At 43.8% G+C, this 71,926-nt stretch overlaps 4 protein-coding genes across 6 annotated transcripts in view; 1 reads left to right on the forward strand and 3 right to left on the reverse strand.

The window, feature by feature from the left end:
• zbtb40 (zinc finger and BTB domain containing 40) overlaps positions 1-108 on the reverse strand; it is a 14,894-nt gene extending 14,786 nt beyond the window's left edge. The window contains 1 exon segment of the mRNA XM_085405457.1: positions 1-108. This exon segment is cut by the window's left edge and continues 346 nt beyond it. The gene's annotated coding sequence lies outside the window, so the exon portion shown is untranslated.
• A 1,736-nt stretch (positions 109-1,844) lies between these two features.
• usp48 (ubiquitin specific peptidase 48) lies at positions 1,845-32,110 on the reverse strand. 2 transcript variants are annotated; one of them, XM_085405455.1, is made up of 27 exons: positions 30,554-32,110; positions 29,868-29,988; positions 29,587-29,728; positions 28,367-28,494; positions 27,024-27,148; positions 25,038-25,146; positions 24,742-24,875; positions 22,550-22,635; positions 21,913-22,092; positions 18,131-18,268; positions 17,872-18,021; positions 13,508-13,708; positions 12,535-12,646; positions 12,309-12,445; positions 11,527-11,601; positions 11,275-11,399; positions 8,225-8,347; positions 8,051-8,112; positions 7,799-7,909; positions 7,301-7,431; positions 5,282-5,388; positions 5,078-5,185; positions 4,452-4,634; positions 4,243-4,368; positions 4,075-4,123; positions 3,963-3,989; positions 1,845-2,573 (listed from the first exon to the last, which is right to left on the reverse strand). In XM_085405455.1, exons 1-27 carry the CDS (start codon positions 30,685-30,687, stop codon positions 2,551-2,553), a joined length of 3,147 nt encoding a protein of 1,048 aa, XP_085261581.1. In that variant the 5' UTR covers positions 30,688-32,110; the 3' UTR covers positions 1,845-2,550. The 2 variants fall into 2 exon arrangements, with proteins under 2 accessions (XP_085261581.1, XP_085261580.1); XM_085405454.1 differs by having other exon boundaries at positions 12,303-12,445; positions 30,554-32,107.
• Positions 32,111-36,381: 4,271 nt separating this feature from the next.
• Positions 36,382-55,586, forward strand: LOC146669027 (calcium/calmodulin-dependent protein kinase type 1D-like). Its single transcript, XM_085407836.1, has 13 exons — positions 36,382-36,513; positions 39,753-39,853; positions 43,377-43,502; positions 43,631-43,705; positions 47,285-47,423; positions 47,596-47,719; positions 49,024-49,099; positions 50,701-50,813; positions 52,093-52,171; positions 52,726-52,813; positions 54,423-54,775; positions 55,051-55,132; positions 55,219-55,586. Exons 1-12 carry the CDS (start codon positions 36,382-36,384, stop codon positions 55,112-55,114), a joined length of 1,470 nt encoding a protein of 489 aa, XP_085263962.1. The 3' UTR covers positions 55,115-55,132; positions 55,219-55,586.
• Positions 55,587-70,799: 15,213 nt separating this feature from the next.
• The window catches only part of lamb3 (laminin subunit beta 3), an 18,532-nt gene continuing 17,405 nt past the window's right edge, over positions 70,800-71,926 (reverse strand). For both annotated transcript variants that reach the window (XM_085405447.1, XM_085405446.1), the window contains exon 22: positions 70,800-71,879. In XM_085405447.1, coding sequence (XP_085261573.1) covers positions 71,740-71,879 — 140 coding nt within the window. In that variant the 3' untranslated portion in view covers positions 70,800-71,739. The remainder of the gene's footprint in view (positions 71,880-71,926) is intronic.

The following is a 71,926-nucleotide window of genomic DNA, read 5'->3' on the forward strand; positions in this document are numbered from 1 at the left end:
ATTCAATCCGAGTCTTTATTTAAACTTCTCTGCTGAACAATTCTGCAGTGCGCAATAAAGCTCAACTGTTTTGAAAATGGCGACACGCAGTACGTGAACAAATTGGGACACTTCCGGTTGAAGAAGTCTCATCACAGCGAGCGGTTCGCTTTAAATCTGTTTGTATGACCGTTGGGCCTTCACCGGAGCAGTCATTCAGGGACGTGCGGTGTGGGCTCGTGTCAAACAACAGCTCCACAGTTCATTACAAATATATTCTCTCAAAATTATTAAATTAACGACAAATACATAAAAGCTTTTGCCTGGAACAAGAATCTGTTATATATTCGTAATACAGCGGATGTTCCCCGGGCACTGGACCGGTACCGGTCCGTGAGTCGTTTGGCACCGGGCCGCGAGAGTTGAAGCTCGGGTGTGAAATGTCTGGTTTCCAGGGGGTTTGTCGTGTTGTAGGTGCGTCTTATTTTGAAAGAAATACGTACCCGTTACTATAGCGACCAGAGAGCATTAAGGGGCAGAGAGGAGGACGTTACCGTCAGTGTTGGCGCGTTTCAGGAGCACGCTGCTAACAGACAGTGAATTCACGTTTACTGTTATATTTACAGAATACCGCCGCGGTTCTCTCGGTCGTATCGTTTTGTTGTTGCATTTGTCCGCCACACCTTAAAGGCCGCTCCGTGACGGTCTGACGCTAAACCGTCCGGGGAGCACAAGAGGCTGCGCACCGCTGGTTTAGATGTCAGGAAGCGGCTCGTTCACCACAGCGACTGTTGCTTTGAACATTTCTGACTTCCTCTCAGTTCACTGCATTTGTGGGATGTTTCAGAGAGCACTCGATGCAAACCAAAGCATGACTAGGACAACAACAGTTTAACAAAGAGTCCTTCAGTTATCTTCGGCCCAAGTTCAAGAACTCATTAGTTCAGTGGTTCACTAGAATTGAGATAACAAGAACATTTTGACAGGAAAATAACGGTGCAGGTTTCAACTACTGAGACCATGTCTGATCCAATGAGCAGCCGTAGCAGATGACTTATTGGACATCTGTAGTAAATGTGATATTTGCTTTCTATTCATGCAGAAGTATCAAGAAAACAAAAAGCTGCTGCACCGTCTCATCTACAGAAAATATACAATAGAGCTGAGGCAAGACCCGTGATGCTGTGTGAGGAAGTTAGGAAGCACAGAAAAGTGAGGGTGGGAGTAACAGATGAAGTCTGTATGGCCTGTGATACCCACAGACACTGAGCTACAGTGTCTGTGCAGAAAGACCAATGAAAATGGGTAAAAGAACATGAGGCGGGTGGAAAGGTGAAACTGGAAGTAGTGAATGTGGGCAGGCTTAAATTCCTGGTGTCAAAAGCCCAACGCAGCACAGTGCACAAGAGAGGAGGTGAAGGTGCAGGTAGGGTGGAGAGGTGTTGGTGTAATATCTGAGAGGGAAGGTTTACAAGATGGCAGCGAGAGCCGCTCTGATGTTTGGGCCCGAGACGCAGCACTGACGAGAGGCGGAGCTGGAGGGCGTGAGATGCTTGTAGTGAGTAATGAAGATATGAAAGGGACAGCACAGGCGGGAGTTTGGAGACAGAGGCGCGGCTGGCATGGTTTATACATGACCTGCTGCCAGGCAGGAGGAGAGGAAGACCACAGAGGAAGACCACAGGGATGCAGTCCAGCCAGGTAACAACAGACCATGCTCGGAACAGGACGATATGATCGCAGACGACCTGCTGCTGCAACCTGGAGCAAGTTCATTCATTTGCTGTTAGTGAACACTGATCAGCAAGTATCCCATGAACTGACGGGGCTCACAGACGTGTCAGGCCCTGAATGAACTCAACATTATGAAGGCAGGGTGCTTTGAAAATAACTTTATTGTTTATAAGAAATAACAGTGAAAAGAAGACAACGTGTCACTGCTTACATTTGTTTCTCACCATTTCATTCTCTCCAGCGTATGATTTCCATACTTTGTAGCTATGTAACTGCAAATGCCACATCGAGTGTGTGTGTACAAACACACACATATGCTTATATATACACATACATATACATTTATATATGTATATATAAAATGACTGTGTGGAGGTAATACATGTTCTAAGATTTATGAGCCAGTATATTTGCAATAATTAACAGTAACTAGTGCATTCTTCTGACAAACCTGAAAACGCTGCAGTTACAAGATAAGCTTACACACAACAGAAAGAAAGAGCATCATCTTCAATTTGTCTTCTGTCATAATTTAAAAGATTGAAAAATAAAACATTTTCTTGACCCACAGCAGATCTGAGCTGAAGCCAGGTCTCAGAGTGCAGCGTCTCCAACCTGCTTTCTTTACAAACGTTCGTATCACAGGCCAGACAACCTCATGTAGAGGAACTTTGCAAGATAGTCACAGTTTTATCAAAGAAAGCCTACTCAAAAGGTAGAAAAACAAAGTACAGAACAAATTTAAGAGCTTATTTATATGGACACAACATATTCAAGCTTTTTTAAACTTTCCATCCGTCATCGTTCCAGTTCAAGCACAGCTACAAACAGCTGTCCTCAGTGGCCGAGCAGCCCGGTGCCTAGAGGAGGTCACAGTGATTAGAAAGAAATACAAACACTGTCCGGTCACACGCTGTGTCACAGGTCTGTATGACGAGTGATATGATGAACTACACCGGATGAAAACATCGATCGTGGCAAAATACAGTTTATGGCAATATTTCTTTCTCTTCTACCGCCCCCACAAGAATCACGTGACAGTACGAGAAAGAGCCGTCAGCTGCTCCAAATAAAGCTCAGACTCAAACGTTAGAACAGGCTTTCCCCCGCAGCACGCCGTGTAATAAACACTCACATCTAAACATGTTAGCTTCATGCGTGGGCCAACACACTCGACCCCAGGTACACGACGCCCAGCTGGAAACACTTCACACAGGTCGAGATCACAGAGTTTACAGTGAAAGCACTACTTTGTGACGTGTGGTTATCAGGATGAGAAATGTCTTATATGAGAGTTTGGTCACATTGCACAGCCCTAACACCAGCTGTTTGTGAGTCCTTGGGTTTATGTCTGTGAAGGATCTCAGTCGTCCACGTCCTCATAGTCCAAGGAGCTTGGAGAGAAAAGCGTCTGGACTTCTTTAAGTTTCTCAAAGACGTTTTTAAGATCTCATCCGAGAAGCTTCTTCAGTTCTGAGGAAGCTTCTCGTCTTCAACGAGCTTTCCAAGCTCATTAGACTTGACTTTATGCTTTCTGCTGCTGCCAACTTGTGGATGGGACTGGGAAAACAAGGACACTGGCTGCCTGCTGAGGCGGGTAGGCCTGTCTTTAATAACACGCTGGGTTAGGCTGGGATTGTAACAGCGCTCATCATTAGAAAACAAACACGTCGTCTCTCGTTATACAGCAGCAGCGCTTATGCATTCACACACATTCATACTCCGATCAGCTGGTTCAGTATCCAAGGATACTTTGGCATGCAGACTGGAGCAGCCAGGGATCCAGTCAGTGCAGGGGTGTCCAACTCCAGGCCTGGAGGGTCCTGCAGGTTTTAGACGTGTCCCTGACCTCCTCAACATGTCCTGAAGTTCTCCAGAGGCCTGGTGATGAACTAATCATGTGCTTCAGGTGTGCTGACCCAGGGTGAGATCTCAAACCTGCAGGACACCGGCGCTCCAGGCCTGGAGTTGCCCACCCCTGACCTACAGCCAGCACTACCTGTGGCTCTCCTGCAGCTATTAGACAGAGGGCGTATATACAGCCTGTTTCAGACACAAAGAACTTGGGACAGCCCACATGTGGTTCCTATTCCCAACATTTGGGCTTGTTAGTAAGAAAGAGTTTACTGGTGTCATTCCAACTAACGTATTTCACTTTTTTCCTTCACCTGCTCCATATCCCAGCTGCAGTGGCTCTGTGCCCTACACTGTGACCCACCACTATTATGTTTGAAGTAAAACATGCTCACCTTTAAATCCCTCCTCAGGCATTCTCACTGTGAACAAAGAGGAACAGCCAATTTAAGAAAGCAGTCCTTCTTTTAATCCAGCTGTAGTGGAAGCAAACACAGGCCTACTTACCTTGATAGACATCATCCATTGCAGCGTAATCTGCTATTGGCTCATCAGCCTGCAGCCAAACAACAGAACATATTTGGAGGAAAAGGAAAACGTACGGGATCCCACTGTAGACGTCAGATTATCGTTCTAGCGATTGTTGTGTCAGGATGAGGAAACTGTGATGTGTACCTTCAGACAGATGATGCTCTCCGGGATGATTCCCAGGCTACCCAGTGTGGCTGAGTCATCTGTCAGACTTTTTCCATCAATGAAGAGATTTTGGTCAAATGGAGCCACAGAGAAGGCGTGCATGATCTGGACAATGACAGGCACAGTGGATTTAGTCTGGTCAAACTGGCCCACTCACTACTTTGTGTTCAATAATCTGAATTCCTCACTTGTATTTTCAGCTCTTTCAGAGTCTGATTAGCTGAAACGATGAGCGCTTTCTCTCCTCGGAGTTTCCTGTGTCGGGTGCTCCTCCTGATTCCACCTGGTTTGGCCACGTTGGTCACAACACCAGCAGCAGCTGTGGACACACTGCTGTCACTCAACTTTAGCCGTTTTGCACCGTCCTGTGACTGAAAGAAACAAAGTCTTCATTTGTAACAGATGATGAATTTGAGTCAAAGATACAAGTCTTAGGGGAAACCCCCCCAAAAGACTCAGGGACATCTGTGCGTGCTGCTAGCAAAGGACTAGCAAACTAAATGGGTTTCTTCAAGGTCACGTGAGGTTTTAGAGCCGTCACAGCAGAAGTGACTGTAAAAACAAACTCCTAGATTTAGCAGCAGCATCATTACTCAGACATTTCTTGTAGCTGCTTAGCAGACTTGCACTATAATGAGATATTTTTGTCTGGGTTCATTCATATTTCTCAGTCGTGTTAGTGCAGAGAACCTGCTGTAGCCTTTCTCTGCTGACAGCTTTGACGACATCGCTCGTTGTTGAGCCGAGACGTCCTGCCACTGAATGTAATTACTGAGACCTTTCTCTTGCAGACGCGTGGTGCTTGTGTGGTTACCTGGCTGAAGTCGGGGTCTTTCTCACCATCCAGTTTGGGATGTTCTTCCTTCTCCTCCTCTGCTTCAGAGCTGCTGACGCTCAGCTCTGGAGCAGCCTCCTTTATCATCTACGCACAGGTAAATAAATGTGACAGGAGAGGCTGTTAGACACAGTCAGCGCAGCAGCTGTGAAAAGTGTCACGTTTGAGGTAAAAGGTCTTTACTCTTTTGTCTTCAATAACTTTGCGTATATAGATGGTGGCTTGGGTATACTCTCTGAGGTCCCTCTGCTGCTGGAAAAGGAAGCTCTCTCTGCATTCCCAACACAGATCTGCACACAAACACATCCATTTGAAATAAATCGAGGACAAAAGCCAGAGCATCACTGATGAAGTATCTGATCGGGCTCACGGGTGAACTGTGCCTACGAACCAACCAATGTGACCTTCAGCACAGTTTGGGTCGTGATTTTTGGACGGGCAGACAACCACGAGTGCTCACTGGTCCTTTAGCTGAATGAGCTGGTTAAACTGTTCCTGTATTATAGCCTGCCCTGCCTTATTTAAGGTGCTGTGGAATGAACCAGATGTGAGGTGCACTCTGTACATGAAACTGCCTCAATGATCTCATTTTCATGCACGTTTTTGTGACCTAATATGTGATAACTTGGATAAAGATCGGGCATCTGGAGTAACGCATCCACAGTTTGTGAAAACCTCAGGCTAGAGCTGGGCGATATGAGATTTTTTCATATCACGATATGTTTTTTTCATTTCAGGCGATAACGATATCTATCACGATATCAGCCAAATAACTATATTTGTAAGATTTAAATGTGCCGTTGCTCACAAGTAAAATGTGAACTAATCAGCAGCTTGTTTTTATTCAAATATTTATTTCCCATAATAAGTTCAACAGGGTAGATGTACTTAAGGAACATGAGACTTTTTCAGATAAATAAAGGCAAATATTGCAAACTACACAAAAGGCAGCCGCTAAAGCGTTTAAGTTTCAAAATAGAACAAACGAAACAGACTAAATTGTCAATTCCACTTAGAAACAAAGTATTAATTCTAAAAATAAATCTTAGTTTGTTTTACAGAAGAACAGACAAAACTGACTAACTTTTGTCAATATCAAATAAACTGAGAACTAAAAGGAAATTCTCAATCTCTCCTTGTTGTATAGCTGAGCTTTTCAAACAGTTTTAACAGTTACTTTAGTCTGACAAAAGCCGAATGACGAATTAGCGCTTCCAGTCAGAGACTGAGGCTACGTCCACACGTACACGGGTATTTTTGAAAACGGAGATTTTCCGTTTTCGTTTTAAAAAATAATCCCGTCCACACATAAAGGCAGAAATGAAGGAAAACGCTGCTATGAACATGCCAAAGCAGCAGGTGGCGCTAGATTCCTAACCGTGCAGAAATGTTGGCCAATCAGAAGTCTAGAAGCCTCGGTGGGAAAAAGTAAACAAAGCTGGGGCATAGAAGCAGAACCGAGTCGTATGTGTGGAGGGACAGTAACTGTGTGTATATGTGAGCATTTAAACACTGCAGAGAGTAGAATTAACAGTATTGTAGAAATTCATTTCACCGAAACAATAACGTGGCGCACAGTGTGACGCATGCACCAGTTTATTGTATTTCCAGACTTGCTTTCGGCACATTTACAGTGCACGCTACTCTGTTTTTTGTCAGACTTGAAATAGCCGAAATACCTTCACACTACGGAACTTCTATGGCTCTTCCGTTCGACAATCTCTCCGGCGTTGGAACCATCATCTGTTTTCTCTTCGGTCACGCTCGGTTGATTTTTCTAGTCGGTGCACTCATTTCCTCCATTACGCGCTGGCTCCATTACCCGCTGGCTGCTTCCCAAACAAACACACGTGCGGCTTGGCACTTGTGCTGTACGTAACAAGTCACGCGACGTGACGCTGCGGCTGTGATTGGTTCGGCTCTGCGCTACTTAGTTTGGATTGGCTGACCTTTTTTTTTTTTTTTTTTTGAGGACAAGAGCGGCGAGGTCTATCGCGATAGCTTAATTTCTCTATCGAGTAAAAGTTATATCGCGATACATATCGTTATCGTTCTGTCGCCCAGCTCTACCTCAGATGTTTGTCCACATGCAGTATCCACAGCTCTATATGATAATTAGAAAAATTACAGTGGAATTTAATTCTTCTCTTCAATTTGCTCGACCCTCTTCTCCACATACTTCACCCCACTTTGGACTTTTACCAGGTTGAGTGGTGTACTGGGTGGTGGAGCCACTTGGTGTAGTCCGTTTCAAGCAGTGGATGGAGATTGGCTGGTCCACGATGAAGAGTCTGCTGATCACATCCCATTCGCTTGGCCACAGCAGAGCTACACTGTGCGAAACAACCAACAAAATCATTTTTGTCAACACACCATGAAAAACAAACAGCCCAACAGCTGAAGAATGGCAGCAGGGTAAGGCCTGAGCCATTAACCAAGCATTATGATTCGTTAGCTGCATGCTGACTTCTAATTGGCCATCCTGCAGAGACAATCTAAAACTTCTTTGATCTCAACTGCCAATCAAAGTGCTGATCGTGTGGAGCTCACGGACGTTTCCAAACAGAAAAACCACAACACACTTTGGCCATGAATATACTGCTGGGAAGGTAATGCAATGAACACCTCGGTAAGAACGACACACACCCAAATTTAAAAGCAAGACACAGGACAACTTTGGGACATGTAGGCAGAACTCACTGTTGTGCCTCTCCGTTAATGAGCGAGTCGTAGGTGAACATGAAGCCTCCGTGTGGACAGAGCAGCAACGTGTTGCTAACATTGGACACGGGGGAGGATTTCGTAGGTCTCCTGTGTAAAACACACAGAAGAGAGAAAAACAGAAAGTAAAAGTGAAACTGCAGAATGGCAAGGATTCAAAATCAGCTGTGAATGGTGCATACAGTCAAACTGTTTCATCATATAATCACTTTACTGTCAAAACAAACATACCTGATAAATTTTCTCCACTCATCCACAAAAAACAGAGGAACTACATAAAGCACATCTGTGCCCTGGGTACACAAACCAGAAAACAGCGTCTGTATTTACCTTCTGTCATCATCATTCAAACAGTATTACTCATATGAAGAGGGATTGGTGTTGAGTACGCGCTGCTCGGCTTACCTGAGGCCATTTGGTGAGCGCTGGTCGATTTTTCTCATGGAAGAGGTTGAGCAGCTGGTTCTTCTGGTCTAGGGCCATCATCTTACTGACGGCCTCATTGTCCTTTTCCTCCTGCTCCATCGTCTGGAAAGAGAAAACAAATCTTTCAGTTCCTCAGCTGACCAAATGGCACATCTACCACCGCCTGGTAATGGTGCAGAGGTCCATGTTCATTTGTAGGGGTGGGTTTAAAAATGTATTTCAGTTTGAACTAGAAAGTGCATTTTCTGAAGAAACTGTGGATGCCTTGGAAGCATCCACACAACTAGAAAAATGTTCATTTCCTGCGAAAATGCTGTGTGGATGCCTCAACGCTGAAGCTGTCTGCTGAAAAAAGCTGAAAAAGATTTTTAAAAAGTTGCAAAAAGTTGTATGGTGGTGAAGAAACCGAAAATTCTGCTATAAAAAAGGTGCAGAAGCAGAAATTTTTGCTGAAAAGTGGTGAAAAGCAAAAAAATTCTACTGAAAATGGGTAAAGAAGCTGAAATTTGTACTAAAAAGAGGTGAAAACACATGTTGCCAGGAGCAGGATTCGAACCTGGCCCTTCTGATCTCAAGACCGTTACTCATCTCACTGAGAGACTGACAATGCTTCTGAAATTAGCAGAAGTTGTTGGAAGTTGTGCTGATAAGAGGCAAAAGGGCTAAAAATTCTGCAGAAAAGAGGTGAATCAGCAGAATTTCTGCTGAAAACACCTGAAAAAGATGGGATTTGTGCTGAAAAGGGGTGAAGGCAAAGGTGCTGGGGTGGATAAGAGTTAAATAAGTTGAACTGATAACTGAAAAAATTGTTGCCTTAAGCGGGATTTGAACCCGGGCCTCCCAGTCTGAGAACGGCTGCTCATCTCACTGAGCTAAAACACAGCTCATCCCGGCAAGCAAAATCAGTCACCCCATGGATAATGTGGAAGAAACGGGCAAAAAATATTGCATAAAAAATTCAATATCTCAAAAAGCATAGAAGTGCGGAGCACCAAAAGTCATAGCAGAAAGAGCAGAATTTGAACAGTGTAAATAGCACCAAAGCTGAGGGAGTAAAACGTGCGCAAGCAACCAGAATAATAAAGAGAAACAGGAACTCAATAGTGTGGATGCCTTTGTGGCAATAATACAGATGTAGAAGAACAACACTGTGCTTTTCAAGCATTCACACTAATAAAGTGATATCAATTCATTAAATCCTCAAATGATTAGTGAATAAAAATGTATTTTGCCAGATTCTCAGCTTAAAGCTCACAAAACTATTTCAACAACCTCCAAACAGCTGAAACAGTAAATGAGAGCAGGTACACGAGTTCCACACAAAGACGTAAACTCAGAGTGTGGATGGCACACAGGCACGGCGTCGGGCTGAAAGCCGACAGCTGACGCTGCAGGTTTCATCACTCTGAGCGAGACTGACTAAACCAGCAGCAACAGAAACTGCGCGTCCCGTTACACAACATCATCATGACTCTGACTTTGCCTGTTTTGTTTCCACCATGATAAAATCACACTTCCTGCACAGCTCTGTGCTCAGAGACCAGTTTCAACTCTGTTTTCTGCATTGTTCGCTTGCTTATTACACACCAGTCTGCCGTTGTCTTTTTCTTTTCAAAACTGACCTCTCACACTAAAGCCTCATTTCTGTTGTTCAATAACGAAGAGATCTAAACTTTTTAAAATGATCACAAATTGCAAGACACTTACCCGTGTCTGCAATCAAACCTCTGTAACTTTGCTCTGCTTCAGCAGCATCAGCTAATGTTCAGGTGCTGATTCCTGGTTTTCTTCAGTTTTTGATCGAATGCAGAATATTTTTAAGGTTATGTGCTATAAAAGGCCAGGCAAATCTGCTTCCTGCTTCTGTGTTTTACCCTCGATACTTTGACACAGAGGCGCCTGCTGTGACGCTCTCACAGTGTCAGCTTTGGTTTATACGTAGATGTAAAAATATGAAGCTGTACTGATAAGTGATCAGAAATATTTCTGACTGACTGAGTCTAAATGGAATCAAATCTAGAAATTGAATGTGATACCAAGCTCTATTCATTTGTAGCTCAATATTAACAGACGGAAGTTTGTCAGCTGTGGTTATCATCAGAGGGACAACATATTCATTTTTCAATATGATTATATCATACGTATTGAATATATCCATCCATTCTTTTCCAGGGGCTGTTGGGGAGCCTATCCCAGCTGTCCTGGGGTGAGAGGCAGGGTACACCTTGGACAGGTCACCAGTCTGTCGCAGGGCCAACACCCAGAGACAGGCAACCACTCACACTCACAGTTAGAGTTACCACTCAACCTATCCCACTAACTCCACGTCTTTGGACTGTGGGAGGAAGCCGGAGTACCCGGAGAGAACCCACAGAGACACGGGGAGAACCGGCAAACTCCACACACAAAGACTCGAACCACTGTGCCACCATGCTGCCGTATTGAATATAGAATACCAATACACTGGTGGAAACCATCAGTATTTCTGTGCATTAATCATGAAGGCTGTCCAGCTGATTTTAATTTAAGGGTCACATCAATGCCAGTTTCATCTGGAGCTGTGTGGATTAGTAACACCAAACCATTTCATTTACTGTAAACAAATGTTCATGTGTAACCTCCTAGGACCTGCGTATATGTGGACGTCACATTTTGGGTTATTTAGACCAACATGCTCAAGTTTGCTCTGCAAGGGCCTGATATCCACTTACGAGGACGTTAAACTGCTACTGTTCTGTTGAAATTTTACATGAATAGCCTCATATGTGGCTCTCATTTTTTAGAAACAAAAATCAGGTAATTCTTTGTTTTTACATTCATCAGGTCCCAATCAGCCCAGATATCAAAGAGAAATTTAAAATGCTGCCGTGGAAGAGTTCGGGTCTGAGGAGGTTAATGAACCATCCATCTACACAACATGAACTGTGTCTGACAAATTGTGATGCAGGCTTAAAGAAAATATACTTCAAACATAATGTAGCTGCAGTGACGGCACAGGGGATCAGTGTGACGCACTGCTGTGCACTAACCAGGCACTGCTGACAGGCCTCTTGGTCCTGGGTGAATTCTGGGGCTTTGGGGAAGTATTCCCGAAACTTGGTCCAAACTTCAGGCGACACCAACTTCCGTTCAGTTTCCAGAATACTCAGACCCCCTACACAGTAGGCACATAAGAATTATATTATGGATGTTAGCACAGCCATAACAGCGAACGTTGTTTTGTTTTTAAAGTGTTTAAAACATCTGCATATCTAATAATTACTGCTGATGGTGGCAAATACCGTGACTGCAGGCGATATCTTCATTAAAAGTCTTCATCTCATCCTCAGTGCACTCCGACAGCTCTGAGCTGAACTCTGCAAACAAACAGGTAATGTTCATATCCAAAACCATGGTCGCAGATGCCAAACGTGGCTGCACATGCAAAGCATGACTGGTGCACACACATAGTCACTGGACACTTTGCTGGTTACAATAAAAGCTTCTCTTTTTCTGAAATACTCAGAACAGCGTGGCTAGCCCCTGTGCACATGCCACGCTCAAAGTAAATTCATCTTTCTCCCTCATTCTGATGTTTGGTTTGCACGTCAGCAGGTTGTCTCGGCCACGTCCACATGGCTAAATCCACGAGTGTCTGCCAAGGAACTGGCTGATTACACATTTGTGTCAACAAGCAGCTGAACAGATGTACCTAATAAAATGGCCTTTGAGTATATTCAAGAGTCTGTCTACAGTTGTGAACAAAAATCTATGAATGTTATTGGCTTTTCTGGCCACTTGAAAAAGATTTTATGAACAAGTAAACAAAAGAATGCCTCAACAACCCTGGGGAGGTCTCTTTAGGGAAAACAAAAACAGGACAAGCATCAGAATCAGGTCAAAATCAATACTTATTATGTAATTAATATGAGGAATATTATGTGCAGCAAATCTGCAAATGATGACTGAATGAAACACAGTAAATGTCTGTTATTTTCAGCTTGGCTGACAGGTACAAAAACACAATAATGGAAGTGGAGGGCAGAAGAAAAAATACAATTGTAAGGGTTATTGGAACCTTTACTGTTGTTGGTGTGTGGTCCCTGTCCATTGGTCTGGCTGTTGTTGTGTGCGGTTTCATGTTCATCCTCCTCCAGCTGTTCCAAAGCCAGTTGCCTCCAGCTCCGCAGAGATGCTTTGCCTACCCAGAAACCTGCACCACTGATACACAGTGCAATAAAATGTACTTTTATATGGACTTAAGTCAGGACATTGATTCGCCAACCTACGCTTAGCCAGAGTGTGCTTACCTGAATGTGCGCTTCACCAGGTTTGAGATTTCCTTGTAATCTTCACTGAGCTGGTTCTTCAGCCGAAGCACTCTGCATCGTTGGCTAACACACTCTCTGCACAAAGACGACTCTAAACAAACACACAAAGTGACCTATACTGTTGTACGGAACATACACTATAGACAGAGCTAATCTGCAGTATTTTCATATTCTAGCATACTCGTGAGGTTACTGACCTCTGCAATAACTGCACTACTGTATAGCTCTGTGTAAATAATCATTCTGTACATTCGATAATCTTTAATCCTACAACTGTTTACAACTTGCATAGTTCCCATTTCTGTATAGCTGTATATCCCAGATTCTGTAAAGTTATTTATTTCATATTCTGTATAGTTTTTCATATTTATATCCTGTTCATAGCCTGTACATAGCTTGTACTCACTACAGCCTGTACATACTTATAGTTATAGAATATTCACAACATACTTCATACCGTGTACATTATAACATACCATAATAGACCCATTTCTGTAATATACTCACATATCTATATTATTGCTAATATATATTGTAATATATCTATATCACTAAAGCACTTCTGGATGGATGCAAACTGCATTTCGTTGCCCTGTACCTGTGCAATGACAATAAAGTTGAATTCTATTCTAACAAACTTTTTTAAACAAATGTTATCGGTTTGCTGCATTCTCAGGCACACCCTATCAAAAACTGTTAAAACACATTTAATAAACCTTTTTCAAAGTGAACAGGTGAATCTGACAGCTGTCTGCACTTGTCATCCTTACCAGTGGTAAATGTGTTGCAATGACACAGTTTGTGCTGAAACAAGATCATTTTGAGTGTAATTTGAAACTCTTAGTTCACTTTGTCATTAGTCTGACATGGTTAAATATGACAACGATGGATGTGTAACTTGAAGAAATGAAACTATGACGGGTGCAGAAGCTCATGATTTGAAAAGTCTAACCATTCAGTCTAGGCCCTCCACCATAGCGTTCATACAGGAGTTGTGCAGCTTGCATGGAAACCTTCCTGGAGTCTCCCACTTTGTCTGGGTGAAGTTTGTCATGAGAACACAAGAAGCGGGAGCTGTCAATTTCTTTAGTGGCAGTGGAGTCATCAAGCCACTTCTTAAGCCAGTCAAGGGGGATAAACTCATACGGCTCACCTGTACACAGAGAAAGCAGAGGGACACAACCATAAGGAGAAAAATCCAGGCTTCTATTGTGGTAACAGCAGGTTCCCTGTACCTTATCCCAGACATACATGTGTTAACATTATCATGTTACACATGCAAAATTACTCTTTCAGTTTCGTAAACAAACAAAACCAAAAACCGACAGGCTCAGAGGCACAGTGCCAGGGAAGGCAGGCTGGCACCGTTGCAGCTGGAAAGTTGCAAGAGATCACCAGAGATCACCTTTGCAAATAAATGATCACTGGCCTGTAAACCTGACTGTATGTGTGTGATGCTGGGGTCCCAGAACACATGTGTCTCAGTGGTGCCAAAACCCAGGCAGGCATGTGGGAACACAGCCTGCACACCCAGTCCTATTACTGGTGCAGACGGTGGTGGACCTAGCAACGTTGCAGCAAGAGCAAGTGGTGATGTGGCAGATGCAAACGGAGAAGCTGCAAGACCAGGCTGAATCGTGGTTCAAGAGTTGGGAGTTCGCCTTGTAATCGGAAGGTTGCCTAGTCCTCCCTAGGGGGGACTAGAGAAAGCGCTATACAAATGCAGGCCATTTACCATTTACCAATCCTGGACGCAGTTTCTGCAGAGGCTAGCTGCTTGGCCTGCCTCCTTTGGCACCGCTGCTGCTCCCCCTGGCTCCGGTGGGACTCTACTGGATCAGGGAGGGGGGTGACCCCCAGGCGTTCTGGTTTGTTGAGTCACAGTGGAGGTGTGTTAGTAGCCCGAGGTGGAGTGGGTCCTGCGGCTGCTGTCACTCCTTTTGGGAAAGCCCAAGCCTTGGCTCTCAGCCTATCCGCAGCGGCGAAAGTCAGCTTCTAAGACGTCCAATGAGCAATAGTGGATTGGCTGTGGCTCTTCCCAGAGGACCACCATTGATGCTTCCGGAAGGCGCTAATGTGGCCGGAGGAACCGGCCTATTCCAGGTGGCTGCACGACTTAGCAAGCTAGGCAGTTGGACTGTGCTTGAGCAGTTCATGGAGGGGCTCCTGGCTAGGGCTGCTCGATTATGGCAAAAATGATAATCACGATTATTTTCACTGAAATTGAGATCACGATTATTTGACGATATTTATTTAACCCTTTAAGACCTACTATAGAACCAAGTCCACCAGAGCTTATATTATTTTTTTACATGCTGTAGTGCCATTTGTGGGAGCATTTCAAGTTGCTATACAGCAATACAACTGTTATAGCCCATATTTTAATAATATGTATGCATTAAGTGCATAGTAATTACATAAATTGCAAAAAAGTGCAATAAACTACAAAAAAAATTGAAAATCGCTTTTGTTTTGTTTACATATATTTCTACTTGGAGAAATTTAAGAGGTTTATCCCTCAAAACTTTAAATACAATAAAGTTGCAAAAAATAGTTTCCCACCACAGGAAATTTATTTTGAGTGTCTTCATAGTTTTATTTTGGAGATACAGCAATTTTTATATACTGCAGGAAAAACAAAAAACAATCCTATGATGCAAATTTGCAAAGAAAACAGCAGGTGCATCATTTTACTGTGGGAAGTGTTACGAACAGCTGATCGGATCGGCAAAGCGTGTTTCTGGAATATTATGTTTTTGTTCCTGCAAGCGCTTTTTATGCAATTTTTGCAAAGCTTTATGTGGAACGAAACCGTGACCGAGGACAAGCTGATGGCATCAGATGTAAGTACAACTCCTCCGGTTTCATATGCAAAACAAATTATTGCGCTAGCTTACACGGTTCAGGTTCTACAGGGATTTAAAAATAGTTACGCAAAACGGAGCATGCAGCTCTGACCGGCTTTAAAGGGTTAACAATGACTTTAAAAAATAATATAAAATAGTGTGCAACACCACTGAAGTTTTTTGTTTTTAAACTCTTTTCAACCAACAGCAGTCACTCTCCTCTCCAAATAACTCCTGCTTAGCTTTCCGAGCTTCCCTCGGGTCCTCTTAATCAGCGGTCTCCAACCTTTTTTGCGCCACGGACCGGATTATGCCCGACAATATTTTCACGGACCGGCCTTTAAGGTGTCGCGGATAAATGAGGGAGGGGCTAATAATCGGCTCAGTCATTTTTAATGATCGTTGAAAGCCCAGATCGTAATCGTGATTAAAATTCGATTAATTGAGCAGCCCTACTCCTGGCAGACACATTGGAGTGCGTCCACTGATGTCGACCAGCCAACTGGAACATCGTGGTAACGGGCGAGACAATCGGTTAGGGAGCCACAACAGGTGGCAGGACATCGTCAGGATCCAGTGCCAAGGAGGTGGCTCCGGGAGATAACACCACTGTGGTCACCACTGCCTGCACAGAATACCCCGTCTCTCTCTGCTGTTTCTTTATTGGTCTCAGCGGCTACAGACACTGGACCCCACTCACCGGGAGCTACACGTACATCGGGGCAGGAATGTCGCAGGTGCGGGCGACCAGGAGACGTTCGTCAACAGTGCCCAGGGACGAAGGTGGGGGAGATGTTCTGTTTTGCCAGCCCTGGAGCCGGAGATGCCAATTTCCACCATTACCTCCTCCCTCCATTGTGATGATCAGATAGCGGATGTGTTTTTCATTGCAACAGTGTTTTGCAGATATATTCTCCCCCATGCCCAGATATGCCAGTTTCATAGAGCACTATTCTGTAACGTGCCCTGGTGTGAAGGTGTGTTCATAACCCTACAGGCTGCCTGAACATAACAGTTAAATTGTTCAGGAGGAATTAACTGAAATGCTGAAGATAGGAGTGATAGAAGAGTCGCACGCTTATCCCATGCCCCGGCTCAACAAGCTCCTGGGCCAGTTTGTCACACTTCCATTCGGCTTGTTTGGAGGCCAGGCTTCTTCCAATGTCTCATGGACCGCTCGCTGCATATTCTGCCTATGCGAATGACATTAACATCCATAGTGACACCTGGGGGGAGCATGTACAGCAGGTGCCCACAGTCCTGGAGTACTTGAGGCAGGCGGGGCTCACCAGCAACCCGAAGAAGTTTTGAAGTTGAATGGAAGAAGGTACAGTATCTGGGGTAACCACTTGGGAGGTGTGCAGTTGTACCCACAGGTGCGAAAACAACAACTGTCGCATCCTGACCATGTCACAAGACCTAAAAAGAGGTGAGACGGTTCCTGGCTGATTACAACTGCTGGTTCGTGCTGAACTTCACGGACCAGACCAGCCCCCAGTCTCACCCGAAAGGATGCCACAGATCTGGTCCAGTGGACAGAGCGGTGCCAGGTGGCATTTGTGCAGGGGAAGAAGGCTCTCTGTGGGAAGCCCCTGCTCCACACTCCTAACTTTTCCTTCCCTTTTATTCTGCAGACTGACACCTCAAATAGAGCGCCGTAGGCAGTTTTGCTCCTGAGGGTGGGGAGGGGGTGGGACCGCCCAGTTAAATCAGCCAGAAGCTGTCAGAGTAGGAACCCTGGGACAGCACGACTGAAAAGGAGTGCTGACAAGCTGGTGGGTGGTTGACTCTGTTATTACCTCCTGGGCCACCCTTTCACACTGTGTTTGGATCACAGCCCGCTGCATTGGCTCCATCGCATAAAGCATGCCAACGTCCAGACCACCCATTGCTATATCCCAAGACATGTGTGTCTTAACAGTACAGGGAGGGAATCTGTTGTACTAATAACTGTGAGATCAACAAATCACATCCTATTCGTGGCCTGACATGGCCGTGTTTGTGTGTGTGCATGTACGCATAAATAATTATTCACACGTCACATGCACTGTGTAACAAGAATGCAAAAATAATCAGGCAGTTCCACTGCCTTGGACTGCAGCTATCAAGAGCAAACCTTGTTTAGCAGCACAGCACAAGTTCTCCACCTGCTTGAGTTTCTTTGTTGACCTTCTAGGCAATAGACACAGAACATAAAGACTAATACTGACAGCTGCAGTCTGACACAGTAGAGCTGGAATATGTCCAACAGTGGCACCAGAGACTAAAGGTGGTATGGTTTTTTGTGACTCCATCGTGTTGTTTCAGAGGATGAAGATGCTCGAGGAGCCAATAATATACCTCAACAGCCTGACGAAGTAGAGTTTACACTGTGTGCATGTAAGAATACTTTGAACTGTAACAAACATGTGCACACTCTAAGTGTTTCTGTTAAGTGGACTGTGGATGATTAAGGCATGATTTTACCGACCGTCTCTTGCGGGTAAAAGCTTGTAGAGCTCCTTCACCTCTTCATGCTTAGCCTTGCCCTTATCCACACTCTGTTTTCTCATGTCAGTCATCTCACTGCACCATTCCTCAAACTTATGGTTGTCTTGGTCTACCAACCTCTGAAGAAAGGCTGTTGGTCAGAAAAGAGAAAAGACAATCAGACATGCATCACCCAGAGGTCTCCATTTGTTTTTACCAATTGTAGAGGTCATGCAAAAATCAATTCAAAATCGACACACCTGGCACCTCCACATTAGTCCTGATTGGACCTGAGCTTTCCTCCTGCTGGACCTTATACACCAGCATGTATGCATTTCTGGAGCAGTGATAGCCTTTACTGCACTTTGGTTTTTTTGTCTGGGATTTTACCGTCTCAGCTAGGAAACAAGTGGAGTAAAGAAGAAAAACAACTATAAGAAAGTGTATACGTCCCTCAGGTGGTAAAATTGACAATACATTTGCAAAACAAACAAACAAACAAACAAACAAACAAACAAACAAACAAAAAAGCTGGTCCACTGTTGTTAGGAACCTTGTGTTTACATTTTTAATAGTAAAGAACATTATACACCCCTATAAGTGACAACTCTAGTGAACAGCTCACTCTGTCTGGGGCCCCGCCCTGAAGCCAGGCCTGGGGTACCCGGAGGCCAGTGCCATGGGCCCGGCTGGGCGCAGTGGCACTGGGTGGCGCAGAGGGCATGGAAAAAACACTTTGACTGCCTTGAAGAGTTTCTGGGAAACCATCAGGCGACTCAGGAGTGGTGCTCAACCCACATTGTGTATAGAGTGGGTGGAGCTCTGCTGGCTTCAACTGAGGATATTCTTGGGCAGTGGAAGGAATACATCGAGGAGCTCTTTAATCCGACTGACATGTCTTCTGTAGTGGAAGCAGAGTCTGGGGACGAGAGGGACGATTTGACTATCTCCGGGGGCGAGGTCACTGTTAAACAAGTTTAACAGAGTTCCTGGGCTGGATGACGTTCACCCTGAGCTCCTTAAGGCGCTGGATGTTATAGGACTGTCTTGGCTGACAACTCCACAATGTTGACTGTTGAATGAATGACTTCCGACCGGTGGCACTGACGTCACATCTTATGAAGACTCTAGAGCGGCTCTTCCTCAACCTCCTCCGACCACAGGTACAACATGCCCAGGACCCACTACAGTTTGCATACAAGGCGGGTGTCGGAGTGGAGGATGCCATCCTGTACCTCCTACACAGAGCCCACTTACACCTGGATGGGGGAAAAGGCACGGTCAGGATCCTGTTTCTTGACTTTTCCAGTGCCTTTAATACCATCCGGCCCTGTATGCTTCAGGAAAAACTGAACAGGATGGAGGTGGACCCCTGCCTGGTGGCTTGGATCTCCGACTACCTCACCGACAGACCACAGTACGTCAGGCTGAAGGACATCACGTCTGACACAGTGGTCAGCAGCACAGGAGCACCACAGGGAACTGTGCTGTCCCCTCTTCTCTTCACCCTGTACACCTCTGACTTCTGCTACAACTCTGAATTATGCCACATTCAGAAGTTTGCAGACGACACGGCCATCATGGGGTGTATCTGGGATGATCAGGAAGAGGAGTACAGAAGTCTGGTGAGGAACTTTGTCGCATGGAGTCACACAAACCACCTGCAACTCAACACCTCAAAGACTAAGGAACTGGTTGTGGACTTCGGGAGGTCTAGAGCAGGTCCACTGCCGGTTCAGATAGAGGGGGAGGAGGTGGAGGTGGTCAACAAGTACAAGTACCTCGGGCTGTGGGTGGACAATAAACTGGACTGGTCATGCAACACAGAGCACCTGTATAAAAAAGCCCAAAGCCGACTGTACTTCCTCAGGAGGCTGAGGTCTTTTAACATCTGCAGGAAGCTCCTGAGGATGTTTTACCAGTCGGTGGTTGCTGGAGTACTTTTCTATGCTGTGGTGTGCTGGGGGAGCAGCACAGCAAAGAAGGACTCATCCAGGCTGGAGAAACTGATCAGGAGGGCTAGCTCTGTGGTCGGCATGAAGCTGGACACTCTGGTGACAGTGGCAGAGAAAAGGACATTAAAGAAACTGATGGACATTATGGACAATGCTGGGCATCCTCTGCACACGGCCATTAACAACCAGAAGAGTCTGTTCAGTGACAGGTTGCTTCTCCCCAAGACAAGAACTAACAGACTTAAAAACTCCTTTGTCCCACACACCATCAGACTGTTTAACTCCTCTCTGGAGGGGAGAGGGAGGGGAAACAGGAGGACAAAGGAGGGGGGAACAACTAAGCTGTAGTGCCTCTGCACCTCACTGTACAATACCTTGTGCAATACTTTTGTAAATAGTCAACGGTGCAATAGACTCAATACTTGAAATGTGCAATTCACTTGTATTTTTATTTTTATTCCTATTTATTCTATTTATCCCCTTCGTATATTTTATTTATATTGTCTCTGTATTTATATATATGTGTGTGTGTGTGTGTGTATAACTCTGTAACTTCTGTCGGTGCTGTGCTTTTTTGGAAATCGAATTTCCCAGAGGAACCCACCCGAGGGATTAATAAAGTTCTATCTTATCTTATCTTATGTTGCGTGGAGATAAGGGGCGGTACATTTGGATTGGCAGACCTGCGTGGTGGTTCCCATCTTTAAGAAGGGGGACCAGAAGCTTCAGCTATAGGGGGGATCATTCTCCTCAGCCTCCCGTGCAAGTCTATGCCAGGATGCTGGAAAGGAGACTCCCTCCCCTAGTTGAACCTCGGACACAGGAGCATCCCAGGTTCTGTTATCTTCCTGGTCACAGATCACTGGACTAGAGTGGGGCGATATGTAAAAACTTTCCAACCGACAATCGTCAGTCCAATAATCGATGATGAGCGATACATTCACGCATGCGCAGACCTTTTGAATGGCGGAGTAATGTAATCATGCACGGACTGATTTGGGCGTCTACAAGACAGAAGTCCACACCTGGACAAACTAATTTCCCTCCAAAGTTAGGGCTGTCAGCGTTAATGCCGTCATCATGATTAAAGTTTTTAACGCGCTCAACCCATCTGGAGCGCAGAATGAACAAACTTTGGACCAACTGTCTGAAATGCGTTGACAGAGACTTTTCAGGGATTTTGACTCAGTCTGCGCTCCAGATGGGTTGGGTTAACTGTTAACTGCGTTAGTCACATTAACGCTGACAGCACTAAAAATATTTGTCAAGGATTTTTTTCATAATGGCCTCTGGCTCGCACTGGAGCGGCTCACAGCCGAGTGTGAAGCGGCGGGAATGAGAATCGGCACCTCCAAGATTGATAGAGGCTCCTCAAAAGGGTGGAGTGCCCACTCTGTGTCAGACATGAGTTGCTGCCCCAAGTGGAGGAGTTTAAGTATCGCGCGGTCTTGTTCACAAGTACAGGGAGAGAGGAGTGGGAGATCGACAGACTGGTGCTGCAGCTGCAGTGATGCAGATGCTGTACTGGCTCGTCACAATAAAGAGAGAGCTGAGTGTAAAAGGTCGATCTATGTCCCTACCCTCAGCTGTGGTCATGAGCTGTGGCTGGAAGAACGAGATTGTGGATACAAAAAGCAGAAATGAGCTTCCTCTGAAGGGTGTCTGGCCCCTCCCTTAGGGACAGAGTCAGGAGTTTGGCCATCCAAAAGGGCTCAGAGTAGAGCAGCTACTGCTCCACACCAAAAGGATGCCTCCTGGGTGAAGTGTTTCAGACATGTCCCACTGGGAGGAGACCACGAGGCAGATCCAGGACACGCTGGAGAGATATAATCTCTTATATATATATATATAATCTCGGTAAGATATAATCGCTTACCGAGGAATGCCACGGTGCTCCCCCAGACAAGCTGGAGAAGGTGGTTAGGTCTGGGCTTCTCTGCCCAGACCCAGGTAAGCAGAAGAAAATGGACGGATGGAAGAACATTATACATTAGAAATAATATTTGGCAACAATAACACAACGTTACATGGGGATTTCACAAAGGTACTACTGAAGTGCCCCCATTTCCATGCTACTTACTACGTACCAATGTCCTCCTCAATACCAAGCTGTAGCTTTTTGCCTTCCATCTTTTCAATTTCCTCATCGTTGAATTTGTACCAGTCGCCAGTACGAGCATCTTTCACGTGGGCGATGTAGTGGCCGGAGTAGGCACTGATTCCCCGATGAATCAGCACTGCGCTCAGTTCATAGACACATTTCTCATCTGGCGAGACGGAGACATAACATTATAACTCATGTTACTGGGTAGTAAGACCGTCCTCAACCATACAGGAGATGTAATCACTCAGCCCAGATTCAGAGATGGTCTGTGCTGGGCCCCTTTAGTTTACCAGTGTCTACATACACAATGAGTCTGGGGCCACTTTAGAGACAGGCTGCAAGTGAACTTTTTCACATGTCACTTTGTTAAAGTGCAACAACTGGCAGACAACAGATGATGTATTTATTTAGGTACCTCAAATACATAGGTGCAATCCACATTTGAGCTATGCTATGACTAGGTGTGAACTAATGTAGCTGTCAACGTGTAACTGAATCCCTCAAGACACAGTTGTATCTATAAGCTGGACCACATTCCTGTTGTATAGCTGCCACAAGCCAGTGCAAGCTGTTGAATCGGTGCGGCTACTTTCTGTGGCACACGGAGAAACTGCTCATACCTTGCTTTTCTTCTAGGAAAGGCCCCATGTCCAACTGCTCTGGAAAGCTGATGAAAGAGTTGAGCTTCTTCTTGTGGCCTGTTTGTCTGGAGGAGAAAACACATGTCTGACCTCAAGGCAGAAGAAACCAATGACATAAATAGTTTAATTAATTAATTCCAGCTAGTTTCCTTAAAAAAGTGACTTTAAGAGATTTAAAAAAAAGATTAATTTTAATACTGCTATGTATTTTAGTTGAGACTAGAGCTGGGCGACAGAACGATAACGATATGTATCGCGATATAACTTTTACTCGATAGAGAAATTAAGCTATCGCGATAGACCTCGCCGCTCTTGTCCTCAAAAAAAAAAAAAAAAAAAAAGGTCAGCCAATCCAAACTAAGTAGCGCAGAGCCGAACCAATCACAGCCGCAGCGTCACGTCGCGTGACTTGTTACGTACAGCACAAGTGCCAAGCCACACGTGTGTTTGTTTGGGAAGCAGCCAGCGGGTAATGGAGGAAATGAGTGTGCCGACTAGAAAAATCAACCGAGCGTGACCGAAGAGAAAACAGATGATGGTTCCAACGCCGGAGAGATTGTCAAACGGAAGAGCCATAGAAGCTCCGTAGTGTGAAGGTATTTCGGCTATTTCAAGTCTGACAAAAAACAGAGTAGCGTGCACTGTAAATTGTGCCGAAAGCAAGTCTGGAAATACAATAAACTGGTGCATGCGTCACACTGTGCGCCACGTTATTGTTTCGGTGAAATGAATTTCTACAATACTGTTAATTCTACTCTCTGCAGTGTTTAAATGCTTACATATACACACAGTTAGTCCCTCCACACATACGACTCGGTTCTGCTTCTATGCCCCAGCTTTGTTTACTTTTTCCCACCGAGGCTTCTAGACTTCTGATTGGCCAACATTTCTGCACGGTTAGGAATCTAGCGCCACCTGCTGCTTTGGCATGTTCATAGCAGCGTTTTCCTTCATTTCTGCCTTTATGTGTGGACGGGATTATTTTTTAAAACGAAAACGGAAAATCTCAGTTTTCAAAAATACCCGTGTACGTGTGGACGTAGCCTCAGTCTCTGACTGGAAGCGCTAATTCGTCATTCGGCTTTTGTCAGACTAAAGTAACTGTTAAAACTGTTTGAAAAGCTCAGCTATACAACAAGGAGAGATTGAGAATTTCCTTTTAGTTCTCAGTTTATTTGATATTGACAAAAGTTAGTCAGTTTTGTCTGTTCTTCTGTAAAACAAACTAAGATTTATTTTTAGAATTAATATTTTGTTTCTAAGTGGAATTGACAATTTAGTCTGTTTCGTTTGTTCTATTTTGAAACTTAAACGCTTTAGCGGCTGCCTTGTGTAGTTTGCAATATTTGCCTTTATTTATCTGAAAAAGTCTCATGTTCCTTAAGTACATCTACCCTGTTGAACTTATTATGGGAAATAAATATTTAAATAAAAACAAGCTGCTGATTATTTCACATTTTACTTGTGAGCAACGGCACATTTAAATCTTACAAATATAGTTATTTGGCTTATATCGTGATAGATATCGTTATCGCCTGAAATGAAAAAAACATATCGTGATATGAAAAAATCTCATATCGCCCAGCTCTAGTTGAGACAGTACAAAAGGTGAACACAGCTACTCCAGCATCATCCATTCGACTCTGAAGTCTCAAGATGAGTGAGTGCCATCTTGGTTTAAAACACATAACAGATGTAACGTGGAAGAGTGGGCCGGCCTGTGAAACTGTGTTCAGCATTTCATGGATAATCCTACTTGTTAAAGCATAATGTGATCAGGATCTACCAAACTTAAGTTTTCATTTGTTGCGATCCAAAATGAGTGAGCAGCACACAAACATTTTCCTCAGCCTTCTCTTTATAGAAACTCTAAATCCTTTAGGTTTCTTGGCTGCCCCTTGTCAACTCAAAGCTTCAGATCACAGATCGTCTATAGGACTGAGTTCTTTAGGCTGGCGAGTGCACTCCACGACCGTGCTTCTCTTTACCCACTTCTTTGCTGCCTTCTATTCTAGCTGGGTTGTAGGAGATTAAGTACTTAATTCATTCAATGACATCCAAATCAATTGATTACTTTTATGTAATATTAATATTTAGTTGATATCCTGCCCCCATTTAAAGGAAACCACCATAAAAATTACAGATCAGAGAAATGCAGAGTGATGGCTGACCTATCGAAGACAAAGCGCATGAGCTGCAGGTTGAGGGTTGGAGGAAGGCTGTGCAGCTTGATCCTTCGGGTGGCATTCTGCTTACTCTGACACGTCTCACAGAAGTAGCGGTTTTCCCCATCCAGCTTCTCCTCCTGCAGAGTGAGGAGCAAGGAAAATAAAGTCAGAGCATTTAAAAGGCAATTCAATTCAAACTGGACAGATCTAATATATGCTAACATGTGACTGATTCTGATTTGAAATAAACTAATTCACTAATGTCATCTACAAACTGCGTGTAGCTGAATGACAGATACCTTTAAGAACTCGGTGACACACTCAGTCAGGCTCTTGTGGCCCTGGATGTTCAGCTCTAGCTCGTAAAACCGCGATGGAAGAGCAGATGATCGTCCACACTGGTTACACCTGATGAACAGCCAAAACAACAGATTTCCACCTCTGCTTTATGCACTCTCAAAAACGCCAGCTGGGTCATTTTTGAGATGAATGTTTTAAAGTTTGGGGGGAAAGTCCTGAAGTTTTTCAGTTTTTTTTAAATACTTACTAAGCATCCCATTCTTCTTCAAACCAAAACCATAAAACTGCTGAGCACTAGGGATGGGTATCGAAACCAGGTTCTCAACAAGAACCGGTTCCCACTGTTTCAGTTCCTTGGAATCGTTTGCCATTTTTGCAAACGATTCCCTTATCGATTCCAGTCGCCCCAAATGACGTCACCACGTTGCGGAGCGTCATTTACCTGGCAGGAAACACGGCGGCTCAAACGCTCAAAAGTTTGGTTACACTTTACGAGAACGGATGACAACAGGACAACTTGCAATACTTGCAAAGTAGATATTTCATTTAAGGGAGGAAACACTACGAATATGCAAAAGCATTTGCTCACAAAACACGCGATGACCTTAAATGAATGTCGTGTTTTTAATTCCGCTCCGGACTCGTGAATCTCAACCTGCAGCAGCAGTAACGTTTGCACGTCCTCTCCCGTTAATGCGGCAGGTAAATAATCAACAACAGTGCATATTATGTTAGTGCGATCTGCCTTATTACAAACCTGCCATTACTGTGCATTTAGTGACCATGATGAGACAGACAGAGTCTGGCTCAGATGCTGGCAGCTCTCGTTGCAGTCTGCCGGTAGCGTCTCCTTTCAGGCCAGGATAGACGAATGTCACCGAGCAGTGACTCAGTTTGTGGTAAAAGGCTTGCACCCGTTTGCCACAGCAGATGATTTTCAGTAAGTGAATGTGTTTAATTGTAGGCAGGGACATTACTAGATATTCTTGTGTAATTGTTACAGAATAATTTATGTTATACTTTGTTATTGCTACAGAAGAATATTTATTTTATTATTTTACATTTACAATATTTTTTCCTGGGGACCCTGTGACACCCCATTGAAGAGCCACAGGCTGGATCTCTTAAGATCTCACTGTTGGGTTTGTAAGGCCATGTTACTCCTAAATTTCTATCTTGTTCAAAGAGAAGATATAAAACACAGTTCCAAGTGTTCTCCTTTTTTAAAGAGAATCGATAAAGAATCGAATCGTTAAACAGAATCGAAAATGGAATCGGAATCATGAAAATCTCATCAATCCCCATCCCTACTCAGCACATTTGAATGATTCACGTTGCAGTCCAAATGCTAACTCTAATATGAAATAAATATGCACACACACTAAGCCACACCTGTGAAACCCCTCCTATGTAGCAAACGGCAGAAACATAAGATAAAGAACTATTTTCCAAGAACTGTAAACATAAACAAGCAGCACATCTGTGTGGAACAGGAGACCTTCCTGTCTTCCTCATCACTGCATTCTGACAGGAACCAGCCTGACACACAAATGTGCCGTGTCCAAATCACTGTGTAGTTTTGTGTCAAAGTCAGAAAAGCCATTGTATACCGTTCTTATGAGCCAAGGCCCAACAACTCACTCACAGTTGGGGTTCAAACTACAGTTCTGTAAGGGTTAGCAGGGATACAGACTGATGGAAAACTTAATCTTCAGCAAAGAAGTGTATGTATGCTGAGTTTCTACCAACCAATGTAACGTGATGTAATGTTCTGTACTGACACTAAACATGTTCTAAGAACATGTTCTCCAAACGTTAAGCACTTAGAGCTTCAGCTTCACAGACAGAGCTCCATCTGCGTCAGGCTTTGACAGCAGAGCTCTGAGGTGAGCATTTACACGTGTTAGTACTATGTCACATGTGAAAAACAAATCCACACACAGCAGTACTCTATTGAAACAAGTGTAAGTAATAAGAAGCCTTACACAGTAACATAGGAGAACTGTCCACAGAACTGCTGCTGAATGACGTTCCGCAGGTTCGGGTTCTTCTGTTTGGACAGTGTGTCCTCCAGCAGGGACAGGAACAGCTTCGAGAACTCCTGGGCATCCTGAAAATAAAGGCTCTGAAGTCAGTAGGACAAAAAGCAGAGTGTGTGCACGTTCCTAACAAGCTTGAAAGCCAATATTTGCTATGAGCACCTTTATTCTTCAACACATTCTCAACTCTTAGGCAAATTTTCTCTGAGTGTCATTTGTATACGTGTTTGTAATCGGCTGCTCGTCGTTTTTGCACTGCTAGAGCTGCAGCTACTGAAACACAGAACACCCACTAAGAATGTTCAACGAGTAAAATTCATTTCACTTTGACCTGCAACAAACCAACGCGATGGCCACATCTATGGAACAGTGCGCTTTAATGTTTGAATGGATCCAGTTTAAAGTGTGGAGCTCAGATGTGCAGCCATGAGCAGCCAACAGCAGCACCAAAATACACACTCGGCCATGAACTAGTTCACTGGAATTAAAATGTTTATCTGACCATTTTGTCTGCTAAATCAACAGAACAGCCACTTTCTGCAGCATTAATTGCACGTGCTTTGTTGCAGCAGTATTGTATTTTGTGACCTCGGTTCTCTGAAAATGTCTGACTGGAGTAGGTGACACATTTTCTGTGGAGGAAGCCTCCAATGACCCATGAAGTAGCTGTTTTAGATTGGTCACATGATGTCAACGCCACACACAGGGGAAACCTTCGGTTAACTAGCTGATAACTAGCTTCATTTGACTGTTTATCCAGTTTGGCAGTGTTAGGGAGTTAATCCAGGCCGCACACTGGTTGACCTGACTTTGTAATACAGCCCACAGTTCTCGAGGTGACTTACCTTGAAAACAAAAAAACCTTAAAAAACCCCAAACACCTAAAAACATAAAGTACAGCACAATAATTGACTATATCTGGGTTTTTCTTCCTGATTTACTGCTAAGTGTTGATATTATTCAATTATAATGTAATTTGTACATGCCTCTTATGGGAACCAACTGTGGCTTCTAGTAACAAAATGGCTAAAAATACAGTTTTGCCAAGTTTCTGTTATGTGTACAGAACAGCGATTCATCCTGTAAGTTACGTGTGCTTTTTAATGCTCGAGTGATTCACAGATCAGTGTTTAGTGGCTTAACAAACATTCCTTTGAAAATGTTCAGGTACAAAGACTGGACTGAAACAAAAGCAGTGTGCAACAAAGAACTTCAGATTGTCTCAAAAGATATTGTGAGATCATTTTGCCTGGCTCCTTGGACACATAGATAAATGGGACTGAATGTACCTGTTGCTGTCCTGTGTCCAGACCAAGTGCTTTCACTAGCCCTGAAGGGTCGATGTACTTTCTGTTGCTATTCTGCAGGAGAGCGAACAGATACTGTAGATGCTCACAGATGGACTGGGGCTCGTAATCTGAAATAGACAGAGGATAAGCCTTCACAGTATACTGTATATGCACTGTCACAGTAGCTAACATAAAAAGTCAACTTTTGCTTTAAGCAAATTATGTCAGTTACTTGAAAATACATTCAAAACAGTAGAAATGAGTACTAGTCCAGCAGAGCATTGGGCCTTTCACATTTCACACAAGAAAGTTTGAATTTTGCTGTGCGCTTGCCAAATACCCCAAGCTGCTCTCCAATGCATCCATCAGACTGAATGTGAGTGAGATGACTGTATTCTCCTCCGTTTTGGTTGTTCCGTGAAGTGATGGTGCATGTAATGATCAGTCTTTTTGTCACACACTCACACCGCGAGGTGCAACTGGGGCAACTCAGGGTTCAGTATCTCGCCCAAGGACCGAGATACAGACCACACAGACCAGAGAAACCAGGACTGCAGGACCAGGGATTGATCCTCCAACACTGGGATTGGTAGAAGACCCAGGTGCTTTACAAGAAAAGTTACATTTACTCATACATTCACAAACAGCTTGATTCTGGACACTTTTGCATCACACACACGGCCAATTTAGAATCTAACAACCAACCCTGTGTTTGTACTTTGGGTAGGAACCAGTATGGGAAATGGACTGGTTCTTATACAGCATTTTTCTACTCTGAGCACTCAAAGTGCTTTACACAACTTGTTCATTCACCCAATCACACAAGCACTTTTCCCTAATAGGTTACTAAGTGCTTTCTAACTAACGTTCGCACAACATTAATACTCTGATGGACGCATCGGAGAACAACATGGGGGTAGTATCTCGCCCAAGGATATTTGGCATGCAGACTGGAACAGACTGGGATCGATCGAACCACCAACCTTCCAGTTAGTAGGTGACCTGCCTGCTCTACCACCTGAGCTACAGCCACCAGTATCAGTAGGAATCTATGAAAGCACAAGAACAAGTGCCAACTACTGCATACCGACGTGTGTACTATGTTATTTATATGTACAACAAGCAACAACACCTTTCCAAATCTGGCTAAAACCTGCCGAGTTTACTTGGAAAACAAATAAAAACACAGAAGCAGCCCAGGATTTAGTTTTGACTTATACCAGACTCAGTGTCATGTTCCTCTGCTCTTGAATTTTGGCACTGATAGAGACTCCTACGCAGCTCCAGGTTGTGGAACCATACTTGCAGAAATGTGTTGACGTAACATGTTGCACCAAGGTTGGTCAACCCAACAAATGTGTTCTAGAAAGGGGCAGAGACAGACAGAGAGACATAACCTTATCTTTACATATACTGTTTCTACATGTGGCCAGGACTTGGACTGTCAATCATCAAGCAAGGCAGCCAAAAAAAGGCCATGTGAGAAAATCATTTGCAGTACCTTTTCTCGACGTTCTGAATTTGGGTCATCGATACTGTGAAAAGCACTTTCATCAATTTCTCCAAGCCATGCCTGTTCACCAATACCAACCAGGCAGTTGGGATTCCCTTTGCAGTTCCTCCTGGAAAAGCAAATGAATACTATTAACTTTACTGGTTCACACTTTGGCTACATTGCTCTTAAACGACGCACAGCTGACAAACACAGCCACCCACACATTTAGAATAGAATTCAACTTTATTGTCATTGCACATGTCACAGGTACAAGGCAACGAAATGCAGTTTGCATCCATCCAGAAGCGCTTTAGCCACGATATAGATATATTACACATATATTAGCAATAATATAGATATATTTGTATCCAGGTAGGGGCCACGGGGTGAGACCAATAATGGTTTTTGTAGCGCAACCATAGCAAACAGTGCGGACCTTAACAAGACACTAGCAAAGTGTCTGTGTGCTAGGCTGAGCTAAGTTGTGCAATGTCAAATTCGAGAGTGGGTCTTCATTAGCTTTCCTACAGTCTATAAAACTGCTCCACAGACTTGATGCTTGTCCGCAAGCGAGGGAACAGCCGACCATTAAGCCTTTAACTAATCTGAATATAATGTAGTTCAACAAATGGGGTATTTTCACTAACATGCGCTATCACAACAAACATTGTTTAGAAATGTTGATACTGTACCTGCAGGCACCTCTTTTGCAGGCCGGGAGGTTGATTCGATATGCTAGCTCTATATGCTCCTGCCTGATTTCTTCTGGTTTCACAGTTTCCACCCAACGCCAAGCCGCTTTCTCCAGCTGTACGCGAGGCGCCATAATTCTATGGAGTAACGTTAACCTCTGCCACACATACGACACGAAAAACCCCCAAAAGACTCAAGTTAACTAAAGTGGAAACAGGAATGCTAAAACTGTCGGCTAGCCGGAGTTATCGCTGGCCGTGGCTTGTTTCTTGAGCAACCTCCAGGTAGCCAGCTAATGCTAGCGTTCTCTCATAACCCTGTTGAACATAGTTGTAAGTCCATGAGTCCACAACGTAACAACGGAAGGGTTAATAAAAGACGACAAACTACCACTAACAGTATTTGCAGGGTAACGCCAGAAAAACAACACTCTTACTACGGTTAGCTAGCTAGCTAGCTAAAATGTAGCCCGACCGGCTGTGCTAGCAAGTCATTTTCCTCTGTACTTTCTATTTAACGCTCTCTGACGCTAACGTAGCAAGTTTATTGTGTTAAGGTCAAATTTCTCGAACCGTTCATACGTGCAGCTGCTTCACCAAAAGTATTTATGTATTTTCACATTTTATTCACGGTTTATTTTAGATTTAGCGCCCTTGCGTCAGTTTATAAATAAATTACTTCTCCGCTCAAAATCAACACGACGTCAAAATGTGACGTCGCTACTCTTCGGAGGAGGAGGGGACACGCGGACACCGGCGGACGGGCCTGCTCTCTGCACAAATGATGGGAAAGCGTCAGTTATGAGTTTCACTTCAATAAGCTGCTGCCTGTGTTGTCGACGCGGTGTTTACTCCTCGGATACTGTAATTCTGAAATTTCTCGCTGTCTGTCTGAATGTAATAGAAAAGCCAGCCGGATGGAAACGCGCTGTAAATATAGTTGGACCGAAGCCTGTCAAGCCTGCGATACGTGTTTGGCACTGATGTTATTTAGCCTGGGGCTAATGTGGGATACGTGTGTGTCTGTGTGTGTTAGAGGTGGCCAAAAAGAGACATTATATACTTCAGTAGGAGGTGACATGCTTATTAAAACATTCTGGTAAAAGTATTGATTTAACTTTTTTACTCAAGTAAAACTGAAAGTGCAGGTTGTGAAAAATAGTCAAAGAAAGTAAAAAGTAGGACGTTTCTGTGCAAAACGGAACCTTGTGCTGTATTAATCTAATAAAATGATATTAGTATATGGTGCTGTGTTCCAAAAGGATAACTGGAGGTGAGCCTGAGGAAAGCAGGGAGGATCATCCAGTCACACTCTGTTCACACCACTTCCTGCAGGATCCACTCTTGTGTTATACTTATGTATATACACACATATACACATGTGTATGTATATATGTGCATGCATTCTTTTTATTTGTACATACATTCATTGCTTTTTTTTTTTATATATTTCTTATATTTTATTTATTTATTTTTTATGTTTCTTATGTTTTGGACACCACTGTTGTTTGTGAAGCTTGCACACAAGAATCTCACTGACATGTGCTGCACCAGTGTACCAGTAATGTGATGTGACAATAAAAGTGATCTGATAGAAACTGTACCTCTGTCTAATTACCCCTGTTGTGAATCAGTTATGTAGAACATGAGCACAGATAAAGAAGGCGAATGTAAAGCAAACAGTTTTTGTTGCCTACACCGTAGACGGTGATTTAGGGAAAACTCACAATCAGATTTACAAGTATTTGAAAATTCTCTTGACAGTAACAAAGTAGTGAACGGGATTCTCCTTTGTGTACAGACGGTGTTCATGTGACCTGGGCCTGTGCTACAAAGCCAGGGTTTCTTACTGTCATTTGATTGGCTCACCCTAACATCAGTAGTCAGGAACACGAAGCTGGTTAATGGTTCTTAGTCGTGATGGGCGTGGCATTGGCAACATCTGACCAATCACAGTGAACTGCGGCTTTGCAAAGGATAATTTAGTATCGATAGTGCTTCATACGTGCAGTTTGGTTAATAAGGCCAGAAAAGAGCTTCCGTATTAACGACACTTAGAATCCTCCCAGGGATCTTGCTGTCTGACCACAGAATCGACGGCTAATAACATCACGGAGAAGCTCGCAGCTATTAACGGGAGACTGAGAGACCAGTGTCGAGTGTTAAAAAACAGCTTGAAATTCTCAATTACCTTCGGCGCCAGCTCAAGGCTGGAGCCGAACAACAACTCCCTGATAACGACTGTGTTGAGTCTGTTCCTTCCCATTCCATGCAAGGCCACCTGGGTTGGCTGGAAGACTGTTTACTTAGCCTGGCAGGGCGAAGGACACTGTCTCAGCTGAACTCTGGACACGCACACACAGACATATACTGATACTGATAAGCACTCACTGACGCGTCACCCTCTCTACCCCGGATCCAACGCCACCTCCAACGCTTACCTCCCCCATGATGTGGACATCAGGTCAGCTGGAGGCGCAGTCGAAAGATTGCAGCGGTCCCAGATCAGATGTGCACACTGGAACTCTTTCCCATGTTGCTGTCTGTGTTTATTGTGTTATGGTGTGTTGATATCTGTGCATTCCTGTATTATCCTTCTGTGTTACACATTTCAATGTTTTTTTCCTCGCTACCTGGCCTGACCTGTCTCCCCAATGTGATGTTTGTGTTGTATGTACGGTCGGAGGTCTGTCATCTCGGTTGTGGGCAAAAGACCTGCAGCTGACAAATAAAGGCCATCTCATCATCTCATCTTCGAGGAATAGCGATGCTATTTTCCGGAGACTTGGCTGGTCACAGTGATCTCTTTGGACCTGGCCTGTTAACTTAAACCACAACACTGTGTAACAGCAGCAGTCTCTTGTGTTAAGTTGTTTTCGTTTATGCCTTCTCTTGTTGTCTCTGTGAATATTCATCTAATTAGGATAACTATAATAATGCAGTAAAATAGCTTACTGGGCAGCTCTTTGCATTAGCTATTCACACATACATAATCTGCTTATCTGTGCTATCAATATCCTGCCTCTGAGAAACATTGTGTTGAGCTGCGTCTCTCACTGCTGAAGTAACCATGACCCAGCAGAGCTGAGATGTTGACACAGCTGAAACATACGTGGAGAAGGGGAATTGTGTGCAAATCTCCAGATGTGTGGGTAGACCTTTGTCATGTCAGAATATACAGACATGTGACAAACTAAAGGACAAACATGAAACACAACAAGTGCAATGTGTGTCAATGTTGGTTAGGTCTCATTCAAGCCCTGGAACCAGCCCTGGGCCTCTCATAAAACAATCTAACGAGCAGATACGCATTAAAAATATCTATCTATCTCTTAACAGTCCCCCTTTTTCATTTCTCCCCTGAGAAATGAACTAATCCCTTATTTATCCATTACATTTACTTACATGTTAAAAGCCTAGAATATAACATAAGTGATTCTGCTAAACAAAACAAAGCCTTTCAATTGCCCAACCCTACCTGTCCCCTCAACGGGTTGTATGTTTTCAATGTTTCCTCATTAGTTTGTCATAATTACTTCTATCCACAATTAATAAATGAAACAAATAAATCACGTTGTGAGACAGCACCTTGCATTTACACAAGGCTGTGATCTGCCCTAAATCCATGTCCTTCACCCCCTTTTCAACTAGAATCCCAGTTTAATTTTCTTTCAATCCCAGTTTAAAACTGACTTCCCTCAGCGCACACTGTAACTCCAAAAAGATGAAATTAGCTTTTGCTGGTAAAAGGTCCTACTTTACTTTTGTCACTGGTTTGGAAACAGCCTCTATAAAGTTAACCTGTTTCCTCTTTAAAAAGTTACCTCGTTTCTTCGTTAAACTCAGTCCTGGTTTCTTCGCCCCCTTTAACGGGTAACGCATATCTTTTATGCTCACATTTAACCTTTGTCTAACGAGCTTTCAGTCTCTTAGGCTGCGTTCACACTGCAGGCGAAAGCGCATCAAATCCCAATTTTTCAAATCCGAAAATGTTTTTGACCCTCTGCGACCCATATCCGATCATGGTGTGACAGTGTGAACGGCACAAATCCAATATTTTCAAATCCGATCTGGGTCACTTTCGTATGTGGTGCTGAATCCGATACATATCCGATGTTTTAGAAAGCGACTGCTGGTTTACGGTCAGGTCTTTTACGTCACTGACACAAGACAGACACCAATTATCAGCGCCGGAGGAGACATCGTGAAGGCTTCCTGGCCATCCGGTGAAACTGCTGGGAAGACAACGTGAACATTTTCTTTGTACTGTATAATCTGCAGATTCTGACAGAAATCTGCAGCTATCCTCTGAAGCAGCAGTAAGGATCATTATTAGGTTATTCACATTATTATGTAAATAACAAAATAAAGCAAAAATTGGGAAACGTAAAGTCCGAAGTCTTTATATTAAGGCCATCAGTCAAACATACTGTTGCTCTGGGTCTAAGCAGAGCGCGTTGTGTGTGACGTCTTCTTTTGCGCATGCGGGCGCTCTGAGCGTTCACACTAGAGCGCGTTTGCTGTCGCATTTTATTTGTAGTGTGAACAAGCAGACAAAAACATCGGATTTGATCAAAAAATCGGAATTGAGCATCAAGACCTGCAGAGTGAACGCAGCCTATGAGTTAGCTCTGTGACAGATTAGCGCCCTGCTGTGGGTGGAGCCTGCCTCTTGCTCCATGGCAGCTGCAGTCGTGACCCTGATAAGCAGTGGATGAATGAAGAAACTGGATGCAGTAAATTCAGTAAATTGCATTGGTTTGGGGTAAATAACCAGACATTTACACAAAACATACATATTTGGCTATTATTTCAAACTGCTACGATTTTTGAAAACATTTGTTTTAGGAAATAATACTACTACTAATAATAATAATAAATTTTATTTGAGGGCACCTTTCAGAAACCCAAGGTCACCTTAGAAAAGAACAACATTAATAAAAGGAGCAATAGTCATAAAATACATAAGTTAAAATTGCAGAGCTTGACAACAGATAAAATCAGCACTAAAGCGAATAAGCCAGTTTGAACAGATGTGTTTTGAGCTGTGACTTAAATATGGAAAGAGAGTCAATATTTCTTAGTGCAGGAGGAAGAGAGTCCCAGAGCGAGGAGCAGAGCGACTGAAAGCTCTGCTCCCCACAGTGATGAGACGTGAGGATGGAACAGTAAGATGAACAGCAGATGAGGATCTGAGAGGGCAGGAAACAGTGTTGATCTGGAGCAGCTCACACAAATATGAAGGAGCAGATTTATGGACACACTTGTACGTGAGAAGTACGATTTTAAAGTTTATCCTGGTTTCTACGGGCAACCATGAAGCTGCTGAAGAACTGTTGCAATATGAGCTCTTGACAGAGTAGGAGTTACGACCCGAGCTGCAGAGTTTTGGAGAAGTTGGAGTTTATGAAGGGACCTTTTAAGGAGACCAAATAAGAGGGAATTGCAGTAATCAATGCGGGACGTAATAAGACTATGGACAAGGACGGCAGCAGCATGGGGAGGAAGGAAGGGGCGGAGTCGGTTAATATTACGCAAGAGGAAGTAAGCAGACCGGGTTATGGAATTAATGTGAGACTGGAATGAAAGAGTATTATCAAGTATGACACCCAAACTCTTACCCTGAGGGGAGGGAAGGGTGGGAGAACTTGCCTCCCTGCATTCGTGCACTGTACTGAATAAAACAGGTAAAGTGTGATTTTTCTGGATGCAGCAGTTTCATTCGTTTGGAACTATCACTTTAATTATGCAGTCTCATCATCTTCTCAATCCTGGCGCTGTAATGTAAGCCCCATGGCTCTGTGAATGCAGCACTGTGGAAGAGATGAATGGGGAGGCCCCGCCCCTGCTCAAGAAGAGGAGGAGCCACCAGAAACAGTCGGGTCACCACCGGGATACCTCAACCAACTGCGCACAGGTCCTCTGGCAAATGCTCCGTTTATTTCACGTCTGTGATTAAGGTAAGCGTTCATTTCAGTTATCCTCTCTCTCTGTTTACAAATCGTTTAATAACTGGACAAAAGAATTATCCTGTAAATAGGAAAACAAATGTAACTTTACATTTAATAAAACACTCTTGTCTCCAGCATAGATAATTAGCACTTGTGAAATATTAAGTTATTGTATGTTATCAAATTTTCCACACAAGAAAACTAATGAAATATACACATGTCATAATTTAACATATGACGTTTAGTATGCACTGCCAATATTCAAGGAAGCTCAGTTTCAAGTCCACATAATAAAACAAGCAGTGTTTGTCAGGGGATATGGCAGGAGTGCAGGAGAAGGCAGGCTGGACGGGGAGATTAAGTAAGCACAGGTATTTATCGCTCTAATCCTCTGCCTTTTTGAATCCTGTGGCCCTGATAAGTAGAAATGGGCTTTGCCAGTGAGAAGTGAGCTCAGGCTTGGACATGCAACTGTTTATGTAACACGGGGGAACTGGGGTGACATCTTAAGGGTTGCAAAGGACTAGATAGGCTTAGGGTTCAGTCCTCCATTCTCCAAAGCATCAGATGTGTATAAACTCTATGTACATCCCCATCCCCAGGCTAAGAAATGAACTTTTCAGACCACTCTCTCATAATCGAGTAGATGTGTTGTTTAAATGTGCATATTTACATGCTGATAATAAAATTTCTCAGTTAGACAAGAACTAGTCAATCTTACCAATATACTATTTCAAAAAGAATAAACAACATATTGAAATAAACCTTTAAACACAAAATAACAGAAACACACCTGGAAGAAGACACAGGACATACACCTGAGTGTCTTAAATAAAATTTGCTGCAGGTAATACAAAGCAGAGAAGGACTGACAAATACACATCACTGACAGACGGTGTGGAGTGGACAGGAGTGGACCCAAAGGCAGACGAACGAAACGTGGAAACAGAACTAGATTGGAACTAAAAGCGTGCCTTTTATTATGGCCGAAAACAAAACATTAACCAAACATGAAAACCAACTAAATGAGAAACTAATCACAAGATCCTAAACTTGGAAAACGAAATAGACGAAAACCAGGAACACTAGAAAATACAAGAACAGTTGAGACTTGGGAAGTTAACAGATGATGAGCAGAGGGAGACACAGCTGACACACATGAACATACACAAAGATGTAGACTGTGACAACAAGAGACGTGGAACACGCAGACATAGGGAGACGGGGCGGGACACAAGGGAGGGACACAGACGACAGAGAGACAAGGACACACACAGAGGACAGATGGACAGACGGACACACACAGAGGACAGAGAGACACAAGGACACACACAGAGGACAGAGGGACAGACGGACACACACAGAGGACAGATGGACAGACGGACACACACAGAGGACAGAGAGACACAAGGACACACACAGAGGACAGAGAGACACAAGGACACACACAGAGGACAGAGGGACAGACGGACACACACAGAGGACAGAGAGACACAAGGACACACACAGAGGACAGAGAGACACAAGGACACACACAGAGGACAGAGGGACAGACGGACACACACAGAGGACAGAGAGACACAAGCACACACAGAGGACAGATGGACAGACGGACACACACACAGAGGAAAGAGGGACAGACGGACACACACAGAGGACAGACGGACACACACAGAGGACAGAGGGACACAAGCACACACAGAGGACAGATGGACAGACGGACACACACACAGAGGACAGCGGGACAGACAGACACACACAGAGGACAGAGGGACACAAGCACACACAGAGGACAGATGGACAGACGGACACACACACAGAGGACAGAGGGACAGACGGACACACACAGAGGACAGAGGGACACAAGCACACACAGAGGACAGAGAGACAGACGGACACACACAGAGGACAGAGGGACAGACGGACACACACAGAGGACAGAGGGACACAAGCACACACAGAGGACAGATGGACAGACGGACACACACAGAGGACAGAGGGACAGACGGACACACACAGAGGACAGAGGGACACAAGCACACACAGAGGACAGAGAGACAAGTACACACACAGAGGACAGAGGGACACAAGGACACACACAGAGGACAGGGACACAAGGACACACAGTGGACAGATGGACAGACGGACGCACACAGAGGACAGACAGACAAGTACACACACAGAGGACAGAGACACAAGGACACACACAGAGGACAGAGAGACTCAAGGACACAAACAGAGGACAGAGGGACACAAGGACACACAGAGAAGGACAGAGAGACAAGGACACACACAGAGGACAGAAGGACACAAGACACACACAGAGGACAGACGGACACAAGGACACACACAGAGGACAGAGGGATGCAAGGACATACACAGAGGACAGACGGACACAAGGACACACACAGAGGACAGAGGGATGCAAGGACACACACAAAGAGGACAGACGGACACAAGGACACACACACAGAGGACAGAGACACAAGGACACACACAAAGAGGACAGACGGACACAAGGACACACACAGAGGACAGAGACACAAGGACACACACAGAGGACAGAGACACAAGGACACACACAGAGGACAGACGAACACAAGACACACACAGAGGACAGAGACACAAGGACACACACAAAGAGGACAGACGGACACAAGGACACACACAGAGGACAGAGACACAAGGACACACACAGAGGACAGACGGACACAAGGACACACACAGAGGACAGAGGGATGCAAGGACACACACAAAGAGGACAGACGGACACAAGGACACACACACAGAGGACAGAGACACAAGGACACACAAAGAGGACAGACGGACACAAGGACACACACAGAGGACAGAGACACAAGGACACACACAGAGGACAGACGGACACAGGGACACACAAGAACTGTCCTTTATACACATAGGTTTCATGTGCTTTGATGCTACAGTGCATCAAATGAAAACGCAGACGTTTGGTATTTTTCCTTTGTATAGCTGAATAAATGAAACCTCACTTACTGTAATGATTTATTTCAGCATCATATCGACTCAAACCTGACTCTGTGTACTGAGGCACAGTGCATCAGTGCACACAGTAACTACAGTCACTTAGTTATATGTAGACACCGGAGTAAACTGGAATGCTGCAAACTTTGGCTCAGCAGCACTTTCACATGTGTTGCGTGGTGTAATGTATAAGTACATGTTTCCACTGTCAGCATGAATAACTGATGTGATTTGTGGTTGTTCAGGAAACTACGGCTAAGATGGGCCAGAAGGAGATTGTTTGCAGCTGGAAGAAAAGCACCAGTAACATCAAGGACGTGTTTGACTTCAAGGGGAAGATGGGCTCGTGAGTACTTTTCACTCATGGTGATGCTTCTGTGTGAGGAACCTCTAAGCCTCCCGGAGCACTCAACACACTTTATGCAACATTCACACAAGCCCTGCTTCTGTGTTTCTAGCTAACTAGCTTTCTAGCTAACATTCTCACATATTCAAAGTATCTTGCCTAGCAGAAGACCTGCTCTATCTGCTGAGCTGCAGGCACCCCAGACTACGGAAGCCGTTTCTGCCACAAAAAAGCATCCATAACTCGAAACTTTGAGTTATCTTTCTCAAAATTTCCGCTTATTAACTTGAAATTTCGAGCTAGCTCTGCCAATCAGTAATCTATGTGAAGACGATATATATTTTCACTTCCTTCTCAGTTGAAAAAGTTCTATATTGTTGTTTAGTAACAGGAGCTAATAAATCCAAAGTTGGTTTTCCACACAAACACATGAACAGAGAATGATGATGTAGGAACTGGTCTGATGTCACCAGTGGAAACAGGCTGAGCCGTGGAGCTGACAGGAGACAGGATGCATTTGCTTTCATTAACCTCTCTCAGGTACATCCCAGTCATGCTCAGGGCTGCAGTGCATGTGTGAACCTGTTACTATTGTACTGTTAGATATGCAGCTTCTGGGTTGGGACATTTGGATTGGCTGTGGCCTTTATGTGTGGAGTGTGTATGTTCCACACACCTGTGTGGGCTTCCTTTTGGTACAAAGGTGAGCATGTTACATTTACTGGTGATTTCAAATTGTCTGTAAGGTTGATAAAGTGTTGAATATGTATGCAGTAAATGAAATGTAACTTTGGTCATCATTAGGACCAGAACAGCGCTATAATGTGCCTCAGTTCCACAGTTCTCTGTGAATAATACACAATGTTAACACAATGTTATGGGAAATGAAAGAAGGTGATCCTTGCTGTGCTGCTGTTACTATCCAGATGGGAGTATGCTGTCTGCAGAATGCAGATAATTGTGTCACCCACTCCCAGATTTGGTGTGCAGAGAGTGAAGACTGTTTTCCCCTTGTTCCACATAGGCCACATCTCTGTATCACCTTCATGTGATCTGAGGGCAACTGGTGGATAGTTGTAAGCTCTGACAGCGCTGCCTCAGTGCAGGAAGCAGGCAGAATGCTTTCCACATGCCCAGTATTTACTGGTTAGGCTGAGGCTACTGTTTCCACACTCTGAAATGGTTACTTCGTAGACAAACCCGAATGGAAAAGTTATAAATGGATACAAGACAGCTGGTTGTAAAGGTTTCTCATACTGTTTAAAAGTGTTTTGGCTGCTAACCTGGGAGATACTGGCAGTGTTGGGAAGGTTACTTTTAAAATGTATTCCATTACAGAATACAGAATACATGCCCCAAAATGTATTCTGTAACGTATTCCGTTACGTTACTCAATGACAGTAACGTATTCTGAATACTTTGGATTACTTAATATATTATCATGCTTTTTACAACAACATGAATGTACTATTGCTGTGTGATTTATTACTATTACTGAAGGTCCGCGACTCCGAACTGTAGTAAAGGGACCTCTGACTAATACGGCGGGGTCCCTGTCGGCTCGTAGCCGAAAAATAGCTTTACTTTGTTGTGTGGGTCAACTTTTCTTGCGAGAGACAGAGAGAGGCGTTGAAAGGCTGCTCCAACGGAACTTATTGTTTTCGGAGGAAAACAGGAACACGGTGTACAGTCGAGTCTTAATAGCTTACTTACAACTGGGCTCGTCAGGCTCTCTTCTTGGCTGCAGTGGTTATTATTATATTTACATGCTTCCAGCTCCCGTTTTTCCTCGATGACAGCTCGTACCTTTCCACTCGCCTTTTTCTCCCTCCTCGCGCTCACAGACACATAACGTGTATGGCAGTCCATTCTCCCTGCAGCACGGACTACACTGCCCATGATGCTACATTCTTTAGAGCTATGCTTGTAGCATTCTGCCTGTTAGCTTAGCACAACAACAACAACAACGAAAAGGCGCTCTCTCACCCAGGAAACACACAGTCGCAGAGAGAGAGAGAGAGCGTCACCCTGTAACCATGGCAACCGTAGCGCTGCCGCCTGGAACAACAGAACGTAGCTGTCAAACAAACCCAAACAGTCCTGACCCGCCACAATATGAAACAGGAAAGTACCGCAGTGTAATCCATTTATTTCAACAAAGTAACTGTATTCTGAATACCACCTTTTTAAACGGTAACTGTAACGGAATACAGTTACTCATGTTTTGTATTTTAAAAACGTAACGGCGGTACATGCATTCCGTTACTCCCCAACACTGGATACTGGCTTCACTAAATCAGTGAAGAGCAGCAACGTATTAAATTAACGTTAGGAGCTGTTTAAGAGCGAGTTAATAAACCCGTCACAGAGTGCATGAGTAAGGCTCCTGTGTGTGAGACGTCAGTCTGAGAACATCCTAGCACTGCTTCATTACAGGATTAAGTGTCTGGCTGCCTACACTTGTGAATGGATGTGCTGAATGTACTTAAAGGCAGGTGTTATGAACAGGTGTCGGCGTCTGTGTGCAGGTCAACACGTGCTGTTCCTCAGGAAATGTTGAGCAGATTTGTTGTACACAAAGTCAAATGAAGTGGTGTTTATACATCATTCTTCTAGCCTCGGTCATCATTCAAAGCACCGCGTTGTATGAGACGTGTTTATTGATTCATACACACACACATTAAACAGTGTTTATCTCATAGCCACAGCGACAGCTGATTTAGAATCAGCAGGTAACAAACATGTTTGGATGGTGGAGCCAGGATAAAAACCACACAGGAAACGCAGGAACGGTTCGAAACCAGAACTTTGCTGCTGTTAAAGTTCAGTCTGGTGGTGGTGGGGGGTTGGCATCAGTGTGAACGTAAGGAGGTAATTGTTGCTTTAATGTTAGTTTCTCAAACATACCACCAGATGGTATTTACTTTACAGTAGGTCAGGGGTGTCCAACCCCAGGCCTGCAGGTTTGAGATCTCACCCTGGGTCAGCACACCTGATCACATAATTAGTTCATTACCAGACATGTTGAGGTCATTTAGCCACTTAAATCAGCTGTGTTGGATCAAGGACACATCTAAAACCTGCAGGACACCGGCCCTCCAGGCCTGGGGGTGGACACCTGTGCAGTAGATCATTCCTCCACTGTGTCAATTAGTGCTCATCTGAATCGCTTTCTATGAAATGATATGATCGAAGGGTTTTGGTCTTGGATGATGTGCTTGCCACTGTCCTAATTAAACTTAGTATTTCTTTCACCCCTTTGAATTTTACCTGTTAAAAAGCAAACCCAGTATAAATGCTTTCAAATGAGGTAATAAAGAAGTCGTGGAGCTTATGTTTGAGCAGCTAGCCCCTGCTTGTTCCAGGGGTCTGTAGTACTGCTGGATCCATTACCCTGGGAAGATGTTTCTGTAGATCTCTGAGAGGATTGTAAGAACAAACAAAATAAAACTGTTAACCAAGATAAAGTTGTTTCTAGCATTTGATCAGGCTGTCATTAATCCTCTTTGATGTTTTTGCACAGGGGCTCATTTTCAGAGGTTTTCATGGTGAGAGAGAAGAAAACTGGGAAAATGTATGCTCTGAAATGTCTGAAGAAAAAACATCTCGCCCATAGCAACCTAGAAAATGAAATAAATGTGCTGAGGAGGTAACAAACACACACACTTATTCAAATGTGTAATGAATAAAGTCTAGCGGTGACTAGTTCTGCTGCCTAACATGTCAAAGGTTAAAGAGAATAAGAACGAGTTATCCTCCTGTTTCTTACTATTTCAGGATAAAGCACGACAATGTGGTGGGGCTGGAGGATTTCTACGAGAGTCGAACACACTACTACCTGGTCATGCAGCTGTAAGTGGAACTGTTTAGCTGACTTTCTATTAATGTTTACCTTGAAATAATGCAACACTGACAATTATTACTGCAGTATAATCTTACATTAACAATGCGAGTATACAGTGTGTACAGAACAGTAACAATTCAGCCTTTTTTGCTAAAATAGGCTGAATTATTGTTCAAATTGAATAAATAATATTGGTACAAACTAATATAGCTATGTGTCGTTCCTTCATGCCACCAAGCCTTTAACCCCTTAAAGGCTAAAATGATTTTTTTAAATGGAGTTTATTGAACCATCTGATAACTTGTATTATTACCATTCTTTGCTCATTATTGGCTGTTTTCCAAAATACACCAAGCTGTTATATTTCAAATCAAAAACAAAAAGGTCGGCTTTAATCTTTAATCAAATATCCACATTCTTCTCTTTCCATTTCTATTTGCATTGTTCACAGAACCACTGCGGCTGCTATAAGACAGAGATGTCTTCAGCTGGCAGTTTAATACAGAACATCCAGTTCTCCTTAATGATGTGCTGTTACTCCTTAGGGACCCCCATTCTTTGCTGCCACAACTCGTCAATAAACGGGTCCAAATCCAATATTTTACCACCTTGTATGGATGAGGCGGTTGTAGCAGACCTTTTACTATCTTTACACAAGAAACTTTAAATATTTAGAAATCCGTGTTTCCTCCAAGCTGATAGAGTTGTTCAGCCTTAATTTTATTCTGTTGCATAAGTCGGGAAAAGATGATTTAAACTGCTGGATCAGCCTCTGCATATCACTCTGTGGATGGATGGCAACAGTTAAATGGCTTTCTTAAAATCAATGATCTTATCTCAACAATCCCAGTTGTGCTGGATGCTGTCTCAGCCACCACAGGGCTGGGTACATGCTGGACAAGTCTATCACAGGGCTAACAAACAGAGACAGACACCTACAGCCAGTTTAGAATCACTAATTAACCTGAGCTCACTAACTGCATGTTGAAGGAAGCTGGAGTATGTGGAGAGGATCCACGCAGACATGGGGAGAAGTGCACACAGAAAGGATTTGTACCCAGGACCTTGTTGTTGCGAGGCACTGCTAACCACTGTGACACTGTGCATTCAACGTTACACTTTACAAAACCCCAAATCTCAAGGAGGTCTACAAGCACGAACATAGAGTCAAACACCTTAAAACACATTGTTTACCCTCAGTCCAATTCACTGTGGTTAGAAAGTGAGACGTGCACTTTATCAGCCCATCTATCCACAAACACCACTGCTTTCATTGCTCTACAGCTTCAGCCTCCTCAGACTTCATCATCAACAATAAAACATTAAGCTTCACGTCTTGGAAAAATCAAAGGAATTACTCAGCTTTATTGCTGTGCTAAGGAAACTCATAAACACACAAGAAAAGAAAACTTTGAGCTAAAGAACAGGAAAACATAGAAATGTGGAATCTAGCACCTACAGGTGAACCACAGAACTGCAGAATACGCAGCATGACAATGCAACAACAAGTAGACGGAGACTAAGGACATCAATGCACACAGGGTAACGAGAGGATGGGCAACAGGTGGGAGCACAGCTGGAACTTATACAGACTAACAGGACAGGAGAAGCAAAAGTGAAGACTGGACAAGAGACTCAAAATAAAACAGAAAGTACAATAAACACAGAGACAAACACTAAGATGCTGGGACAGGACAGAAATAGACATGAGGAGAAGGCCGACTAAACGTGGAACGTGGAGCACCTATAAGGTTTCTGTTGTCATGGTCGACTACCAAGTCTGAGCGACGAAAGCAGAGCAGATGTAGAACCCTGCGTGGCAGGCATGGGTGGAGGCAGAGACCCTCAGATGGCTTGGCTGGAGGCTGGTGATGGTGGCGGAGACCCTCGGAGGACAGAACTGGAGGCTGACGAAGGCGGCAGAGGCAGGGACCCGACACAGACGGAGGTGCCCTGGTACGGGTGGAGCAGGGCCAGACGGCCACACGGTGACCTCTGACCTGGGCAGAGCAGGACCTGAAGGTAAGAGATTACCTCAGGCTCGGGTGGAGCCTGACCAGACAGTGCAGAGACCTCTAGTGGGACAGGACCAGACATTGTGAAGACCTCTGGCAGAGCAGGACAAAGTGGCGTGGAGAGCTGTGGTGGAGCAGGACCAGGTGGCAGCAGTAAAAACTGCTAAATCTTACCAGTCCAAAGAAAACCCAACATTTACACAACTGTGTGCAACTACATTAATACCCGTATCACATCTGGAACATGACCTCTGTCTGTGCAAAGTCTGATGTGAAGTATGTAATACTAGATTACCACGTCTCCTCACAATGTTCATCCCAGGACACCTGCATAATGATCTTCTATTAGATCATTATAGATAATCCCTATGTGCACCTGCATGTGATGGATATGGAAATGGGAATATGCATACACAGAATTCAGCTACGTAGTACTTCACAATCTATTGCTTGCTGCTGCTGCTGCTGCTGGTAAGGTTAATAGTATAATTATAATGCACATATTTTCCCTCAGCCCCCTCTCTGTCTTTCATTCTGTCCTCTTCATGTTTAATGTCTCAGTATGGAGGACTTCTGAATGTAGACATGGTTCCATGAGAGGGGCCTCAGGTCACTCTGCACTACTGAGCCTCACAAAATATCCCCTGAAGTGGACCAGTCATCCACTCATGAACAGGGGGCTGGCCGCATCACCAGCAGCAAAAGGACAGGCGAAGGAGACGGGATGTCTTCAGTGGCTTGCAGGGGACCAGGCCTGGCACTGGCAAAGAAAGTGACGGGACCACTCAGGTCTCGGTTGGGTGGTGAGGGATCCACAGGCACTGGTGGAGCAGGAACCATGGATTCAGGGCGCTCAGGCACAGACACAGGGGGAGCCATGGACCCTTGAGGCATTCTGGATCTCTCAGCAAAGAAGACAGGTCCCACTGCAGACTGGGGTTGTAACAGTGCTGGGTGGGACCCTCCAGATTGTTAGGACGCACCGGTGTGTGTGTGTTGGGCATTCAGCCAGCTCGGTTTGCACAAGCTACACCGCAAAATCTCCAGTGTTACATTAACACTGGAGAGTGTCTATATGTGTCCACTCTTTTGAGTGTTAAATGAACACTTTTGACAGTGTTGTATGTTTAAAAGTAACCTAGTCAGTTTTCAAGATTTACAAAGACTAACACTGAGCAGTGCTGATTTTCTAACACTGGAATATTTCTAACATTTTGAGTTATTTTCTAGTGTTAGAAAACCAGCACTGCTCAGTGCTACTTTGGCCTTAGCGGTGCAAGTTTCTCTCCTTGTTTGTTAAACAGAGAACTGGGGAAATGGCAGTACTGTATGCAGTTAGTGAGCACAAGGGTGCTGATTTCAGATGGCTCTGATTCACACAGATGATGGACAAACCTGTCACAGGCACATTTCCTAAATGCTACTCGAAGTCTGTTTGCACAGCGGAACAACATTTTCGGTTATTATATCATTCGATGGACCATGGTCGTCCTTAGTCTACCGTCCTGCAGAAGTTCAGAAGACCTGATTGCCAGACATAAACGCTGATAACTCTTCTTCTGTTTTGTGCAGGGTATCAGGTGGGGAGCTGTTTGATCGCATTTTAGACAAAGGTGTTTATACTGAGAAGGATGCCAGCAAAGTGATCAAACAGGTGCTGCAGGCTGTCAGCTACCTGCATGAAAACAGCATTGTGCATAGGGATCTTAAGGTAAGACTCAAAAGAGCCACCATAACAAAGACAAACATGCTCCCAGTAGCAAAGTGAAAGCCACAGATGTTGACATGTTTGGTAAAATGACTTTAACAGATGTTTAATGAGTGTGTTTGAACATTTTAGGTACGTTTCTGTATTTCATGTCTTGCTTTTCCTGTTCTCTCAGCCTGAAAACCTGCTGTACTATAATACAGATGAGAATGCAAAGATTATGGTGAGTGACTTTGGTCTGTCTAAGACGCTGGAGCATGGAGTGATGTCTACAGCCTGTGGAACACCAGGATATGTTGGTGAGTTAACCATTTCTCTGCATATGTAATAGACTGACATACTTACTGTTTTTCCCTCTGCAGTGATAGACCATTTGTACATTGTTGCTGTGGGAAAGCACCATTTTACTGTACTACAGCTTAATACCACAAACAATTACTTTGGTCAAAATCTCATCACACTGGAGCAAGAAAAAACCCAGTTTTCATAAATCAGACAGTTATTGTGTATGTGCTGAATGACAGTACGTAACCTCCCAGGAGTCACTGGGTGGGGTGCTCCATCGTCCTGCTGAGAGGCTTCAGTGCTCATGTGGGCAGTGACAGCACGAACTGGAGGGCTCGTTTTGATTTATTGTGAACGTAACGAGCAGGTGGAGCAGCAGGAAGGGAACTCTGGTCAGCTCTGTTGTTTTTTATGTGATATATAAATAAACTGGACTTTGATCTTATTATTATTGAAAATGTCGTGAAATCGATCCATGTAGAGCAGAGTCACAAACCACGGAGGCCCCAGAAAAGTGCAATCAAACGATGAGTTTATTAACAGCCCGGAGAAAACATCAACATATGTCTTCTGACCAAAATACAGGCTGTGGACACTTATACAGCAGTGGGGTACACGCCCCCCCATGGCGTCAATGACAGATTAAAATAGGTTCCAGACATTAGTCACAGTTAATCGTACATCTTGTACATCTTTAATAGCTATAAACAGACATAGAACTTCTCATTTTGATAACACCTTCCATACAAGTAATAATCTTAAGCCCTCAGGGTCTCTGAGGCTAATTCTTGACTCTGCTCATCTGTTACCAAGTAGAATAAAATGCAACAGGTTTGCAACAAGAGGCTGGAAACATTTGGGCCTCTGCTCAGGCCTATTCCTAGATTATATGTATTATATGTACTGTGAGCATGCATTGCAGTTATCCTTCTATGTTCTAGTTTCCCTCAGCATGTATCACCTGGACAGTCACGCCAGTGAAGCTTAAGACCCTCAATGACCCGAACATCAACTCAAAATAAGCTCAGATATGCAATGTGTATAAAATACTTCTAACCGTACTTGTAATAAAAGTTAACATAATGGAAGGATCCTCAAATGGACATCTTCAATAAACAGCTGTAATGCAGTATCAATACTGTGAGAAATATTATTAGATGGAATAATGCTGTAAAAGGCAACTTTTTGCCTTTTCTTTTGAACCATATATTAACTTAGCTTTAACACATTAGCTTTAACGAGACTTTTTCTGGAGTGGAAACAGTGTGTTGTTTATAATGGTGCTTATATTGCACGTTGTTTGTCCTGCTTTCTGCAGCTCCGGAGGTTTTGGCCCAGAAACCCTACAGCAAAGCAGTGGATTGCTGGTCAATTGGAGTCATCACTTATATTCTGTAAGTACAGGCCTGCACGTTCATAATAACATGGCTAACTGTATACATGAATATTCACTGATCATTTATGGAGAACTGCGAACATTCATCAGTTATTGATTTTATTCATATTCCAAAAGTCAGAAGTACATGAACACTTGTACAATATTAGAGTCACCACATACTGCAGTATTTACTTCCACTGTGTAACTGTGGCTCCAGCAGTAGCTGGAGCTGGAAGGTTGGGCACTGAACACGAAGCTGTGTGCTCCAAAGCCCAACAGTGTGAAATATAAATAAGACCAGAAGGATCTGTAAAGCTCATCAACTCATCAAAGACGGGATCAAATGATCTCTGCTGTAAAAGCATCCATACATCATAGAAAATCGATCAAATGTTGATAATTTTAGAAAAACATCAGCTCATTCTGAATTTGGTGGCAGCAACAGGTACCGAAAGGTTGGGCGGGGCCACGTTTACCACCGTGCAGCATCCACACTTTTCATAATGTCTGGGAGCTGAGGAGGGAGTCGTTTGGATTTGGGGAAAGGAATGTCGTCCTCATCTCGTATGTGAACGTAGCTGCTGTCGTGGCTCTTTGTCTGTGCAGAGCCTGCAGAAAGTGTTGTGTGGAGGGGAACGCATCTTCTCTGAGCTTTGGTACAAAGATGGCAGCTGCATTTCCTGATCATGTTCACAGAGAGCTTTAGTTTATGGCGTGGTTCAACAGGTCACATACAGTGACGTGCACGACAGAAGGATGCTGTTTTTAACTACGCACACAGATTTCCCCAGTGTCCTGGAATCGTTTGAGGATATATTGCACTGTTTTTCTTTTCTTTTGTGGCCCTCTACCAACTTCAAGTGAGAAATGTTGCTGCCATCATATTCAATGTATCCATCTCAAATAGCCAGTTTTTGAACTTTTCCAGTTTGCATGAATATTTGTACTGTTTATGAGACTGGGGAAAGCTGCAGTCAGCTGGATGATGGAGCATGCATCAACATATGGTATAACTATATACCATTCATGTTTTATTAATGTGTGCTCACATGAACTTTACAGGAAGCCTGGACTGTTTTCATATTTTCACTAGCCAGTACTCAGACATGTAATGTATCTGTCTCAAATTACAGCTCCTCAGTGAAAGTACTTTTATATTTAATAGTCTGAGACATTTATGCTCAAACGCTGCTTCACAGCTCCGTGTCGATAGTCCATAAAAAGAAGAAAAGTGTTTGATAAATGAAGCTGAAATTTCACAGCCCTCACTATCAATGTTCATATTTTCTGTTGTAACATTTTTATCCAAATCAGAGATGGTTGAGCAGAAGGTGGATTTGAGACCCAACAGTGTCAGTTTAAGCATTTCTTTGTCCTGCTGTGTAAATCAGTGCAGCTTGTTTCACGCTGCTTAACAACATTTCTGTGAATGTGTTTGTGCGGAAAGGCTTTGACCGCTCTGCCCGTTTACTACAGTAGCTGAGGAAACCCAGCAAATTGATGAAACCCGCGTCAGGGCATATTGTATAAATGTCATATAAGCATGACGATGGCTGCTAAAGTAATCCAGAGTTGATCCAAATCGGCGGTATCTGAAAGGCTGTGTGTGTGCTGCAGGCTCTGTGGCTACCCTCCATTCTTTGAAGAAAACGAGAAGCGTTTGTTTTCAAAGATCATGAGAGCTGAGTACGCCTTTCATTCGCCCTTCTGGGATGACATCTCCGAATCAGGTATGCTAACAGCTACACACCACAGTTTTCAGTACTGACCCTCCTCTTTCCTTCATTAGTACTCGATGTAAATAGCTGAGACTGGGTCAGATAAACCACAAGAAATATGACAACCAGTCCTTTTTCTAACACACTTACATTACACTAGGTTGCACTGTTTCACTATCATTTAAAGAGGGAATTATTCATGTGACTGTACAGACTAAGTTCCAAACCTGGCAAAAATCACATGCAGGATCTAAAATCACAGCTTCCCGGGAACATTAGCCTGACACTGATCCATCATGCAGATGTCAGTATGAGAACAGTGCAAATCTTGATCCACCTCGTTTCTTTATATTTGACCTCCAAGGAACCAGACTTTCTTGTCATTTTCGCCCCTCAGCTGTAAAAGTGTCAAGTGTAGACACTCAAGTTTGTGCAATAACTCGGCAATGAGGCAACTTAGGAGCTTCAAACTGATACCACAGGTGTATCTACTAAAAATCTTGGACCAGTTTGAATCTCAGTGACCTTGCAATGAAGGTCAAGGTCAGAGGTCAAGTTTTATGAACATCTAAAAGGAACAGTGAGAAAGCAGACAGACACGCTGACATGACTGGGAAGATAGAAATCCAAACAGACCAGACACGGAGATGCAGGGAGGCAGGAGTACTCCACCCAACAAAAGCCACAGCGGAGTAACACGAGCAAGCAAACATCAGCGTGATCTGTCCTGAATACAGGGAGCAGAGCAGTGATTGTTCCAGCTGTGGTGGCCTTACTTTTGTGAACAAACACAGCATTGCTTATCCTCTTCCTCTTTGAAAAACTCCACTTTGAACTCATAGAATTTACATCAAACAAACAAGCTTTATTAGTCACATACACAATCATGCAGAGTACAACATGCAGTGAAATGTTTTGTGTGTGAGCTGCGGACAGGCTGCAGACGTAGCCGGGCCTTTCCAGGGCTTGGTTTTAGCATGGGCCATCAATCTGCTCCGATCGCTCAGCAACAACAAGGCACTTTCATCCAGGACACTGCTGCTTTTCTACAAGTCAACCTTCTGTGTGAACTCTAGATAATCTTGTTGTGAGAGTCCAATCAATCAGCAGCCGTGTTTGGCACCACCGAGCATCCTCCTGTTTGTGGGTTCACACGTTCTCTTCATATGCAGGTGTTCCTAATGAAGGGCTTTAGATGTGTTTTCGAGAGCTTTAATAAAACTGTGTGTAACATAGAGGAATCATGCTACTGTACGCTGAACTGAACTCTGTCCATATTATGTGTCAACAGCCAAAGAGTTCATCAAGAACATGATGGAGAAAAACCCCACTAAACGCTTCACCACTGAACAGGCACTCAGGCACCCCTGGTTAGTGCTTTGCCTCTTAAATGTCGTAATGTTTTGGACAATGATTACACATTTTAAACCACATAATCAACATGTGACTGAAGATAGCTTTCTGCTTGATTTATGAACAAAAGTATCAGCTGTTTATGAATTACAGTCTTTTTCTGAGAGACTCAAAAGTAATTGGTTAGTTGATATAGAAGCAGCTTCGTGGACACGTGAGAAACTGATCTGGTCTAATATCTGGGGTTCATTCCAAGTCTTCAACTATTTGGTTGTCAGCAGGATGAAAAACCAAAATAAGGGAGATAGCAAACATTGTATGATTGGCCAAATCAACAATCATTCTTAAAAAGAAGGAAAGTTATGGCCAGCTATGCAAGACAAAGGCCTGAAAGACAGAAGACAGACCTCGGTTAAGAGAGAACACATTATGTTTGTTTGTCTTACTACTTTTGAGCCTCGGAGAATGTGGAACAAAGACTAGCTCTATCTGCCCGATGATGGTGTACAGACGCAACATTGTCCAAATACCCAAGAACCTAACTGTACGTCTGCTCATGTTACCCTCGCAGGATTGTTGGAGACACAGCTAGAGACCAGGACATTTATCAGTCTGTGTGTGAACAGTTGGAGAGAAACTTTGCCACATCCAAATGGAAGGTAATGGCTAATCAGGGCTCTAGAGTGCGACCAAATTGGTTGCAAATGCGACCAAATTTTTCAGTGGTGCAACAACAAAAAAATATTTGGTTGCACCTGTGCGACCAAATGTTCGGGTAGCAAAAAAAAAAAAAAAAAAAAAAATCTGCAACCTTCCCTGTGGTCAACAACAGACACACATTTTGCCCCTATCGTGGACTAAACCAATCAGAGATAGTCAGGGGCGGGACCTCTCTGATTGGCCGTGGTCCAGTTGAAAGTGCAGGTGGAAGTGGGAGGTGAGTAGCTTGAATAAAGCGTTATCAACTCATTAGATCCTGAATCGACTTTTAAACATAACTGTGTTTTGCCAGAAACCATTTCAACAACAACCAAACAGCAGATGAGAGCAGGTACACGGACTCCACACAAAGACGTAAACACAGACCCGACGCATCAGGATCAGCTTTGTCTTTCTCGGCTTTCTCACCCGCCGGCCCGTAGACGGACACGCTGTCGGAGCTTGTTCAATACTGAAGAAATTTAAACTTTATATGCAGAACATTGTAGAATATTTTTAAGGTTTTCTGCTATAAAAAGCCAGACCAGGAAAATCTCCTTCATGTTTTTCTGTTTTATTCTCAGTTACTTTCACACAAAGGCATCTGCTGTGATGCTCACAATTCTGATGAAGTCAGTGCTGATAAATGATCAGAATTATAATATTTCTGACTGTCTGAGGCTAAGTTGCATCGAATCGGGACTTTGAAAACCGGAATCGAATGGATTGTAGAAATCAGTGATGATACCCAGCCCTAGTGAGCAGCCTAGGCACGACAGAAGTGGATGTAGCTGTAATAGGAAAAGAACTATTGCTAACTTTTCTGTTAAGGCCTGATCCTTCTGAAATTCATAGCCAGTGCTCTGACACGGTGTCATCAATCTTTGAATGCTGAAAAAGCACAGTGTATCCAGAAAAACACATTATATCAATTATTATAAAATCTGTGTGCGCCTAACTTTTGTACCGGTACGCCCATGGCAAAAAGTTAGTCTAGAGCCCTGCTAATGATTGGAAAGGTGACTACATACGCCACGGGTGTCAAACACCGGGCTGGGGGCCCAGAATTGGCCCAGCAGAGACTCCAGTGCAGCCCATTGGACGACTCTGGAAAATGTGCATAAATTGTAATATTTTCACAAGTTTTACTGCTTTTCCTGTTGATGGAGAATCCCCTTCAACTGCCATTCACATGTATTAACACAAACATGTTAATCCATAAAACATCTGCTATAAGGATTCCATTAAGACATTTTAATATTGATGGAATTCAATATAATTCTATCAATAAGTAGTTCAAATTAAAGAGGATAGAGGAATCCTAAAACAAATGACTTATGCCGTATGAGAAAACAAAAACAGTATGTCTAAACAAACTTGCACTGCGTACCTGTTCCACCTCTATAGACGTACAGACCTAGTAAAGTTTCTGAAATAATGGAATTATGAACATATGTTCATAATTCCAGCAGGAGTTCTCTAAAAGACACTTTTGCTATGCTAGATGTTTTTCTATACAAGATGCAGGCTGCACCAGTAGTAACTGCTCACTTTGTGGATCTCCAACAGCAAGCCTTCAATGCAGCCTCTGTAATCCAGCACATGAAGAAAATGCAGTTGTCCCACAGCGTGCCCTCCACACCCGCCCTCCCCATACCGAACATCAAACCAGAGTCCTCATCCCAGAACGACTTGGAGCCTGTGAGAAGCTGCCAAGATCAGGCAGACCCCCTTGACCCCAATGGAAACCCTGTCCAGTCTGCTAGTCTTCTCTCCTGGAGTGACTGTGACCTGGAGACAGGACTGTGTCCTTCACTGAGAGCCAGTCAAAGCGAACCAGGAAGTCCTCTCAGCACTGAGGAGTCCAGACAAGTTCATACCTTCCATTCAGAGAATGATGCTCTCTTTTTCCAGTCTCAGAGGTAATTAAACTGCTGACCCCTTCCAGCTGCCGTCTGATGTATCAGATAGAGAGAAATAACTAGAATTAGATGGCCAGAGTAAGGAGCAAACATGCTGTTTTAGGCTTTTCCAAACTGCACTACATCTTTGTTTACTTTGCTTCTTTTATGTGTATATTTATACTGTTTCAAATGATGCTTAAATTGGTAAACTGATTATTAAGACCTCCAGAGTGATGCTTTATATAATTTGCCATCCATTAGTTGGCTTTGAATAAATCCTGAGTGTGTTGCAGGCTCGATGCAGTGGCTCCGGGGAAGGACCAGCCGCTTCAGTCTGGTGTGTGCTGCATCATGTGATTTGATGACGAGATGCAGGTAAATGGCCCCGTGTGTATCCACGTTTAAATGTCAGCTGTACTTAACAGCCATAACACCCAAACCCCCTCTCTAATATTGTGCAGGCCTCTTCTTGCTGCCGTAACAGCTCTGACCCATCAGGGCACCGACAAGGAACCTTTGGCGGTGTCCCGTGGCGCCTGGCACATCTCCCGGGTATTTCCTGAGTTGTTCCTGAGCAGTGTCTACAGTGTCCAGAGACCACAGCTGTCTACCAATGCTTTAGAGGGATGTGCTTGATCAGCAAAAATATTTAGGTGGGAGGTACCAAACAAGCAAGTCTGGCTACCTGCCCACTACGTCTGGGTGCAAGCTTTGGGTAACCGTTGGGGCAGTGTCAGGCGACGCGAGGTCGAGAGACTGTCACGCCCACAGTTGAGAACAAAGGTCTTAATATCCAGCCTTATGCGAACACTGATCAGAGTGCTACATAGTGTTTCCCCATTTTAATAATAAAGCATTTTCATTATTCATCAAATATACATTGATATAAGTCAATATACAAATAAAATAAAAAGGAGTAGGTGGCTTACTTTCATGTGTACAGGATCTTTAAACTTGGTAGACTAGCAGGTGACTCCAGGAGTGTGAGAAGAGAACTCTGTCGCCACACCATCATTACACTTGGTTTTCAATGAAAGGTCGTTGAACACAGAACCATTCATATGCGACCTTGCTGATAGTTAACTGGTCTTAATGCTGGTCGTGCATAGGTGTAAACTTTGAGTTTATATGATGGATCACAGAGTGACCTGTGTGTGTGTGGAAGACGACACATCTCAGAGAATATCTGACCTATACTTTGCATGATTTAATAAAAAGAAGTTTAAATAAATGAACAAGCACAGAGTTTGAAAAGGACGTATTCCTCTGTATTTGGAGTAAAGGGATTATGTTACAATGCACATCATGTGAGAATGTGCTGAAGGCTAATCTGATTAAAGCAGAATTACATAAACTGAATGAAACATGAAATGAATCACATCCATGTGTGATGGTATTTCTGTGTTAAATAAGATTCAATGAAGTGATTTTAAAGGTCAAGTTTAAACTTTGTGTTAAATCATGTGATTGGACGATGTGACGTCCAGTAGAGAGGAGGGAGAAAGGGTCCGTGTGATGTTGTGTGAGAGGAGCAGATGTGAGATGTTCTCAGTGGAGACAGTAGAGGGGAACAGAGTCCAACCTGTGAACTGATTTGGTCATTTGTGGCTCGTCATCACGTCGCCGTGTTAGACGGTTCGTTCAGAAGGATTTCGACTGACATCATCCTTCACTGAATGCCCACCTGCTTTCCTGTCCAGTGATCATCATCACGGGGATGAGGAGTGTTGGCTTTATTAAAGTACAAAACCCCGCTGGAACACAAGACCAATAACTGCACGACAAAACAAGGCAAGAAGGCGCTCTGCGTTTGTGGCTCACGAGGGAAGGATTCCTTCACCTGAACTCAGCTCACTTCGACTGATTCCTTCACTGCAGCTCTTTTTATTGTCAGCAAGCAATCAATCATGAATATGCAATTACAAATACACGTGACCTTCTTAAGCAGGCATCTCTGAACATCAGTGTCTGTATTCTGTCTGTGCGTGTGTTTCCAGCTATACTATCCATAGACATACGACCTTTCAATGATCTTAAACTGTGTGTATGAGGCATGCAGAACAGCAGAAGTAAGAACAGTAACGTGCAACAGGTGTTGTCTCAGACGAACATTTAGTCTTGCACTTTGAAGAAACAGACTAAAGCTATCAGGAAATTATCAGGTTGAGGCTGCTTCCTCTCATCTCATGGTACACATGCACACAGAATCTAATCAGACCTAATGAGGATGTGATTTTTATCAGCATACAGATGATTATATATTTCTAAGCATAAATGAAAATATAAAAAATATCAATTCCAACATTCCCTCCTGTTTGTCGTTTGTGCCAGCTATTCGTAATATATAATTTAGTGAATTTTACAATTTAAGAAAGTTAAGCAGACTTGGGTTCAAGATGTTGTTGATGTGGCCCTCTGATGCAACTCAGGTTTCTCATGTGGCCCCTTGTAAAAATTAATTGCCCACCCCTGGTGTAGAGGGTGGAAATCAGCCAGGACAGCTCATGAAATATAATAATAATAATAATACATTTTATTTGAAAGCACCTTTCAAAACACTCAAGGTCGCTGTACAGAGTAGAATAAAGCAACATAAAAGCAAGCAGTTTACAGAATCATAAAAGCACAAGACATAAATAAAATAGCAGAGTGGAGAGGTTATGTGGGTATGTGGGTACATTTATTTTGTACAAATGGGATTTGAGCTTGGACTTAAAGAGAGAGAAGGAAGAGATGTTTCTTAAATCAGGAGGTCGGGAACTCCAGAGTCGTGGAGCAGCTGAAAGCTCCCCGTGGTGGCAAGACGGGGGGAGGGGACGGAGAGTGAAAGGGAAGAAGAAGATGTGAGACACAGAGATGGGGCGGTGATCTTAACCAGGTCAGAGAGATATGGAGGAGAGAGATGATGAACAGCCTTAAATGTGTACAAGAGTATTTTGAAATTGATGCGACCGGGAGCCAATGAAGCTGCTGCAGGACAGGAGTGATGTGGTGGACAGAAGGGGTCCTGGTGATGATACGAGCAGCAGAGTCCTGGACGCGTTGGAGCTTGTGGGTGGATGTTTGAGTAAGACCAGAAAGAAGTGAGTTACAATAATCAGTCCGGGAAGTAACAAGGCGGTGGACAAGAATGGCAGCGGCATGTGGGGAGAGAAAAGGACGGAGACGATTAATGTTGCGCAATTGAAAACATGCAGACCGAGTAACGTTATTAATGTGTGAATTGAAAGATAGAGTACTGTGGAGGATGACACCCAAGCTTTTCACAGAGGAAGAAACGAAGACTGGCGAGTTATTGATAGTAACAGAGAAACTGTTGGTTCTGGATAATGTTGACTTAGTGCCGACCAAGAGGAGCTCGGATTTATTACTGTTGAGTTTGAGAAAATTAGAAGAGAACCATGAATTTAGTTCAGCTAAGCAGAGGGTGAGGGAGGACGGGGAGAGCAGAATCAGGTTTAGTGGACAGATGCAGCTGGGTGTCTGCTTACATATTATTGATTTCAGTTGTGTAAATCTACAAATCACACTGTAAGATAGAAACCCCTGCTGAGCAAAAGGAACAAAGGCTGCTCTCAGTTTTGCCAGAAAACATCTCGATGATCCCCGAGACTTTTGGGAAAATACTCTGTGGCCTGTCTCTGCTGCTCGTCCTCAGAAATGACGAGTATCTCAGCCTTCCACACAGTGAGCCTTTTCTCTTCATTCAGATTGTATCATGGACTTTAGGATCTGCTGTTTGATCTGTTCCTTCCACCTCTCCTGGTTTATTTCTCACCGATCTCACTTCCTGCAGTGACTACAATAAAAACATCCTGTTTGTGGAACAGCACGTGTGTCTGATCACTCTGCATTGCACGCTCAATACAAATCCCACCGCCAGTACGGACCTCAGTCACAAAGAGAAAGCCTCAACACAAAATATGCACAATACATGAATCCCAGCTGTCATGATGTGCACCAAATTAATCCTGTTTTTTCTGTCCTTGCAGCGCTTTCTGTCATCTAGAGCCAGTTAATGTCTCCAGATCAGCTCTAAAGAAGTGCTGATCTTTGAAAATGAATCCACTGTGAGTGAGTGGACAAATGTCATTGTTTTTAAGCCCCACAGATACAATCATAGTCTAACTGTACAATGCAATGTAGTCCAAATAACCCAGCACATATACAGCAGTGAAGAGACAGAGGGGTCAGTGAGCAGGGACCTTTCAAAATGCTACAGTTTAGGTTTTACCTTTGGCAGAATCACACTCTTACTTTTCTGTGTTCGTGTATTTGAAGTGAAATTAAAGCTAATTAGAGCTTAATGGCATGAAAGTGAAAGTGGAAAGTGCTAAAAATACAGAATTATCCTTTTAAGTGAATCTAAACATTTTCCTTCCTCTGTCTAAAAAAGAGCTTCATCTCCTCTCTCTGTTTATACCAACTCTACTGTCTGACTGGCTTTTGGAGACTCAGATTTGAAGCCAAACAGAAAAATTGATTGATTGAATCTTTATTTTGAACATGTTGAAAAAGTACAACAACATAGAATTAAAAGAGACAAATGAACAAAGCAAAACAAAAGGAAAACGAGTAACCACAACTACAAATAACTTTCATGTTCAAAACGGAGCAGGAAGAAGCATAAGCTTATTTAATCCCACCCCTTTTCCACTATCTAGTATCAATAGACTACAGAAATACCTCATTGCAATTACATTATATGTTATGTGTAATTTTTATTTTTATATATATACATATATGTTTCTATCTATCCATACATACGTATATACACATACGCACATATACACATTTTCAATAACCCCATTAACACCTCAAGGATACACAACCTACAAATAAACATATATATATATATATATATATATATATATATATATATATATATATATATATATATATATATATATATATATACCCATACCAACATTCACGCGCACACACATGAAAATATTAGACAAGAACACCCTATCAAATCTCTACCTTTTCCCTGTACCCTGTAAAAACCATATCCTTAAACCGCTTTTTAAACTGCGGCATGCTTGGACATTGCTTCATATCTTTACTTAGTCTGTTCCACAGCTTCACTCCACACACAGAGATGCAAAAACTTTTTAATGTTGTACGGATACGAGGATGTTTTAAATTTAATTCCCCCCTCAAATTGTATCCCCGTTCCCTTTTAGAAAACATTTTTAGAATATTGTCAGGAAGCAGGTTATTTATTGCTTTATATATAATTTGTGCTGTGAGAAAATGAACCAGATCTGTGAATTTTAGAATTTTTGATTTTAAGAATAGTGGATTTGTATGATCTCTGTAACCAGTTTCATGGATTATCCTTATGGCCCTTTTTTGTAATATAAAGATTGATGATAGCGAATATTTGTAAGTATTGCCCCAAACCTCTGCACAGTAATTCAAATACGGTGCAATCAGGGAACAATAGAGAATGTGGAGTGATTTGTGGTCCAGAATGTGTTTTACTTTACTCAAGATTGAGAAACTTCTTGAAATTTTGTCATGTATATGATTTATATGAGACTTCCAGTTTAATTTATCATCTATAATCACACCAAGAAACTTATGTTCAAGTACTCTTTCAATTTCCACACCATCTACATGAATCTGCACTTGTGCATTTCTAAGGGAATTCCCAAATAAGATAATTTTAGTTTTACTTAGATTTAGCGATAGTTTGTTCCTGTTAAACCATTTTTTAATTTTGCACATTTCTGAAGTAATTGTATCCAGCAGCTCCTTTAGATTCCCCCCAGAACAAAAAATATTTGTGTCATCTGCAAATAATACTAATTTTAATATATCAGATGCCTTACAAATATCATTTATATAAATAATAAATAATTTTGGACCCAGTACAGAGCCTTGTGGAACACCACAAGCAATGTCCAAGCATGATGAGGAATGGACACCCAGCTTCACAAATTGTTTCCGGTCACTTAAATAATTTTTCACCCATTGCAGTACAACCCCCCTAATCCCATACCATTCCAGTTTATTAATTAATATGTGATGATTGATTGTGTCGAATGCTTTCTTGAGATCCAGAAATACTCCAGCTGCATACTGTTTCTGATCTATAGCATTCGTAATCTCCTCAATTGATTCGATTAATGCCAGAGATGTTGATCTTTTTGATCTGAATCCATATTGACTGTCAGAGAGTAATTTATATTTATCTAAGAATTTGTCTAATCGTTTATTAAACAGGTTTTCTAGGATTTTGGAGAATTGTGGTAGTAAAGAAACAGGCCTGTAATTTGTGAAGTGGCGTCTGTCCCCGGTTTTATACAGCGGCACAACTTTAGCTATTTTCATTTTGTTTGGCACTTTTCCCGTCTGAAATGATAAGTTGCAAATATATGTTAGAGGTCCTACAATTCCTTCAATGACCTTCTTGACGATTTTCATGTCAATATCATTACAATCAGTAGATGTTTTATATTTACACATGTGTACAATGTCAATTATTTCTTTTTCCTCCACTGATGTGAGGAACATTGAGTTAGGGTTCCTATCAATCAGGTTTTCACTACATTCTACTGATGGCAGTGACTCAGGAATTTGTTCTGCCAGTTTTGGTCCAATATTTACAAAATAATGATTAAAGCTGTTGACCTTATCAGCAGTGTTTTCCATAATATTGCCATTATCGATAAAGTATTGAGGATAACTTTGTTGTCCAGAATTATTTTTAATGATACCGTTTAAAACATCCCATATTCCTTTCATATTATGTTTATTGTTGTTCAATATTTTACTATAATACTCCTTTCTACATACACGTATAATATTGGTCAACTTATTTTTGTATTTTTTATATTTATTTTCAGCTTCTTTTGTTCTTTGTTTTAGGTATTCCCTATAGAGTGTATTTTTCTTTTTACATGCATTTTGTAAACCCTTAGTGAGCCATGGTCTATCTGAATATTTGTGCTTTCTGTTGTATTTTATTGTTGGACAGTTTTTATCGTACAACTCCATGAATATTCTTAAAAATATGCCATATGCAATATCAATATCAGCTTCTTTGTACACATTGTCCCAGTCCTGATTTAATAGATCGTTCTTAAATGCAGTCATCGTTTCTTCCGTCCTTACACGTCTGTATCTCAGTTGTTCTTCATGCTGATTTTTCTTATAATTAGTGTCATAAACTGCAAAAACTGGTAGGTGATCACTGATGTCATTAATTAATATTCCGCTCACAATGTTGTTTTCCATATTGTTAGTGAAAATATTGTCAAGTAAGGTGGCACAATGTGGTGTAATTCTGCTAGGCCTGGTTATTTTAGGATGTAAACTCAAACTGTACATAGTGTTTAGGAATCCGTCGCTCATTTTATGCTTTTTTGGATTCAACAGGTCAATATTAAAATCACCACAGATAAACATAACTTTTTGATTTGTTTTAGAGAATATTTCCTCTATGAAGTCATTAAATACTTGAATACTAGAGCCAGGTGTTCTATATATACAGCTAATTATTACATTTTTTTCTTTTTCCTTATAAATTTCAATTGTTATACATTCTAGTAAATTATCAATTACAGTTGTCATACTTTCTACCACCTTGTAGTTTAGGTTTTTATCCACATACACAGCTACTCCCCCTCCACTCTTGTTCCTTCTATTTACAAAATTCACTTCATATCCCTCCAGTCCAAAGTCCATTCCTTTCTCCGCATTGATCCATGTTTCAGAAATGGCAATAATTCCAAATGGATTTGTCAACTCATTTAGATATTCCTTTATATTGTTGAAGTTGGCATACAGACTTCTGCTATTAAAATGGATTATTGATCATTTATTTTCCGTGTTGATGGTGTGCTTAAACTGTTCATCAGTGAAGTAGCAGCAGTTACAGCTGATGTTGTAGAAGAAATTATTTTCCGGGTCTATATCCTTTTCTAAGTCTAGAACATTATGGTCTGTGTATCGAAATGTTCTCAGTTCCAGATTATCATAAAGAGAATTCCAATGAGTCATGTTGATATTGTTGCCGGATGCAGATGAAGTTCTTTTGGACTGTGCCATGTGTTGTGTTGTGTGTCACGTCACATGTGTATTCATACCTCCAGAGTAAGTTGACCTCAGTATTTGTCCAGCTCTTCCATATTTCTGATGACCAACACTTTGGCTTGTTCCGGTGTTCCATTGAGTTTAATGAATACTTTGCAGTTGGTGGTCCATGCATTTTGAATTTTTCCCTGTTTCTTCAAGTAACGTGCTTTCCTGGCAATGTCCGCATTTCTTTTTATCAGATGTTCGTTCATGAAGACATCGGATCCTTTCAGTTACCTTCCTTGTTTTAACAGTGCTGTTTTCTGTTTTCTGTTTGCAAATCTCACAATGATGGCTGGTTTGTTACTGTCATTTTTTCGGGGTAGAGGGTGGCAAGCCTCAATGTTGTTATAATCCACTTCCACACCTTTGGACCGTAGAAAGGTAACCACTTGATGCTCCGTGGAGTTGACATCTTCCTCTCCTGGCCCTCCTACATTGTCAGTGGCGACCGCCCGGGCGTATGACCGGGGTTTGATGCGAAGCCCCGTGATGATAACATCGTTCATCCGGGTGTCCTGCTCCAAATCCGCCACTCTGTTCTCCAGGTACGCCAGCCGCCGATCCTTCTCGGCGTTCTGGATGCGGAGAGCCTTAACTTCCTCGACCAGGTCCAGGATGGCTTTCTGCTGCAGTTTGACAGTAGAAATCTCCTCTGTCATAAACTCCAGCGACTTCTTAATATCGTCTCCTTCCTCGGCTGACAGAACTTTTTTCGGGCCCATGCTGAGAGACGCTCTTGTAGCGTTGCCGTGACGACCGGCTAGCTAGTTGATGCTAGCGTCCTTCCTCTCTCTCACCGCTACGGTTCAAAAACATCAACTTCTGAGTTTTCCAGAGGTCGCAAATGACGAGCCACCACTTCTGGACGGTTTCCCACACACGCTCTCAAAGATTAGTATCCCCGGAGAGATGCCGTTTTCAGGAGATATGTTAAGTTTGCCAACGTTTCATTCAGTGAACAATATCAATTGTTCACTGAATGAAACGTTGGCAAACTTGTTTTCTAACAGTAAACATTTTTCTAACATTTGTTTCCAGTTTCTGTCTTTTCATGTGTTGTCCCGTAATCTGAACTGGAGCCCAATGAAGCAGAGTGTAATCACCTCCTACGAGCCATCCTGTCACAGTGAGTGGAAGCTGCAGTATCATATACTGGCTCTTTGTCATTTACAATGTGAGCTATTCATGGTGGCCTAAAACAAACTGTGTGCACGCACTTGTTGTTAAAGGGAATCCTCCTGCAAAGCCACAAGTCAGCGTCACCTCTGTTTCCTGCTTGTCCAAAGTGAACCGTGATGAAAAGATGAATTCATACAGCAGTGAAGCAGCAGGATCATCATGGACGCACGAGCTTGTTTGTTTTGTGGCACCACAAGGGAGCCTGGAGTGACTGGAGCTCCACTGGATCATCACCAGTAGGAAGAAAAAAAACCACCACGTGGAACATTTTTGTAGAATCGTTGCAAATTTTCCAGCACACACTGGATGTGATCTGGGAATGCAGTTTCTTGCAACGTGCACTCAGATATTTATGCAATACTTCTGTAAGAATGCTGTTTGTTGACTTCAGCTCAGCATTCAGTGCAGTCATTCCCTCCAAGCTGATCACCAAACTTGTGGCTCTTAGACTCAGCAACTCCATCTGTACCTGGATCGTGGACTTTCTGACCAACAGACCCTGGCATGTAAGGTCAGGCCATAACTGCTCTACCACCATCACACTCAACACTGGCACTCCACAGGGCTGTGTGCTGAGCCCGTTCCTCTATGACTGCAGACCTCGGTCCAGATCCAACTCCATCATCCAGTCTGCAGATGACACCGCGGTGACTGTCTCATCAGAGGCAATGATGAGTCTGCTACAGGGAAGAGTAAAGCACCTAGCTGTGTGGTGCTGACAATAACCTGCTCCTGAGTACCAGCAAAACCAAAGAGCTCATTGTGGACTTCAGGAGGGAGAACAGAGACCCCCCATGTCCCCATCTACATAAATGGCACAGCTGTTGAACGGGTCTCCAGCTTCAAGTTCTTGGGGATCCACATCTCTGAGAATCTGTCCTGGTCAACTGACAACTCCAGCCTGGTCAAGAAGGCCCATCAGCGCCTTTTTTTCTTTATGATACTGAAGAAGAACCACCTGTCTGCTGACATACTGGTTAACTTCTACCACTATGTGATAGAGAGCATCCTGACCAACTGTGTCACAGTGTGGTATGGGAACTGCTCTGTTGCTGGCCACAAGGCACTGCAGCGTGTGGTGAAAGCTGCCCAACGCATCACAGGGACTCCACTTCCTGCCATTGAGGATGTCCACAAGAAGAGATGTCTATGCCGAGCACGCATCATTCTCGGGGACTCCTCTCATCCTGCCTCCAGCTCCTCCCCTCCAGAAGGCGCTACAGGAGCCTTCAGACTAAAACCAGCAGGTTTAGGAAGAGCTCCTCCCCCACAGCTGTCACCCTACACTGTTCACTGTTACAGTCTGTTCAGAGAGCTACGCTTCCACTGCTGCAGATATATTCATAGCACTCTGTAGATCTGTTTACCTCACACCGATACATCTGCATATATGTAGCACATCTGTATATTTGCTCTTATTGCACTTACTGATAAGATGCAAACTGTATTTTGTTAGCCTGTATTGGACATGTGTAATGACAGTAAAGTTTAATTCTAAATGCTAAACATTTAAACAAAAGCAGCTCCACAGCTACAGGAGAAGTTTTTAGAAGTGAATTTTAGAAGGCCAGTAAAGAGAGCATGGAGACAGATGGAGGACGCCAAATCCACTGAATCTACACGCTTCCTGTTTCCACATCATCCTTCCAGTGCTCTACTATACTCCCTGCTCTCTCTACCACAGCTGCCTTTGAACTTGCCTGGGCCAGGTCTGAGTCCAGCTTTGGTACTCCTGCCAGGTCACATGACACAGGGGTGTGCTGTGATGTCAGCAGGCAGGTCAGTGGAGCCCTCTGGTGGTGGCAGTGAAACAGGAGGAGGCCTGAGAACAGACAGCATGTCAGGGTTTCTGGGTCTTTGACCCAGTATTCTTAGTTCATGTTCACTGTTTATATTCTGTCTGCTTCACCTCCTGTTTTATTGTGTTAGCCTTGGTCCATGTGCATTATGTTCCGTCCTCTTCCCGTTTATCATTAGGTCATTATGTTCAGCTGTGTACTCACCAGGTTCTAATCTCTCATCACTCAGCCTGTGTATTTATGTCCCTCAGTTCAACCAGTCCAATGTCGTGTCATTGATGTTATTGTGATGTTGTTCTCGCCGCTGTTAGGTTGTCCCCTGTTCAGTTCCGTCAGGTCAGCCGGTCAGTTGTCAGTCAGTCTTTCATTCATCCATTCAGTCAGTCGTCCAGCCGGCCAGCCGTTTCCTACTTCTGTTCTGTTTGTTCACTCCGTTGACAATAAAACACCAATCTTCACCTACCTGTGAGTCCAGCGTTTGGGTCCTCCTTCTTTCGTCCACGACCTCATCCTGACAGAATGACACGACCCGTGCCACGAAGACACGATGTGGACCCAGCGGACTCGGACCTCTTCGAGCGGCAGGACGCAGCGCTCTCCATTTGGGCGGAGAAGCTCAGGTGGAAACAGCGGCTCTTCTCAGTGAGGGAGCACGTCTTCGAGGGGACTCGTCTGGCTCTGGGCGGGCCTCGGAGACGCCGCGGTCCTCCACCTGCTGCCTCACCTGCAGCGGAGCATTCGCCGCGGAGAGTGGGCGTCACAGGCCAAGCTTCGGCCGCTCGCTCTCCCGCTGCTCCGCTCCTCGCTCGCCCGCCAGCCGTTCTACTCACCGGACCTTCAACCTCGCCATGGCACAGCGGCTCCACCTACCACCTCGGCTCAATGGAGGCTCCCGTGCCAGAGGCTCATCTGTTTACCCCGCCCGCTTCCTCTACCCGGAGAAAGCGGCACACACGCCACCGTAACATGGACTATTTCCAGCCACTCCCGGCGGTGAGTCCCAGTGACTGTTTGCCACCTTCCTCAGTTGACTCTTCACATAAGATAAATAATAGACGCCTCTCCGATTCATGGGGAACGTCCCTCTTGGACGACAATGTGGACTGGGTAGACTTTTTCTGCTCTGTTTCCCCAAAGACAGCTCAGTTAAAGACTGTAAATAGCGGTGGCAGGAAGACCAGAACACTCCCCAATAAACCCGTCAGTATCACTCACCCAGTCGTTATTTCCACACCCATTATTCAGCCATTTCCCACCAGCATGGGGGCCCAGCCTGCGCCCACACCAGTGCCAGCCCCCAGGAGGAGGGCAGCTGTGACCCGGTCTGCCTCCACACCTGCTTCTGTTTCTCAGGTGGGGGTGACTGGTGTCCAGCCACCTTCCGTGCCCGTCCCAGCGCCCAGGTTGAGGGCAACCAGAACCCAGCTTGACCCCCCTGGAGGCTTGGAAGAGCTAACCGGTCCACCTGCCACTTCACCTCTTCATCCACCTCCTGATCCAGCTTTTCATGCCCTCGCACTATCACTGGTTAGGCTAGCTGAGGTGTCCCCTGCTCAGGCCCCAGCTTTATTAGCCCAGGCTGCACTGTTGTCCCCTTCACTAGCTCACTCTTTAGCTCAGCCATTAGCCTCACCGGCCTCTGTTTATCCATCAGTCTCCTTAGTCCAATCAGTTCCCTCACCTGCTGTTCAGCTTTCACTCCAGTCAGTTCACTCACCTGCTGTCCAGTCTCCTGCTGCCCTCCAGTCAGTTCAGCCACCTGTAGCTCAGTCTCCACCTGTCCTCCAGTCACCTGTAGCTCAGTCTCCACCTGTCCTCCAGTCACCTGTAGTCCAGTCTCCACCTGTCCTCCACTCTTCTGTAGTCCAGTCTGCCGCCCAGTGCCCTGTAGTCCAGTCGCCTCCTGTTTCCCAGTCACCTGTCCACCATCCCGTCCAGTTCCCGGACCTGCAGCCACAGCACCCAGAGCCAGCTGTGAGCTCTCCTGCTCCTCAGCCAGGGGTCTCCGCACCCGCTGGCCCGGCCGCTCCTCAGCCAGGGGTCTCCGCACCCGCTGGCCCGGCCGCTCCTCAGCCAGAGGCGTCCGCGCCTACTGGCCCTGCCTGTCTCCAGCCAGAGGCCTCCGCTTCAGCCACGCCCGGCCCGGCCTCTGCCTCAGCTGCACCCACGCCCGGCCCGGCCTCTGCTTCTGCTCCGCCTGGTCCGGCTCCAGCCTCAGAGCCTTCAGCCTCAGAGCCTTCAGCCTCGCCTGGCCCAGCCTCCGTGCCTTCAGCCTCGCCTGGCCCAGCCTCCGTGCCTTCAGCCTCAGAGCCTTCAGCCTCAGAGCCTTCAGCCTCAGAGCCTTCAGCCTCAGTGCCTTCAGCCTCAGAGCCTTCAGCCTCAGTGCCTTCAGCCTCGCCTGGCCCAGCCTCCGTGCCTTCAGCCTCGCCTGGCCCAGCCTCGTTTGGGTCTGAAGCTAAACGGCCATTTTCTAGACCGCTGGCTAGGCCACTGGCCGGGCGCCATCGCCGTCGTGGGCGGCCCCCGGACCCTCTTCGCCTGAGTGGCCGCCGTCGCCTTCCGCACGGCCGGCCCCCGGACCAGCGCTGTCATCGTCGCCGTTGCCGTCCGCGCGGACGGCAACGGCGACGACGTGGACACAGTTCGGGAGGCCGTCCGCGCGGACGGCAACGGCGACGACGTGGACACAGTTCGGGAGGCCGACCGCGCGGACGGCCCCCTGAACTGTCTCGTCTCGACCGCCGCAGCCGCCCACCGGACCGGCTCAGTGGTCACTGCTGCCTTCCACGTGGCCGCCCTCCTGAACTGTCTCTGTGTGGACTCCGTCCCTCCGTCCTGGGCCCCCTCCGCCCGCCCTGTTCTGGTTTTTCGTTCTTTTGGCCGTCGGGTGCCGGCCTTTGCGGGGGGGGGGGTACTGTCAGGGTTTCTGGGTCTTTGACCCAGTATTCTTAGTTCATGTTCACTGTTTATATTCTGTCTGCTTCACCTCCTGTTTTATTGTGTTAGCCTTGGTCCATGTGCATTATGTTCCGTCCTCTTCCCGTTTATCATTAGTTCATTATGTTCAGCTGTGTACTCACCAGGTTCTAATCTCTCATCACTCAGCCTGTGTATTTATGTCCCTCAGTTCAACCAGTCCAATGTCGTGTCATTGATGTTATTGTGATGTTGTTCTCGCCGCTGTTAGGTTGTCCCCTGTTCAGTTCCGTCAGGTCAGCCGGTCAGTTGTCAGTCAGTCTTTCATTCATCCATTCAGTCAGTCGTCCAGCCGGCCAGCCGTTTCCTACTTCTGTTCTGTTTGTTCACTCCGTTGACAATAAAACACCAATCTTCACCTACCTGTGAGTCCAGCGTTTGGGTCCTCCTTCTTTCGTCCACGACCTCATCCTGACACAGCAGGCTTAACTAGCAGGACAAAGTAGCATGTAGTACTTGAAGGAGTCATCACAGCCAATCAGCTCTCAGGAAAATGGAACATCACATACATTTGCTCTTCTTTGATTTTCATCAATGTATTTCCTTTGAAATTTAAAAAATTTACATTTTTTTTTATTTGAAAATATTTCCTTCTGTCAATATTTCTGCCTGATTAGAAGCTCACTTCCTGTCACTCTACAATAAAACAATGTAAAGGCTGCGCTCTCTGCCCTCCCACTAGCTGACACAAGTAAACTGTGCTAAGATGCCCTACATGGACTAAGGTTCTTGGCCACACACATATAGATTTGCTTGGCTGTAGAAATCATGCCATGAAGCTCCCAGCGCACATTTTTGATGCTTCTGTCTGTGGCAGAGCAGGTTTGGAGCTCTGCAGAGCCTTGGTGGCTTTTACTGACTATGCACCCCTACCCATTTATTATGAACCAACAGCACAACGGTTTGTGCTTTTTTCTATAATACACATGTATGATTTAGATTTGTACTTATGTGGCAGCTATTCACTGACCTGACAAAGTTATTTTAAATGAAAACTAAAAGTGGTGAAATTCTCAAAAAATGAATGAGACGTGTAATTTGACACATTTTGTTGTTTTGTGTGTGTGCGCAGCAAAATCTCCAGTGTTAAATTAACACTGGAGAGTGTCTATATGGGTCCACACCTCTGAGGGTTAAATACAACACTGTTGAGTGTTAAATTAACACTTTTGACAGTGTTATATGTTTAAAAGTAACCTAGTCAGTTTTGCAGATTAACAATGGCTAACACTGAGCAGTGCTGGTTTTCTAACACTGGAATGTTTCTAACATTTTGAGTTATTTTCCAGTGTTAGAAGATCAGCACTGCTCAGTGTTAATTTAACACTGGAGATTTTGCTGTGTGTGTTTGTCTGTGTGAAATTTTGACGTGTATCTGAAAAACACAATTTTGAAAACACTGGAAAGACCTCAAGACATGTATTCTTTTGCTTACTATGTAAACAAAAATTCCCACCAAGGCTTTTCAGTGTGAAATGTAGAGTGTAGAGAAACTACCAGTGCCAGGTTGTCTCCATCTAGTGGTGAATAACACATCACCACTACACCAGGTGAGCTTTTCTCTGTGCACAGTGACACAAAACTCATTTAACAACATAAACTATTTAAAAAATGATGTAGGCAGATCAAGGCAATGTTACAGATTCAGTAAGAACAGAAGTTTATTGCAATGCTTCAAATATGCAGGGCGTCACACTAACACAGCTGCTTGTGTCCAGCATCGCTCTGTTATTATCAATTTGATTCGAAACGTGTCCAGGTTATTGTCTTAAACTTGCATTAATGATTTTGTCTACTGTCAGTTACGCTGGATGGCATTTTTAATGAGCTTAAATTACATTTTGAGTTGAATTCACTGATACTGCAGTACTGATGATGATGAGCCTTTATCTGTCACTACAATGTTACACGTACATGTCGTACACGTTATCCTGATGTTTCCCAACTGCTCTTGTTAAAAAAAACTGAACTCATAAAATGACACAAGTTGATATAAAGAATAGATTTTATTCCACAAATGTAGTGAAATGCAGTTTTTTAAATTATAGAAACAATTAAATACAGCCATTTAAAACAAGCAAACAACCATTTTCTCACTAAACCGGTTGTGTTCCTGTCTGTTATGCATGAACAACAGATTCAAATCGGTAAAGAAGGGAACATTCAGCCTTTATCCACTTTGGAAAAATGCAGTGTTGCTGTGAACATGAAACGTTGAAACAGATTGCAGATTAGTGATAAATATACAGGCAGCAATATGAGTCTAGAGACCATGAGAGATGTGACTGGCACAAATACAGGTAAGGTTTCATTCAAATAGGACCAAAAACATCAGCTTTGGTGTTCATGAAGCTGAAATTCATTTCCATTAAAGCTTGTCGTATGTTTCTCATTCAAAGGCAGCTGGTACAGCGCAGGTCTGAGTAACCTGTACATGCTGAAGTAACTTTGGTCTCCAAGCACGACGAGCAGTAGAAGGTACAGTGAGAGTTGTTATACTGCATATTCATACTTATACCTATGAATACTGCGTCTGTACACCACCACAGGGTATTTCAGATAATCAAAGTCTGTCATGCTGTTATTCACCTGTGCAGGAATTACATTGTCTAAAACGTAAACTCACAAAATTTTAAATTTGAGTTTTATTGTTTCTAATCTGTCTGTCTGATTTATTTTGATTTTTAATGACAGCCTCTACTTACTTATCTCGGAGCTCCTAGTTCTTGTGAACAGCCACTAAATATAAATTTATCATTTGGGATCAAATCTTTCAGCTTTTTAATGAGCAACATGTCGCGTGCAGCAATGAAACTGCCTGTCAGTCAACTGTCCAATTACTTTTGAGTCTTTAAAATAGAGAGTATGTATAAAATGGTTGTAATTCCTCAGACAGTGTTATATTACAGTTACATACTAACTGCACTGCTACATGTGAGCTCAGCCCTGGCAGGTACTGAGATCGTCAGCTTTTTTACGGAGTTGTGTCAGAAGTCTTTTAAGCTCGACATCGAGCTGTTCAAGATTTGTTGATTTCTGAACTATCTCGTCCTGCAGTCTTTGGATGGAGTCGGCTTTTCCTAGAAGAAAACAAACACCAGGAGCATTACAGGGAGTGGCACACACT

Source organism: Rhamphochromis longiceps, linkage group LG5 (assembly GCF_057381845.1).
Source record: "Rhamphochromis longiceps isolate RC_006_pf linkage group LG5, R_longiceps_female_GT1.1, whole genome shotgun sequence".
Classification (NCBI taxonomy): Eukaryota; Metazoa; Chordata; class Actinopteri; order Cichliformes; family Cichlidae; genus Rhamphochromis; species Rhamphochromis longiceps.

Bases quoted from the DNA above. Each gene is read 5' to 3' on its own strand.
- usp48 (XM_085405454.1), bottom strand. From the start codon at position 30,687: ATGGCGCCTCGCGTACAGCTGGAGAAAGCGGCTTGGCGTTGGGTGGAA. The intron at 5,389-7,300 runs GTAAAAGTCCAA...GTTTGTGTGCAG, and splicing joins CCAGTACACCACTCAACCTG to ATCTGTGTTGGGAATGCAGA. The intron at 4,369-4,451 runs GTGAGGAATTCA...GTCATTGTCCAG, and splicing joins TGAAAGAGCTGAAAATACAA to ATCATGCACGCCTTCTCTGT.
- LOC146669027 (XM_085407836.1), top strand. From the start codon at position 36,382: ATGGGGAGGCCCCGCCCCTGCTCAAGAAGAGGAGGAGCCACCAGAAAC. The intron at 43,503-43,630 runs GTAACAAACACA...TTACTATTTCAG, and splicing joins GAAATAAATGTGCTGAGGAG to GATAAAGCACGACAATGTGG. The intron at 47,720-49,023 runs GTGAGTTAACCA...TGCTTTCTGCAG, and splicing joins TGGAACACCAGGATATGTTG to CTCCGGAGGTTTTGGCCCAG.